The 52671-nt window shown below is 32.1% G+C and overlaps 2 protein-coding genes across 4 annotated transcripts; one reads left to right on the plus strand and one right to left on the minus strand.

Moving 5' to 3' along the window:
- Positions 1-16432: 16432 nt before the first annotated feature.
- LOC148621537 (transient receptor potential cation channel subfamily M member-like 2) lies at positions 16433-18994 on the plus strand. The gene is made up of 4 exons (XM_088576037.1): positions 16433-16594; positions 17631-17806; positions 18505-18597; positions 18796-18994. Exons 1-4 carry the CDS (start codon positions 16518-16520, stop codon positions 18867-18869), a joined length of 420 nt encoding a protein of 139 aa, XP_088432163.1. The 5' UTR covers positions 16433-16517; the 3' UTR covers positions 18870-18994.
- A 1444-nt stretch (positions 18995-20438) lies between these two features.
- Positions 20439-46876, minus strand: LOC148621538 (transient receptor potential cation channel subfamily M member-like 2). 3 transcript variants are annotated; one of them, XM_088576035.1, is made up of 22 exons: positions 46821-46876; positions 44311-44472; positions 43118-43248; positions 40027-40072; positions 39190-39358; positions 38152-38260; positions 37231-37306; positions 36858-36964; positions 35596-35730; positions 35092-35157; positions 34610-34712; positions 33696-33809; positions 32851-32950; positions 31787-32012; positions 30485-30703; positions 29808-29948; positions 28433-28687; positions 27996-28170; positions 26953-27112; positions 25241-25410; positions 22803-22895; positions 20439-22516 (listed from the first exon to the last, which is right to left on the minus strand). In XM_088576035.1, the coding sequence occupies exons 2-22, from the start codon at positions 44426-44428 to the stop codon at positions 22494-22496; spliced, it is 2736 nt and encodes a 911-aa protein (XP_088432161.1). In that variant the 5' UTR covers positions 44429-44472; positions 46821-46876; the 3' UTR covers positions 20439-22493. The 3 variants fall into 3 exon arrangements, with proteins under 3 accessions (XP_088432161.1, XP_088432160.1, XP_088432162.1); XM_088576034.1 differs by lacking the exon at positions 46821-46876 and adding an exon at positions 46686-46809; XM_088576036.1 differs by lacking the exon at positions 46821-46876 and adding an exon at positions 46241-46413.
- Between the last annotated feature and the right edge of the window lie 5795 nt (positions 46877-52671).

Consider the following 52671-nt stretch of genomic DNA (forward strand, 5'->3'; position numbering starts at 1 on the left):
TTTCTGGTTTTTTTTTCTCTGGATTACATTCATTTGATTTCCGCTAGAATCTTGGTTTCCTTGATTAGTCTGAAAACAGCAACTAGTCAGTTAAACATCTAATGATGTCCCAATACCTTTGTCATTTTTTGTACTGTTCAAAAGATTGGTTACAGAAGAGTGCCAAGATTATAGGAAATTCAATGTAAAAGGAAGATTCAGATAAATCAATTCAAATTGTATTATAACGCATATCTGTTTGAAATTATGTAAGACCTCAAGTTCATCAATAAGGTAATGTTTTATTTGTTTTCTACTACCAAATATGCAGGTGCCTTGATTTTGTGTTCTGAAGAATTAGGAATGTCAAATTTTATCAAAGATGCTATTAGTAGATACCCCCAGACTGACGATGCTACTCAGGTCACCGTACAGGTAAGGGGTCACTTAAAACTACCATATTAAGTCTGTCTGTATCGGTCGTTATTCCATATTGAGCCTGTTTCTCTATATATGGCCTGTGTTTCATTTTTCAAATACAGATTTTTGTTTACACCTTTGCTATGTAGTTAATGAACAATTTGATGAAACGACCAAAAAAAGCCGACTTTATTGGCATTTTTTTTGTGTGCAAAAATTATGAGCAGACACATACAAGAAAGTTTCTTTCCAGATACTTAGGAACAGTGATATTGGAATAGAAAAGTATCTACTTGAAGACAAAGGTATCACATTCAATTTACATTTATATATGCGATCATCGGTTCTAAAGTCTTCAATTTTACATGCATGTATGATTTTCTCACCAGACGTATTCTATAATGTGCATTCTTAAATTGAATGAGACATGTGTAGTCTATCTATTGAATTCAGTATTATCGTATTTTGAAATTCATCAAATGTCTATTAGGAATGTATCATTATTAAAGTCTTTAAAATCAATAAGCATCTAATAACATCATCACTATCAATATTTCAGCAAGAGAGTGTTTCAAATGTTTTTTCATTGAATAGTTTTATTTTTTAACGTAGATACTGTAGAACGCTTGAAAAGTATTCCCTAACTTATGTATTGGGGAGGGGGGCTTGAAAATTGACATTAGATGTTATGATTAATTGTCTTATTATGCATTTCTATTATTTTGCTTGTGAAAATTGTCCATTTTCACAATATACTGTAAACGTATTAATTTTCGCGGATTCTGTCAGGTGAACATATTAACGGGTATCAAATTTCGCGGTTTCACAAAAATGTTTAGTGCTAAATTGTGTTAAAATCAATTTCGCGGGTATTTGTTTTCGCGGTTTTCTGTCCACTGCGAAATAGCAATACTTAGTACGTTTACACTTTATTATCCATTCTCCATTCTTAATTGAAAACTTGCCTTCCATGTATATATGATTTTAGTTACTTTATGTTCTTTGTTGTGTATGTATGTTTTCAATGTCTGGTCTTTGTTCCTGGATTATTCATTTGATTACCGCTATAACCTTTGTTCCTTTGATTACTCTTCCATATGCAAATCTCCTTATTCCCCAGAACCCCCATTGAATTTTAATTGTATTATATTATATTTCAACTAAACTTATAACATCTACTATATGATTGAATTAGATAATACCAATTGTTTAATTATGAATTCGTACATACTTTTTTCTTTGTGTTCTGAATTTAAGGAATAATCAAGGGAACCAATATTCTAGAGGAAATCAAAAGAATGTTATCAAGGGACAAAAACAAGACATGGAAACAGACACACACATCGAAGATTATTAAATAACCAAAATAATACGTACAGAGAAACAAAAGTAAATAAGCAACTCGGACTCCACTATAAACTATCAGCATGGATCAGGTGCACCGGACGGTAAGTGTCCTCTGCTTGTGTAGAAAAACCACCGAGTTGCTCACCAAAAGGAAAGCCGAGGTGGACGAAAGAGGAGCGGAAAACCATGACACTGAACAAATCAGTTCTCATGGTGCAGATTATTTTTTTTTAATTCCAACCCTAATCCCTTAGTAGAACTACTAATTCTTAAAGTTCCTTTCCATACTCATTATACATTTAAAAAAGGAATGCGTACCCATTACAAATACTGGTAAATAGAGATGACAAGTTTGTTATTACAGATTTCCATGCGTTTACAATATGCATTGTTATTGGTGGAAAACTGGAAATGATAAGAACTATTATACATATAGCAAACAACATAGATGATATACAGATAATCGTTATAGAGGGGTCGGGGAGGGCTCCAGATTTTTTGTCGCATGTCTACAAAAACACAATCGACAGGTATTTAAAGATAACAAAATGCACAATGCAATTCCTAAATAAAGTCATGTTCAGGAATTAATCACGACAAACAGACCATAACAGTAAAACATTAAAAAAAATCATTCAGTACCATGTTTGTCCCTAGTTGCTGGTAATACTTAAGTCAACAGTACAATCTCTACAAATTCAATGTTAACATTGGATTTTCATCACATACAACAATAATGATATTATTATTGATAACCCAGACACCACCTACAAAAATCCTGAAATGCTCATGGAATGTAAACGTGTTTGACAATTACCTGGATGTCTTGTAAATGTATTCTTTCTCTTATAATTAAGTTTAACAAATTATTCTTAAAGCAGCATGACTAATTGATACCACATGTAATGGAGATTCTGCCATATATCATTCCGTATTGTTCGCAATCTTTTTAAATGATATCTGAGAAGAAGAAAAAAACAACACTAATTTTTTTGTGGTATCAATATAAAAGCTATAATATTTGCAGCGCATTGAATGAAAACATAGCTAAGAATGTCTTGGAATCACAAGTAGAAGATATGTCTTTTGACGGTGTCAATGACGATACACTGAACTTCTATTATCAGCAATGTCAGATGATGACAGACAAGGTACTCTATACACAGTTAGTAGTATATCCCGAGACTTAATGGAAGCTAACCTGTCTTTAAAATGCAATGATGCTGCTTTGATTTACTCACTATTGCTTTTTATATTATAAAAATTGATTCTTTAAACGAACATCATATGTTTAATAATGAATGAATGTTGAGTATCGCAAAATATCGACTGAAGTGTTTTAGTTTCATAATCATGCCTCGATGTCTTTTTTGTTATGGTATTTAAATCAAATATCGCGAATTGATATTTTGCAGTATTCAAGATTTATGAAACCATTATGTTTTTGGTTCCTTTGAAATATTTGTTTGCTTGACATTCTGCATCTAGCACAGCTAAATGTTTAGCGATCATCAATTTACAACTTGTGTACTAAGGTCATAATTTAATTAAAAATAAAGGAAATTTTGATTATGTCGATATTTCAGATAAAATTATGGTCTGCTGAAGGAGAAAATGGACTAGATTTCTTGATCGAAAACTCTTTATTTTCTGTTTATCAAGGTTTAGTATTTTTTTTAAGTAAGACACCGAAACAATACGGATTAAACGTTGTTGCAGTATTCTTTACTTTCTGTGTTTCAGTGAGAATATTGATAACGAGATTATTACTTACTTCAATACTTAATAAATTATTCGCATTCAAAATTAACTATATTTATTTCTGCACTAAAAGATAATAAGTCTTATAATTGGGAAATAAACAAAGATCTAATACTATAATACATTTTAACATTTGGTTTTACATTTTGTATAACGTGTTCTTGTATGCAAGTAAATATCAATTATTGTAGCAAAGAATGTTGACGTACAGACGCGAATAGCAACATCAGCAGCATGGAACCGATATGATCTTGCAGAGAAGGCAATATTGAGAGAGATTACCTTACCTGATTTTGACGTAAGCGTGAATCTTTATTGGTTCAGGGCAGTTCGTTAAATAAATACGTTTTAGTACATATAAAATTCCTTATACAGATAAGAACTTTCTAGATAAGATCTTATGCAATTTATGAGTAGGTATTAACTCTAATCGTACATAATCATTTATAACATGATGTTCATAGTCTATTTTATTTATTGTAGAGAATAGACTATACGAAATGTTTGATTGATGGATTGATAAACAACAAAGTCCGGTTCGTCATAAAAGTTCTTAAACAACTCGACGACTTTGAAAGTCTATTGACACGCAAAGAACTATATGATATCTATAAACAGGTCTTCTTTTTTTATTTTTTGAATTATGCAATTATTATTAATTAATTCTTTAAGTTAACTGGGGACTTCAACTCAAAGTTTAATATTTACACATGGGCGTCTTTCTTTTGAAATATTGTTTCCGAAAATGAGTACCTTGTGGATATTGACAGCAGGAGTCGCCAAATGTAAATGCATTGAACAACATATGGTAAAAATTTATACAATGAGGAAATGCGCCATTTTTATCGTTAAATAGATAATGCAATCAAATATTCGATCTTGATTATATCTTTAAGTAGGAATTGATTGTTAATCCACAGAAATGCCATCCAGAATCCCAATTTACTGAATTACCTTTTTGTATTGTTCATATATTTGACTATTTTGTAATAAAACCCACTCAAAACACAAATAGGTATTTTCTTTCTCCATTCACAGAGTTGTTACGCTGACGGAAACGACAGGGCAGCAGATTTTTTCATTAAATTGTTCTTCCGAACAGAGGTAAAGATTGTTTTTGTTTACATAGTTCCAAAATATCATCCTATCAAAACTAAGATGTAACTAATTTTGATGGATTGATCATTTATTTAGACTCGTATCTTAAACTTACAATCCATACATAAGGTTGAAATTATGATATGAGTTAAAGTGGGGCAGTGAAGAGAGCTTTTTAAAGGTGAATTTGGGAATTTGAATGGTAAAATAGTTTGATCGATTTTAAAGTATTTATTCATTTGAAAGTAATACTTATTCATTCACCATATAGTTTCGGTGCTGAATAATTCAAATGTGTCATATTGAAATTGATAATTTTAATATAGTTATGAAATATCATTGTAAATTAAGCAAATGGGGTAGAAAAATGCGGTCGTTTATGGAATACATGAACAGGTTTATACTATTCAAGATGTAAAATTTTAAACAAAGAAATTTGACTATTATTTGCTGCTTACAAAAAAAATTGTATCCAATGTCAATATAAGGTGTAGGGGCATTAAGCTATGAATATTACACAAAATATCAACTAAGTTGTAATAACGTAAAAGTTGTTCGAAGAATAGTAAAATATATGAATATGAAAAAGTTTTTAGTATTAGTTAATTGTAATGATGATATAATGTTGTCACAGCTTACGTCATTTATCAAATACTGATCAGAATTGTAAAATTTAGTTGGTTTGTTTTTGTTTTGTTTTGTTTTTTGTTTGTTTGTTTTTTATTTTTTTGTTTTTTGGGGGGTTTGGTTTTGTTTGTTTTGTTTTGTTTTGTTTTGTTTTTTGACATATTTGTTTGGACAAACCTCTTTCAAAACTTTTAACTTTTATAGTCACAGCTGTTAAAGAGGGTCTGCAGTCCTACCACACCACTTGATACTCCCGTAGTGGTATTAATTCAAATGTGAATCCTGAAAAATTCGAAAGGTCTTTTGGAGACAATTAGTACATGACTATTATCAGGAAATAATAGCATTAAAACCTATGGTTTGTCAACACTGTATACTTCTATTCCCATACTCAGTTAAAATCCCGACTTAAAAACAGTATACATCAAAAACAGATGGTACACCTAGATACAAATATATAGATCTTCGTAGAGATTCCTCATACTTTGTAAGAAATAATTCCAAATCATCTTCCAAATATACAGAAGAAGATGTTTACAAAATGCTGGAATTTTTAATGGACAACATATTTGTCAAGTGTGGTGGACGCGTTTCTTAACAAACGGTTGGCATTCCAATTAGAACAAACTGTGCTCTTTTACTGACTGACCTATTCCTTCACTCTTATGAGGCTGACTTTATAGCTGATCTGATCCGAAAGAAAGAATATCGTTTAGCTAGATCCTTTAATCTCAGTTTCCGCTATAAAGATGACGTATTATCTTTACACAATCATAATTTGTGGGATTTGATGCATCGCATCTATCCCAAGGAACTTGAATTGACGGATACTACAGACACTGTGAAGTCAGCCTAATATCTTGACCTACACTTAGAAATCAATGGTAAAGGAAAACTATTGACCAAACCTTACGACAAACGTGATGCCGTTTCATTCAGAATTGTCAACTTTCCTTTCACCTGTGACAACATCCCTTCAGCGCCTGCGTATGGAGTGTTCATATCACAACTTATATGTTATGCCAGAGATTGCCGAAACTACACAGACTTTTTGTATCTCGCTATAATTCTAACAAAAGGCTTCTGGAACAGGGTTATGATGCTACAAGATTGAAGTCATCACTACAAAAGTATTATGGTCGTCATCATGAACTCGTGGATAGTTATGGTGTATCCATTTGCGCCATGACTGATTTGTTCAACGTGTGATACTTTTCCTTTCCTCTTTCGACTACCCCGGAGTTGACTGTTTATGAGCAACTCGTTAGGGGTTTCTAGAAAAGCATAGGACGCTTACCCTGCCGGTGCACCTGGTCCATGCTCCCAGTTTTAAATGTAGTCCGAGTTGCTCATTTGCTTTTTTTTACTTTCAATGCATGATTTTAGTTACTTTATGTTCTTTGTTGTTTATGTCTGTTTTTCTTGTGTAGTCTTTGTCTCTGGATTACATTCTGTTGATTACCGCTATAACCATGGTTCCCTTGATTACCCTTATATTCAGAAAACTTAATTGTCTAAAATTAAGAAATAATTTTATACTTTTCACTTATGATGAACTATGTAGAAATGTATGTACTTACTATATAGGAAGTTGTTTCGTTGGTGTGGACACCATTTCCCTGTCAAAAATATGACCAGAAAGTGACCAAAAAGTACAAAATTTTACAGGATATTTGAAAAAATTCTGAATTAAATCATTCAACACTTTATGATTTTCTGTTGAATTTTGGGCCAATTAGATCCGTTATCGCTCTTTTCCTTTCGGTAGAACAAGAGGATTAGAACTCGAACGCGCATCGAAAGAATATAACCCAAGTATTAGACAGAGAAAATATACATACACAACAATAAGCATTAAATGACAAAATAATACGTACAAATAAACATAAACAACCCAGATTCTACTAAAAAAGCTAGCAGCATGGAACAAGTGAACAGGGAAGCCGTCCTCTGCTTTTCTAGAAACACCTGCGGATTGCTCATAAATTTCAAGTCCGTGTTGAGGAGTGGTTCGGAAAACAAATCGTTTTAAATGCTCGAACTGCGGTAATCAAAATGGAAAGAGTAAATGATGCAACTAAATTGTTTACAATAACTTTCGTTTGATGTTAATGCGTCCAGTAAATATAAATTGCTTCAAATTGCTTAGAATCAAATAAAATAATGACATGGATTAAATTAAGGAATTATTACACGATATCTGGTATATTTGACTTACAATTTACAAATTCACAACTGGAATAAATCATGTTTCATGATATGACCGGATGATGATTTAGCGAATGCACTGAATGTTTCAGCTTCTTTCATCGATATACGTCAGTACATGAGTTTATTGTTGTTAATTGCATATTTTTTATTCATTTGACTGCTTTTCTATATGTTTTGTGTTTAACAATGAGAGGGAAAATAATACTTATTTTATTCATGTGTTGTTTTTGTTGCATCCATTTTGCATGCTTAGCTTGCGACTCATTGTACTTGATGTTAGATTATCATTTCTTGTAGATAGTCTGGCCAGAAGAGGAAAATACATTTTTCTTTGAAGTTGGACAATTTATTGAAAACCTGCTCGGAGATGCATATCTTAACCCTTACAGAGAAGATTCTGGTAATTCTTGAAAATATACAAGCTGATTCCAATGTTCTGTTGGTGTGAAATTGACAAACAAAAATAAAGATATTATATATATTTTTAAAACTGACATACTGCCTTCTTCAATATTTGGACTTTGATTTATACCAACTAATTCGTTTTATCCTGAATATTTGATTTTTTAAAGAAAATAACTACCCAGGGAATTTCTGCTAAGAACTAGTTTTCGATCGACGTCATTATTTGACTTGATAGTTATCTTCAAAGACCCTTTCGTAAATTGTTTTTAAGGTATACAACTTTCCTCATAAAAATAAAGAAAAACAAAATCAATGTGAATGCGATTAGAAAAAAAGAACAGTGTATTCATTATCCACAGACAAAGACAAACATAACTAATAGAAAAAAATCAAACACCAAAACAATGATAGGATAATTAATTGGAAAAAGTGAATAACCAAAATATGATCACGTGTGCCGAAGAACTCCTAGGTTAAACGATTGTGTGGATGTTGTTCCAAACACAATTTAAAACTTAATACATTCTTGGCATATTCATGATAACCAATTGATCATCCTATTTATCATATAGATTTCCTCTATCATTTTTTGCAATTTTCAACATAAATATTAAACTGATTGATATCAATGTCGTGACGTTTTGTGACGTTTTGGAGAAAGCAAACTGATTATCCTGTTTATTATTCAATTGTATCCCTTGTTTGCCGATATTTTTTACATAAAAAATGAACGGCGGATTAATATACATATTGTGATGTTTTGTGATGTTTTGGCGGGAGAAAGTCCGCGAGAGAGAAATTACCGTATTTATTTTATTGATTTATTTATTTATCTACTAAAACTTACTTTACTGTTTTAAAGAAAGTAGTTTTAAAAAGGTTTCTGCTAAAGACTTGTTTTGTTGGGCCATCTTACTTAATAGATGCGAAATGGCAACTTTGTTTTGGAGCAGAGGAGACAACTATATATGTAAGACATTTTTTCCTTAACTGAATTAATAGACCAACTATATAAATCATAAATAAACCTGTCACCATCTAGTTTATTGTAAGTTTCAATGATTAATCAAAAACAATATTGTGTTAAACGGGAGAGTTCGGTTCAACAATTACGTCTTGCTATTCCGTATTAACAAACTGTAAATATGTTCGCTGAGAGGTTTTTTGAGAAACTATGCAGATACTTAAGTTTATCATCTCCTCTTTGTTTTTGGTTTCAATCATACAATCATCTGTTTTTATCGAAACTAGATTGCTGAATTCCTCTTCGGTCTTTCAGAATGTATTTAGATAATATATTTCTGCTGTATTATGTATTGCTACATAGTCTTTCTCTTTTTTATGCAGGTGCATCCCTCTTCGCAAGTGCTTTACTACAAGAGCTGTCTAAATGTGCCGAAAACTTTGGCGATATTGACTTATCGTATCATATGAAGAACAACGCAATGTACTAGAGGATTTTTGTTTTTTTGTTTTTGTTTTTGTTTTCTTTTTTGTGTGTTTTTGTTTTTGTTTTTTTGTTTTTTATTTTTTGGTTTTTTTTTTTTTTGTTTCGTTTTTCAATTATCCGTTTTTTATCTATTAAGGCATCGACTATTTTATTATAAGTGATTAGTGGGGGGTCTTTTTGAGAAAACAAGCAACCAAATAACTGTTCAAAATTTTGTAAACAAATTTTTTACTCGTCCATCAGAAACATACTGATTCTATATTTCATTTTGTATCTAATTTAAAATGAAATAGAGTTGTTTCGCCACTCCTTCCACACTATTGTTCACTCACCCGAACTAAAAAGGTCCTGGTAAGCTTATGTAATTACATTGCGTCCATTGTTGTATGTCATCATCTGCGTTCGTTTCTGTTATTTTTGTTGCAATAAAACAGCTATTTCCTCTGAAACAATTGAGGGGATTCAAAACGTAATAGGCAATAAGCTTTATTATATTGTCGACTTTATAATTATGGTGTTGATTATGCCTATCAAACAAGACCAACATGTTTATGTATAAAATATAAAACCACTTATTTCAAGGTATATAGAAAAAGAGTACTTTGATTTATAGATATTACAATTTGTCTTTTGGGTCGAAATTTTAGAACAAGTTTATACAAGAGTAATTGACAATTACATGCAAAAAATAATGTAGTTCAGAAAATATTTTGCCACTAATAAAAGAACATTTTAATTGATTAAAGATTCAACTGAATTAAAGATGGAAAACTGCTACCTTGTTGAAGTCATTTCCAGGCAAAATGTGACGACTTTCATTTAGGATTCTATCTGTGAAATCGAAAACAATGAAAAAAATGAGAGTTTGAATGTTGCAATCATTCTGATGATTAGTTTAACAAAGAATTTAAATGGATTGTGGCAAGAACCAATTTCTGTTAGGAGTAATTGGTCGATACTAGTCATTTTTTTATAGTTTTGGGCTTATATTTTAGAACTGTAGTAGATAAGAAAAGTATCTCAATTTCTGGAAATTTTGTTAGTTTGTTTGTTTGTTTGTTTGTTTGAATTTTTTTTTATTAAAGCATTAAATAGTAATATTGCTGAGAAAATACTTTCCAGGTAATACATTCTAATTTTATAGGACCTCTATTGTTTACCTGATGCCGCCTTTTATACGATATTTGTGAATCGTGTTTTAATTAACTCAATCTTAACAAAAATATTTACAGCAAATATCCAGTGATTTGTACCTTAAATTTCAAATCAAAATTTCAGTAAGACGGGCTAGATTAGAAAGTTACTATATTTGAATTATTCTAGGTTGTTTGAACACTTTGCAAGTACGATTATCAATAGGATGCACATCAGAAAAGGGGTGATTGCAAAACAATTAATAGTGTCTACTGTTGAGCAATATGGGAAGACGACACCCCTTTACATTGCCGGAAACAACAATCTGATGAACTTCATGGAACAAACGGCTTGCCAAGCAAAGCTTACAGAAATATGGAATGGCAACATGGCATGGAATACCTCTATAATAAAGGTTAGAGAACAAAGAGAAACTAATAAATGTTTGATGGATTTACAAATAAACACAAATGTTCAAAACAACTTCTAAATATCTTTATAATACGAAATATTTATTTAATGGCATTTATTATCAATTCAATGCTACTTTGGAATGAATGGGGTTTTTTTCATAATAGAAAAAATAAAATCCAACGATTGTGGTTTTTGGAAAGCTTTTATTACCTTTATTTTTTAACAAGAATGAGTTTTGTTGTCGCTGCTTCTTTCTATTTCTTAAATCTTCAAAAACATTCAAAATAAAAGATCAAGTACTAAGTTCCGTTTTGTGCTAAAACGTTTTAAGGTTCTTTTTAGTACATCAAAACATGTAAAGCCTTATCAGTAAATACCACAAACTAGGAAGACGAAAAAGGAAACCTATGACACGATAAACAATGAGTAAACAATATGCATAGAGACACACCAAAACAATAATCCAGTTTAAGATAACGACATTGACACGTTTGTTATAATGACTTTTTTTTAATGGTGCAGCACATAACCCTGTTCCAAATGCCTAGTTATAAAATTCTAGCACAAAGACCGCGAAATAATGACACGCCCTGATATGGCGTGAAACGCGCTTTCAATTTTCTACAATGTAAAACATGAATTTACTTATTACATCTCTCAATAATATTGTTACAATTTAGATGCTAGAAAAATAGTTCGTGCAAAATGTGTATCGGGATAGCAACTTTATTGATATTGTAAGTTATATCTTTTCAAATGTATTGAATGCCATGGTTTTTTTCCCTATTTCGTCTACCCTAAACTTGACTTTTTATGGGCAGCTCGACGGATATTTCTAGAAAAGCATAGGGCGCTTACAGTCCGGTGTAGTGGAGTCCGAGTTGTCCGCTTATTTTTGTTACTTTGAATGTATTATTTCGGTTATTTTATGTTCTTTGTAGTGTGTGTCTGTTTTCCACGTCTGGTCTTTGTCACTGTATTACATTCTTTCGATTTCCGATAGAATCTTGGTTCCCTTGATTACTCTTTGAAAGAGTTAAGTGTATTATTTTACAGAAAACAATGCGTCTAACTTTCTATTTGTTGAATATTTGTTGTGTATTATATGCTGTTCTGTAAAACAATCAATTATATTTATTATATTAAATTAAAAGTTTATTTATTTCAGAAATTTTGGTGTATTTTTCTTCCCTTCCTTCTCTTACCAACTGTTGCTTTTAAGTCACCAAAATATGGAAATTTGCGTTTAAAAACGCACCCGGAAGCAAGCAACAAAATGTGTAGATATTACAAGATACTATCATCAGAGAAAGAAGGAAAACTTGGATTTGTAGAGGCTGTCAGTTCATTTTACTCTGCTCCTGTCATAAAATTCATAGCCTCAGTTGTAAGTGCTGCTTTGTTTGAATTAATTATTGTATAATTATAAAAGCACGATGAGCAGTCACATTATATTGAAATCATCCTTTGAAATTTTTATTACGATTTGTTAAAAGATTTACGAGATATTGGGAATACAAAATGGGTATTCTCTCCCATACAATTCATCTATCTGAAAAAGTTGTAAATTACGTATTGCGCTAATGAAAACCTTAAAATCATTCCTATAGATAAGGGAAACGTTAGGGAAAACAAATGTACGATACACAAACAGACAATTATACAATTTACTGTTATACACGAATTGTGAAGAAATGCTTTATCTGCCTATGAGAAATACAATTTGTCTACCACAACCATAGAAAGTGTTACGTATTATGTGTGTTGAGGTGGTCAAAATATGACTGAGCAAAATTAAAAGAGCATTTGAGTAAGCATAATTACTTGTTCATTTTCATTTTGACTGTGCATGGTCATAGCAGCCATTATTTTAGACATCAATGTTTGCCGTTTTCACACAGACTTACAGTTTAATTGCATAAAAAATAATTAAATTAACGAAAACCGTTTCATTAGAAGAATCTATTAACCTTTTACATCCGTACACGTTACGTCAAAACTGTTCAAAAGCAATACTTATCAGTATCGGGTCAGTTTTAATTTGAAATTTTATCTGAAAACATTACTGTATACGAAAATCCACTTCCTACAGCAATACACTAATAAGAGAGGGAGAAACATTTATATCAAGAGCATTGGTTCTCCCATATAAGGCTTTTTACGAAATAATTCAGGGACAAATGTTACAACCGGGAATTAATAACTTTAAGTTTGTGATGTAATCTTTCCTTTTATTGCACTTTCCTTTGCAAAAAAAATGAATTAAGGGAAAATATGTTTGTCAAGTAAAATAACGACTTCTTACGTGTTTACAGTGGTTCCATTTCTGCAGTAGAGTTATACTGCAATGCAAAGCTGACGGCAACCGTTTTTACTGTTTTATTAACGTAATGATTTTCATTATTGACTTTATTGGCTTTCTTTTATCTAGACATGCTATGCAGTTTTTCTTATGACATTCAGTATTATGATAATGACAGATCTCCACGATTTAGAAGATGGCGGGGTATCTTTACTTGAGATGGTCGTAATTTTCTGGGCAGTTACTTTCATTTTGGAAGATTTACGTCAGGTAAAGATGCAAAAACGACACTGAAAGCTCTTTTTTTCTCGAACAATTGGAAAATCCTCCTGACCCAAGTACTAAATCCTCCATTTGTCGGACATTCCTGATAGCAGACAAAAGCTGAGATGAAATTGAATCTGAAACAAAACTAGAATGTGACTCCGTGAACTCAAATATTTATAGCTGCTAGGGGCATGTATTTGTGAGGTATAAGCTTTTTGCTGGGGACAATAGTGTCGCAACAAGTTTCAAAGGGTTTTATCTTCTTTGAACTTCTTTATGATTGGTGTCTCGAGCTGACTTTTTGTTGCTTAATTATTACCAAATTACACTCACTTGCAATGTGGTAGATGGTGATGGCGAAGCCTCGTGTGTAGCACGTCAAGTCATTCCCGTTTTTTTATTATTGTTGTTTTTATGTATGTATGTGTGTATGTAGATGGTTATTGTGTCCGGTTTTCACGCTCATGTCATATATTTGGACTTTTTGGTGCATCTGAAGTTTCTAAATATTGACGCTTCGGTATTTTTGGTTGAAAATTTATATTTGATAATTGACTGAAATTTTTGACATATTGTAACTTTGCTATACTTAATTTCCATTGATACTCAGATACTTTCGATGTTCTTTAAATCTATCAGAATATAACTAATAGATGAATAGATAGTTATCTTGATTGATTGTAGAGTTATGTTCAATTGAAGTTTATATTTTGCTTTTCAAGATGACAAAGTTTCTTTTTTTTCAAATGTAAATGCATTGTTTTGTATCTTCTAGACACATTGAGTCGGTGGTGTTTTTATTGTGTTAACTCCCAAAGGAAATATTCCATAGGTTGACATGTCAATCAAATCAGACACACCATTATGACTCCGCCCTAGTACTAAATCTCTGATATCCCACGCACTTTGTCGAGGAGCAGGACTACTAATATATAAATATTTGGTCCGGGAGATATGTTAAACAACATTGCAAACCATATTAAATAGTCGAGTTTAACTTTCATTGAACAATAATTTTATGACAGTTTATTTACAAAGGTAACCTACAAGTTCGTATCGACAAAGATTTGATTTAATTTCTCTGCTATTTGGATCACTTAATTGAAGTCTGTTTCTCCTTATTTTTTAGAAAAAAAATCAACAATACTTATGATATTGTTTGCAGGTAGTCGAAGAAGATCAACCATCAGCATGGAGTAAAATGAAATTATGGTTTTCAAGCATCGGAAATAAGTTTGAGTTAGCCGCAAATTTAATGTTATTGATATCCATCTTAGTCAGATTTTTATTACCGACGGGTATGTTCAGATGGGCTAGATACTCCTACAGTATAACGGCTGTTCTTTATTGGTGGATTAGTATGCGGTTCTATTTTGTACACAGACACATCGGTCCCAAAGTTGTTATGATTGGTAAAATGGTAATTGAGATATTTTGTCCTCGTTTCTATCTCGACTGAAATAGATCGATGGATAATGAAACCATAGACATAAAATGTGATATGCGACGAGGTGATTGTGCATCTATAAAGAATGGAAATATGATATACATAAATAAAACAAGAAGCTTGAAATGATATGTACATCAATAGCCCATGTTTACTTCGAATATTGAAATTGATAGCCATGTCACTTTGTTGGCTGAACGCCAACTTTGCAATATCAACTTCGGGTGTTAATCTGACTGTATGAGAGGAATAAAAATATAAATATGTTGAATATAGGTTGGAATTCGTATTATAAGGATTAAAAACTGATTTCAAGAATTTATGGATGTGTAAAATTGGATCATTCACTAACAAACCTAACATAAAATCATTTGGACTATTTGTTTTTCGGAGTGAATGGTTTGATTTTACACATCGATAAATACTGGAAACACAGTGTAAAATTCTTATTGAAAGTTAAAGGGGTTATGTTGATCATGTTAATGAAGATTCGTTAAATCTGATAAACAATTAATGTAAAAAATTCCATGGTTTCTAATTCAAGAAGATTTGAACGTTTTTAATATTTCCTGGTATGCTAATCACGAATTACGGGTATGAGTAATAAAGGTATAATTTTCATTTAAAATTTTCCAAGCGAATATCATTTTCGCTGTCAATAACAAAATACTCTAAAATATGAATAAAGAATTTAGACGATATATAAACAAACCTAGTTCCATTTCAAGATGTTGTGGGTTCCCTCTTTTTTTTTTTTTTTTGGGGGGGGGGGGTTATAACTGACCACTCAAGTATTTTGCAGGGTGCAAATGATACATCATTTTTTATATATATTCAACTTTTAAGGGAAAACATCGTTTTTATTCGTAGTTACATTTATATTTAGATTTTTTTTCAGCTTACAGATTTGGTTTTTATCATCATGATTTTTGTCGTTGTTGTAATCAGCGCTGGAATCGCTTATACTGCAAACATATATCCCAACTCCATATTCAACTGGGCGACTGTGAAGAAAATTGTTTTTTATCCGTACTGGCAAATGCACGGCGAATTATTTTTGGATTATCTTCGAGGTATGTACATGTATAATACATAAATTAATACTAAAGTCTGTTTTGTTAAATACTTTTCATTGCAAGTCATAAGAATGTTCATATTTTTGCAAAACCAGAAACATTAAAATTTATCGGTCACCACGACTTCTGTGAATTGTATGTGATGCAGCAACGGCTAGCGCTAACTTGCCAAGAATTGATGCAGTATAATACCAATCAATGACACAGTTTGAACGAAAGGTAGTATCAGCGGTCAATTTGTTTTCGATTCATAAAATCTAAAAAGGACTGAAAAAAAACTGGGTGAGCAATACCATAAACATATTAATTATATTAATAAAATCAACTCTTGTCACAAAACTTAGTATGAAGGCTGCCATTTTTGAGTTGATTTGTAAGCCTTTTTTATATTTTACTTTCAAGAAAGATTACTAGGAATTTGATTCTACTGCAAACCTATACTTGCTAATACGCAAATCACGACGAAATGTATAATAACTTATTTTTATAGGCAGAGAACCGGATCCACCCGGAGAATGTACAGAAAATCCTTTGTTGTATAAGAACGGAACGCTGCCAGCGTGTCCTGTTAAATTTGACATGGTTTCAATGATAGCAGTTGTTTATCTCATTCTCTTGAATATCATTCTCCTAAATGTTTTGATTGCTATGTTTTCGTAAGTTTTAAATTATACTTCCGATTACTGGAAATATGTACAAAATGTTTGTCGTAATAATATAATTTCAAATGCATATCCTGCCAAATATGTTTCATACATATTGCATACCATTGTATTACTCTAAAATAGAGAGCCTTGGTTGTTTTGCGCATGCAAAATTAAATTCAATTTTGGTAATTTTTGTGTTCATTCCCGTATGCACTTGGTCGTTTCCCAACCTTTGAAATTTATGCGTTCAAAAGATGAGGTAAGAAGCCGTTGATTGTATGCAATTTATTCATGTGCTTTGTATGAATGAGAAATCACTATCATGAGGTGACAAAATGAAGGAAACTCATATTATATTTTAAACAAAAATACGTACACATGTGCGCTATTTATAAAAAAACGCCAATAAAAGATTAATATGAACAACATTCGAGATAAACGACTTATTCAAATGGACAGACGCGTCTTGTGGTAAACGATTTGGTTCTTGGAATGCATGGTTCTTATAAATAGACTAAATAGACACGCTTTGTGTAAGAAGAATTGAAGCTAAATGTATAATTACTGCAAACGTATTAATTTTCGCAGTTGATGATTTTACGTGAGGTGAACATACTTGCGGATGTCAATTTTCGCGGTTTGAAAAAATAGCTAGCGTTATATAAGTATTAAATTAATTTTGTGCGCTTATACTTTCTGGCGGTTTTCTATTCAAGGCGTAAATGGCGAAAATTAATACGTTAACATGGGTTTCCTTATGTATGTAGACATTCGAGTATATTATTGATAAACAATCAATACAAAAATGCAGTACTTGTACTTGGTAAACTTTCCATTTATACTATGTATAATGATGGGAATAGAAAGTGTGGTACGTAGGGAAGGGGGCGTGGAATTCGGATTCGGTATGCCAGAATAAGTAAATCAGTTAACAAATTGTAACATATATAATAATATATTGAGTTTGATATCATTCAAGAGCTGTATCAATCTACTGCTAATTATGTTTATTATTATCTCTGATTTAGAATTTAATTCATTTCAGTTATACATTTCTAAAAGTCCAGAGCAGAGCCGGAAAAGTTGCCAGATTTCATAACTACTTTCTTGTCTACAAATACAGCAATATGCCTACCTTAGTGGCTCCATTCAATTTGATCAATCTTTTGTACAGAATAGTGCGTCATTGTTGTCGAGGATGTAGGAGGCATAATGCATTTAGTAAGTCTAATTTACGTATTTAATCATGCATCTGTCCGTGAAAACAACATATTTACATACAATTTTAGTTGATTACTTATTAAATTGCAGTCTTTCTAAAAATCAGACAGGTGATTTATGCATGTCAAAAACCCACCAAATTCAGTTTTATTTCATGTCAATAAACGGTTACTGATCACATAACCATTCATAGTATTTCCTTTGGTTGTTGCGCTTTCGAGAAAAAATTATTAAGATTGTATATAAAATTGGCAATTTGCAAGAGTTTTTGTTGTTGACATGGGTTCATTTTATTGATTTTAGTGGGAAATGAATGTTTGATTTTCTAAAAAGTGCAGATCTAAATACAACAATAGAAACAATGTTCTGTTGCAAAGAGATAAAAAGACTGAAGTCTTCAGCTAGAAAATTTCAAAGTCGATATTACGAAGTATGTATCTTTGCCATGAAAACAGGATTACTTACAACGCCAAAGTTTTCTAAGTTCGATTAAACCGGTCGTGAAATCATATAAGCAACTCTGATGATATTTACTTAAGAACGCTATTCTACCAGTGCATTTTTAAGTATCTCCCGTTCTTAGTTCATTTTTTTTTTTCATAGTTTATGTTTTAAAATTTTTGTTCGTGCTAACTATGGTGTTTTGTCTTTGTGTTTTGGGTGGGTATTTTGTAAATCACACGGTATTTGCTTTTTAGAGATGAGACTTGACGAAAATAATTTACTGGAAGAGGTATTCTACGAATCCGAGGCACTACAAGCAACTTTGCTTAGACAACTAGTGCCAAACGGTAAGTATTACTCTTTCAAAAATAAGAAGTTAAATTCAAATTGTTCAGTAATTAAAAGTATAATAATAAATAAAATTTAGTGTAGTCAATTATGTAAAGGAAAAAGTACAAAATCAAAAATTAAAGCATGGCAAAACATTTCTACGCCGAAAATTTTCTCCTTAATATATATTCAAATATATTCTTTATCTTTTTTAGATTTCAGCGTAAAGGACCTAATGAAGTTTGTGTTAAACACAAAGGAAAATGATTTTGGAGATGATAGTGTATAATAACTTTCAAGTACTAACTACTATTATTTCCTTGAAGGCCATAAATATCTACGTAACAGACCTGAATCAGGGTTATCAGGAAATTCGTCTCAAAAGGTCTCTTAATTTTTTTATTTTTTTGTTTTGTTTTGTTTTGTTTTGTTTTGTTTTTTGTTTTTTGTTTTTTTTGTTTATTGTTTTTGTTTTTGTTTTTGTACTGTTGTGACCACTGCTTTACCGATTCTGACGCGATAGCATGCAAATACTAATTAATCACCATCGATATATTTACGCCGCAACTGAAAAGAGACGTTATGGGCGCCGTAAAACCTAAGATTTAACCCAACATTTCGTTTGGAAGCCTGTACCAAGTCAGGGCCATTGTGATACCAGCTGATCCAGTGGTGTAATATCTAGTTTGCCAGATTTGTTTTGGACTTGACTAGATTACGGATCATATAGTGTTGGGTAATTTTGTTGTTACCCTTATTTTCAAAACAAAACCAGATTATATATATGAAATAACCCACATACACATGACTAAAATTTGCATACGTAATTTCAGGTATAATTTTACTTCACTTTAAGTTTCCATACTGCGTGAAAGTAAATCTGCTAAAGATTCTTGGTTTTGTTATTTTTTGGCAATATTTAAACGGATGTGGCTCTTCATCATGTTAAACTAGTATGATATTATATTTCGTTAATTTACATTTTAGTGTGCAGATTACTGTTGTAACATCGTTTATATTGATTATAATGTATAATTTTCATTCTTATGTATTTATGTAATTTCGTACTTTCAAAATAACATTTTCAATAAAAGTTAAAATTCTCCATTTTATCAGGCAGTTTATTTTTGTGAGCAAGCAATTTTATTCACATGTATGGTTAAGTATTGTCAATGCTCTCCGTTTTGTTACTTATATCTGCACATTCTTAGCTTGCTGTAAACATAAAGATAGACATTAAGCACGTTATCTAGTATATGTATAGTATATTTTATTTAAGAGTACAGAGTTTAACCTCTGAATTTCACCATTCAGCTTCCATATAACATTATGTGAAAAGATCTGGGACCACCTTTCAAAGACTTTGTTCATATAAATACATTTGTGAGATAAAGTATGTGAAGGTATAATGATACGTTGAAATTCATATACGTATTTGATTCATGATGTATTTGAAAGACATCTGAAATTAAAACAAATATTGAAACTGGGAAATGACAATAATAGTAAAACAGAAAACAATAATCGATTCAGACTAAGATAAACCTTTACTCTGTAACTATCGTTTGATACGACATACTGATTTTGTCAACGTTGGTTTAGATGCATTGTAACAAATGTCTATAAATCTGCAAACAATTTCAAGTATGGCGTACTGCTCGGTAAAGGTCACGACCTTTGAAAAAGGCGGATATCTATTTAGCCTGAAAATGTTCTTTATATTTGAGACAAACGAACCTAGACGGTCATGATGTCGACCGTACGATTTCCTATAATTACATTTTAAAAATTTTGTTTATAAACTAATAAAATTAATTATTTCAGAGGTATGCAACAGGGCTTCTTATTACTCAGTCCGTGTATTGTATGTATTCTTTAATTCCATTTATATTAGTTACTAATTCACAACAAAAAAGGCACAAAACCAGTAATAAAGAATACTTAGTACTATTTTAACAATAAAAATGAAAAAGATGTTAAATACTAAAATAGCAGAAAAAGTTAAGGATTTTCTATCAAAGTATGCTACGAATCATGACGTATATGTATGTTACACTATTTGAATTACTTTTATATAAGGTTAAAAATAGGAAGTTCGTATTTGAACCAAACATGAAACATACCAAAAATACAATGTTCACCTTTCGTAAATGCATCTCCTTATCAAATACAGCTAAATGCAAATTTTCTACTAAATATAGGTGAAATAAAGAAATAATACATAATATAAATGAAACAAGTTTAACAATATTCTATCGACATAAACTGGAATTACTATATTTTGTACAAAACTGACAAAATGGCAAAACTATCATATGAATTACATACCCTGCATGAGGTGCAAATGCCTTGTTTATAATTTTATCAACTGTTACATCATGCCATGTGTAATGTCCACCCAAAACAAACAGATGATGGATTCATAGATTGTGTGGTAAAATATAATGAAAGCACTTTTCAAATCTGTATAGCAATTTAATCTCTATTTTGCGGTTATTAATATAAATTCAACTATTTACTCATTGAACCTTTATAAAGAGATCAAAATTAATTTAGAACTTTTACAGAAAACTCATTCGATATCATTGCTGATTTAAGTTTTAAATTAGTTAAATGTCATACGCACACAGTAACATACGTCGAGCAGTCTTTTTTAAATTTATTCATCCATTCGTAACAATTACGCAGAAGAAATGCGTATTAGTAAGGTTAGAGATGTTAAAGTAAATGCACAGTCCTTAAGTACAGGAATGATTCCAAACTAAATGCTGACTGGCAAGCAAGTTTCACAGTGTGGACCATTAGAAAATGACCCTGAACAATGACCTGTGAAAATGTCCAATAGAAGCCCTTGAAGTTAGACTAACATAGAAAGAAATAAGTATTAAATGAATATGTATTAATTATATAGGTATATGAAATACAATGAATAAAATAAATAATATATATATACATGTCGAATGTTAATTACGGAAATCAACATTATTATTTACAATAATGTTTGACTCTGCCACATGCATTATTATTATTATTATTTTATTGTAGTGTGGGATCTCATTCCAAATTTTTACAAATTTGTAGGTTTAGTTCAATTGTAATTAATGGAATCAAAATGCTGTCAGAAAACAATAAAATGCGAAATAACCAAGATGACTACGCAAGAGGTCTCATTCAATATCTATAATGTTTTCATTACTTTAAATGTTAAAATGCATCAATGTGGATTCTGAGAAAAAAATGAAGTAGTAAAGGTACTCTAACTAAAGTTGCAACCATTGCGTAGCTTTAAAAAGGCCTAAAACATTATATTAATGAAACTATGATGGTAAAAGTTTCTAACAAAATTTGTTAAATAGAATAGACTTAAATCCACATTTTTACTTTTTCTGCTTACTTACAATATGCAGGCAAATTACTCACAAACATATTAACAATAGTCATACACTTTGTAGTAAATTAAAAATATGATTTTGAATAACACATTATCAGTTTTATTTTGACAACGTTTGATCAACATGAACACGTATCAAGCACTTACGATGCAAAGATCTTGGTTCAATATAGTTTGGTAATACAGAATGGAATGGTACATGTAGCAGAAGTATCTTGACTGAAAAAGCGCAAATAAGTAAAACATATTCATAGCTGGGGAATTATATCCCATTTTAATAATGTTGTAGAATGGTTTTATTTGTTTGCAATCAAGGCTATTGTCAGCCGTATATGCAGTCAAATATTATCAGGTTTATCACAGCAGACAAAATTAAAGATTCAATTAATGTTCGATTCATTTAACAGCATCCGTCACCGGTTTGTTTAATATATTGTATTGTGCAAACCGGAACAAAATATATAACACAAATTTATATATAAGATGAGGTTGTGTAGTTTTCTTACAAGGAAGCATGGTCGGTCAATCTTGAACAGTCTGAACGTCTGAAACAAACAAAAAACCCGCATTGAATATGTTTGTTAAGAAAAGTATAAAGTATTTTAAAGACGAAACATTGTGTCTGCTTTGTGAATTTAATTGAAATTAGAGTAATTAATGACTAAAAAAAGAAAAAAAATACTGATATTAAACTGTACGTTGTGAAGATTACAAACACATATCAAAGATGCTTTATTAATTGTTTTGCTCTGTTTTGTTTTAATGACACCGATGTCTTAATACAACATGTCAGGTTGTCCTTGCCTGTAATCATAGAAATATATTTCTAACCTTTCATCGATAATGATGCTATAACACATGTTTCAAGGGCTTCGTTTTCGTAATAAATCGTCTCCATCTTTTCCTTTTCCGTTAACGTGATTTCTGTTTGAAAAGATAAGCGAATGTTTTTTTTCTCCATAACTTTAAACTTCTTTTAATCAGTTGAGTCTTATCCAACCAAAATTTAAGAATAAAATAATTGAAGCGACATTGAAGCGTAGTTATAAATTAACTCAGATACTGCAGGGTAACGGAGACTAAAACATAAAGCAGAAAATGAATATTCAAATTTAACAGGATGGCAACCCTACCTTACTTTGATTTTGAATACATGATTGTTTGGCATTTAGACTAACCAATCAATTTAAGGAATTGTGTTGTGTCTATCTTTTTGTTAATTCCACTTTCATTTGCATTGTTGAAAAATGGCTGACAAGCCATGGCTTTAGTGTGTCAGTTGTTTTTATTGCTATATAAAAAGATGTTTTGTATTATCAATATTACATTTTGAATTACCAAGTTGCCTTTCTATTTGAAATAAAATAAACTGCATGAATTATACTCTAAAGAATAATCAAAGAAACATTCCTGAAATCTTGATCATTGTGTTGATTTCATAGAAATATAATCCCTACATTTACGAAAAAAATAAAATAGGTAAAATTCTGACAACGTAGGATCTGTTCATTCAAGCTTTGAAGGCTATTCTTTTTTTGTAATAATAAGGTCAATATGATAAAAAACGTTCTCTTATTGCACAGTGTAAGGATTTTAGCTGTGCAGATCTTTGATATTTCTTTTAGATGAAGTGAAACTGATCTTAACCGAAATTCTATTGACCGACTTTTTCAAGTACTTTTTCGGTATACACAAAATGCGTTTGAAAAATTAATGAAGGACACCTAGATTTCAGTGGAAATTAAACGAATGAAATCCGGGGACAAATACCTGACATGGAAAAGAGACACACACAACAAAGAACACAAATAACCAAAATAATAAATATAAATTTAGAAAAGCAAATGAGCAACTCGTACTCCAATAAACATTGACCAGGTGCACTGTATTGGTAAGCGTCCTTGTGAACTTGTAAAAGGATGTCAAAACATGTTTTAAAAAGGTTCTGATTTTTCAGGGTTTGGATTAGACTTCAATCTAAAAAACGTCTCTCAAAATCCTGGAAACTATATAATGAAATAAATTGCGCATTGCCTACCTTTTTTTTTGTTAATTGGAACTAGTTAACGTATTGAGAAATTTCGGCGATATAAGATTCATTCGATATAACTTTCGTTCTTCAACTTATTGGTTTGCTTTTGTTCAATCATCGCAAATTTCGACAGCGTTAGAATGTGGCGTAAAGAAATAAAAAAACAGTTGTTTATTAGATAATTCTAATATAGTCAACATCAATCAAAATTTTATCATGTTATTTTAGTAACTTTATACTATTTGAAAAAAGACATGACTTTTTTCATTTCCAAATATCGATGTGCAATGTGTGTTACTTGCTGAATACACATAAAATACCAGAAATAGGGAGAAAGATGTCTACACTGAGCCCTTGATTATTAGGAAAACTGTGTAGACAAGATGTTTGTTCATAGTAGTTTCAATGCATTTTTAAGCTGTATTATCCGAATATGAATACTTTTCTAAACTAAACGTCCAAATTAAGTTCGTTTTACGCAGATTTAAATGTAAATTGGGAACAAATTTACTTTGAAAACTTTGAACTGTAACGGTTAAGCGGTATTTGTAAAAGTATGTAAAAGTAAGAAACAATTTTGGTTATGTTATTTGTCTAGAATATATTTTTATATGAAAAACCAAGAAGTTATAGTTCATACAATGTTTATTAATATCTCGTTGAAATTTTAATTCTTATGATGAAGCAGAGCAGTAGAACACAGACGTGCATTGCCGGAAAAGTAAGTGGCATTGTTAAACTACTTGTCAAAATTCAAACATTCACTGATTATGACTGGTCAATTATGATTAAAAGGACTGTGTGCAGTTTAAAACTGGAATAAACGTAGTTTAAAAATACTTCTAGTTATTTTTAACTATTTATAACAGTGTAAATAAATAAATGGTCGATAACTAAATCCGCCAAAATAAGGTAGTGTTGCAATCCTGTCAAAGAACAGGTAAATTAGTTTTGTATTCATTTAAAAAAAAACAAAAGATACCTGTTATCGATTAATAAATTATAAGCATATTCATTGTTCCCCTCAGTTAATATGTAATGCAACATAGTCGAGATGAAATGATCTACAGGTGACCGCCTATGTGTGATTATTTGTTTGTAATATCAAAGCCAACATTTTCCCCACCCATACTTTCTCGTTCTGCTAAACAAATAAATATATATGCATAAACGGTCTGTAAGAGCGCGTTGTGTTGCTTTACTTGGGTTTGTTCATCCTACGTCATGAAAGACTTACTAAACACGGTACTTCTTTTACTGCAACATCGTTTGAATAATCGGAATAAAAGGTTGATAACATTAAATGGAGGCACCAATGTAGGCATATTGTAGTATTCATGAACCAAGAAGTAATTATGGAATCTAGCAACCTTTCCAGCTTTGTTTTGAACTTTACTAAAGGTGTACCTGAAAAATTCATATTAATTCATTAATAAGAATGAAATTATTAATGCCAAAACAATGAAAATACATTGTATGTTTTTTGTCTTAGTCATTAACCATTTATTACAGTTGTAAATAGAAATCACAAATTCGTCAGGGTGTTATGTGGAGCTCTTGCTGCATGTTTTATGTGAAGTATTTTCAGAGCATTCTATATTAAAATCGGACAGTAGGGGATTTATGCATGTCAAAACTTCATCAAATTAACTTGACAGCTTGACATATTTGTTCAGTGTGGTGGATGCGATACAAACAGTCGGCATTCCAATGGGAACAAATTGCGCTCCTCTATAACCTTGGTTCCCTTGTTTACTCTACTTACTAACCTATTCCTTCATTCTTATGAGGCTGACTGATCCGGAAGAGAGAATATCGTTTAGCTAGATCCTTAAATCTCAGTTTCCGCTATATAGATGACGTATTATCTTTAAACAATCCTAACTTTGGGGATTTGATACATCGCATCGACCCAAAAAAAAACTTGAGATAAAGGATACTACAGACACTCATGTGAAGTCAGCCTCATATCTTGACCTACACTTAGAAATTGATGGTAAAGGAAAACTATTGACCAAACTTTACGACAAACGTGATGACTTTTCATTCAGAATTGTAAACTTTCCTTTCATCTTTGGCAACATCCCTCCAGCACCTGTGTATGATGTGTTCATCTCACAACTCATACATTATGCCACAGCTTGTCGAAACTACGCAGACTTTTTGTATCGCGCTAGAATTCTAACAAATAGGCTTCTGGAACAGGGTTATGTTGCTACAAGATTGAAGTCATCACTATAAAAGTTTCATGGTCGTCATCATAAACTCGTAGATCGTTACGGTGTATCCATCTGCGCCATAAAACTGATTTGTTCAACTTGTTTTTAGTGGAGTCCGAGTTGCTCATTTGCTTCTGTTACTTTGTATGTATGATTTTGGTTACTTTATGTTCTTTGTTGTGTATGTCTATATTTCATGTCTGGTCTTTGTCCCTGGATATCATTCTTTGGATTACCGCTATTACCTTGGTTCCCTTGATTAGTCATGCAAGAGTTACCGCACTTGATTCGATTTAATTTGGTGGATTTTAGTTTTACCGAAAAACAATATTAATTGCTGGTCAGACTATTGTTATTTGACAGTATAGCAGAAGTAGACTGAAAAAGCATCTTTTGTTCAGTGTTCTTTTTTTTTCTTCACGATGAACTCCAGCATTGACAGTTTCTAAATTATTAACAGACTAATGATCAATGTATCAGTCTTATGTGACTTGATTTTGTGTATTTTCTCGGTTTTACGACAGATTTGCCGTCCATGGACACACTGATTATCCTCCCATTACTGTATCACAAAACAATACAAAAACCTATACGGTGATTGAAATATGGCTTAAGTGTTTGTTTGAATTGTCGTTGAATTTATAATCTGGAGACAAGGCAGTAAATGAGCTGTAAGATCAGTGAACAAAATTGTCAATTCGAACGCTATATTAGTTAATTATAAACTTACGAAAACATCGCAATCAAAACATTGATTAAAATGATATTCATCAGAACAAGATAAACAACTGCTATCAAAGTGACCATATCAAATTGAACAGGACAGGCTGGCAAAGTTCCGTTGTTGTAGAGGATCGGATCGTTCGTACATTCTATTGACGTATCTGTGCCTAAAATGCCGCAAAAATATCCAAAAACAATTTATGAGATCCTGTTTAAAGTTATCAATACATGGAGACAATGTGGTTCAATTTAAGCTATAGTAGATTTAACCCAAACAGTACGCTATCTATAGTAGATCAAGCAAAAAGTCAACAACCTATTAAATTATATTTGGATTGAAAGTCGGGGATGGAGTATTCAAGTATACAAGATTGAAGTCATCACTAGGGAAGTTTTATGGTCGTCATCATGAACTCGTGGATCGCTATGGTATATCCATTAGCAACTCGGCGGGTGTTTCTAGAAAATCAGAGGACGCTTTCACTACCGGTGCACCTGGTCCATGCTCCTAGTTTTTAGTGGAATTCGAGCTGCTCATTTGCTTTTGTTACTGTTGCTTTTTGTTGATCATAAAGAGTCAGTTATTATTCCTATTCCAAGAATTTAAAAAAAAAATTAATTCCCCCTGAATTATTGATCGGAATATCAACAGCGGGTGGAAACATCGGTACATGTATAGAATTCCAGTTTTAAAAAAATAACTTTTTTAGAATCAAGGTTGGCAGTTAAGCTGAGTTTTTCAATGTCGCCAAAATTATGTGTATTGCAATCTTATGCAGGTTAAGAGTAAACAACGGTTTTTGTTTTAATGTTGCTTATGTGTATGATTAAGCACCTGCCTGTGTAAAATGTAATCAATAATATCTGTCCTAAAGTTTAACAAACATTCTTGACTTGGACATCATTTTGAGAACTGCACCTGTATATTATTTTAGGATGAAGTAGAAACGAAATAAAATCGAAAACTGTAGAATGTGCTTTCGTTCAGAAAAACTTATATAACAAAAATAAGAATTGGTTAAGACACAAATATATGAAATATGTCTTTACCTGTGATAAAGTCCAATGATAGTTCGCCATGTACTTGCCAATATGGATAAAAGACTACTCTTTTTAGTGTGGTCCAATCAAGTGTTGAGTTAGGGTATATATTAGCTGTGTAGGCAATACCAACACTTAAAACGACCACTGCGAATATCACGAATAGAAAAACCAAATCTGTAAGCTGAAATCAAAAGTAAAATTGTTATGTTTTTATTATATCTGATTCTGCTCTTACACTTTAATCAATTTTTTGCAGTAATAACAATGATCCATAAATAGTCATAAGCTGGATAAAAAGATGAAGACTCTTTACTTACAAAATTGAATAGTTTCACAACATTCCTTTCATCTGTGGCATTATCCCTTCAGCACTTGCGTATGGAATGTTCATATCACAACTCATACGTTATGCCAGAGCTTGAATCATTTCTACATATTCTTACCATTCTGCCAATCATAACAACTTTAGGGCCAATATGTCTGTGTACAAAAAGGAACCGCATACTGATTAACCAAAAGGCAATAACTGTTAAACTGTAAAAGTATCTAGCCCATCTAAACCATTTGCTTGGTAATAGAAACCGCAGTCCGATGGAAAGAATTAGCATCATGTAGGCAATCAAATCAAATTTATTTCCAGCGCTAGAAAACCATAGTTTGATTTTGCTCAATACTGATGGTTGATTTTCCTCAATAACCTTCAAAAGAATAAATTATTTCACTTGATAAAAAAATTCTTAAAACAAAATAAACAATTTTAATTATAACTTCTTCAATTATAGTTTTATGGCGGTTTTAAGATTTTAAAACTGAGATTTGCATTTAGAGATATAAAGGCATTGTTGTATAAAATGAAACATAATCAATGCTTATCAAATTAATCAGCTAACATTACTTGCCCTCATAATAGTTTGCTGCTTTCCATGATATATTTGTTTGTTTGTTTGTTTCTTTTTTTTTTTTTTTGTTTGTTTGTTTGTTGGGTTGAACGCCCGAGAAGCAATATTTCAGCTATATTCAGGCGATGAACATGAAAGGGATGATAAAATGAACATGAAATGATGATGATAATGAAATTAAAAAATTTCGATTGCCACAAGATAAAAAAGGGGAATGGGTAGGGTTGGGCAATTTAGCCTCCTGAGGTGGAGCGCAAAGGTTCCTACTCCTATCGAATACCACAGCTTGATTCTTTAAAGTGCGATGAACGTGGCATCTTTCCCAACACGGTTTCTGAGCACTATTTAGTCGCCTTTAACGACAAGGTTGGCGCTGCTGCAGGCCTATTCTTTTGACACCCGGACCTGCACGGGGCTTCATGATATGAACGACAAAAGTTAATTACAGCTGTTCTATAGGGTTAAGATCCTACTCTCCCCATTCCCAAATTATTAAACACCATTTCTGCATGTCTCATTCCCCATTCATCACCACTGAGCATGGATGCTCGAATTAGACTATATTTTACATTTATACCCCAAATAAAAAATGTGTGTATTATTAGTCTATGCCATATTTATATCGGTTGCCCTATTCAGATTATTCCTATGCTTAATTGCACCGTGCAAGTTCCCCATTCCCATTCCCCTATACCCCATGAAATGGAGAGTCAACCCCCTTTTGATCTTGTACATTGGTCGTGGATGAAATAATTAAAGTTTTGTCAACATCGTTCCGAAATATTGGATGGGACATTTCCATAGAACTTATGGTTCTACTAAATATAAAGACCTACACACAATCTTATGACAGGAACCAAAAACTGATCTCCTTTAACCGAAGAACTACACAATAGTTTATTTTTCCTAGTAAGATTACCTGCCGAACTTCTTCTAACATAAATGTAACAGTCCAAGTAATGATAAGGATTTCAAGAAACGATACTCCACCATCGTCTAAGTCATGAAGATCTGTCATGATCATCGCGCTGAACGTCAACAAATATATTGTATAAAACGTCTACAACCAAATTTAAAAAACAAAATTGTAATTATCAAATATTTTTCATGGTTATCAAAACAAAAGCAATTTATCTTAACTGATGCAATGCACCTTGAACTGAGACGAATTGGACGAAGCTTCTTAAACAATAGTATACTTCTAATAGCTTTTGACCAGCATTGGCAAAGCGTATGAACTGTGATATTACAAAACACATTTAGGGGACTGATTTAGACACCATGGACATACACAGGATTAAAAAGAATATTACAATGGACATTTTGAAAATCATAAGGTTAACATAAGAAATCCTTATGTCCTATAATTAAGTTATGAGTATACTCCTTCAAAATTGTTGTATAATTCAATATATATGTGGCAGACATTTCAGTGTCTGTAGTGTCCATCATCTGACATTCATTCACAGGTATCAAATGAATTGGAACCTTTGATTTTTCATGGCATTTCATCTGCATAGCAAAGCAAAAAAACATAAAATAAAATACCACTTATTATGTATATTCATCCTCCACTATTGACCTTGATAGACTTACCACTGACATCATAAATTTTATAGCAGGAGCACTATAGAATGAATGGATAGCCTCAAAAAGTCCGATCCTGTTTTCTTTCCTGGACGAAAATATTGTGTAATATCTACGACTTGTTTTAAAGTCACTTTCCGGGTGTGTCTTTGAATCAGAAGTATTACTAGAAGACTTGAACTTGATAGCCGGAAGTAGTATAAAGGGTAAAAACATGCAGATAAATTTCTGAAAGTAATAATAAATATATCTTAAAATTACATCATCAATAACTTAGCTGTACTAATTCTTGGTATTTTTTTAACGTTCAGTAAAATTTACTGGATATAGTGCAACCCATTTACACCAACGAGACTTCTTAGATTGGTTTATGTGTCATTACATTTTTTACATTGGGATATTATTGATATAGTGTCATATGGCAAAATAAATACATGCGTACAAACCAAAATGTGTTTCTACAATAGGGCATCCCTTGAAAATAAGAAAAGGAGTAATCTGGAAAATTAATGAAAGTATCAAGTAATCTGGAAAATAAGTGAAAGAATCGTGTAATCTTGATTGTCCAACATATTTGTTCAGTGTGGTGGACGTGTTTTTCAACAAACGGGCGGCATTCCAATGGGTACAAAGTGTGCTCATTTGCTTGCTGACCTATTCCTTCACTCTTATGAGGCTGACTTTATAACTGATCTGATCAGAAAGAAAGAATATCGTTTGGCTAGATCCTTCTATCTCAGTTTCCGCTATACAGATGACGTATTATCTTTAAACAATCATAATTTCGCATCTACCGAAAAGAACTTGAGGTAAAGGATACTACAGACACTGTGAAGTCAGCCTCATGTGGTGTGTCCATCTGCACCATGGGAACTGATTTATTCAACGGGTCATAATTTTCCTTTCCTCGTTTGTCTACCCCGGACTTGACCTATTATGAGCAACTCGGCGGGTGCCTCTAGAAAAGCAGAGGACGCTTACCCTACCCGTGCACCTGGTCCATGCTCCCAGTTTTTAGTGGCGTCCGAGTTGCTCATTTGTTTTTGTTACTTTGTATGTATCATTTTGGTTACTTTATGTTCTTTGGTGTGTATGTCTGTTTTCCATGTCTGGTCTTTGTCCCTGGATTGCATTCTTTTGATTACCGCTATAACATTGGTTCCCTTGATTACTCTTGAAAATTAGTAAAAGTATCGAACAAAATAAAATTAAAGTATTTAATAAGTTAGCAGTACGTTGCTGGTATTTTCAATATACTACTTGGCGCGTGCAAGAAATTAAAGAGGCTATATTTAAACTTAATTTTCATACTTTAACTACTGAGGTATTCCATACTATGTTTCCATTCCATATATTTGTTAGCTTTGCTTGACAAGCTGTTTGTTCCATAAAATTCATCAGATCGTTGTTTCCAGCAATATAAAGGGGTGTCGTGTTCCCATATTCCTCAACTATACATACTATTAAATTTTGAGAAATGTTACCTCCTATTGCATACATTCTGTTTACTATTGAATTTGCGTGTTGTTCAAAACTCCTGAAATCATGCAAGCAGTTGCACATATAATTTAAATATTTTGTATTTGCAGACACTGTACATTAAGCTTTAAATATAAAATAGAAAGTATTGATCAACTTAATTATATAAAAATTAATTTGAGAAGTTACAAAAGTTAACATGATTTTTGTACATGATTAGAGTCAAGGAATGAAAAAGACACAAGGATAAATCAGGAGAACGAAAATAATTGTAAATAATTTTAAGAAATGATTTTTTTTTAAGGATATGTAGTTTAAGCCATGCACATCAACTAAAGACGTGTGTAACCGAGGAATAATTTTGTTTGTTTGTTTGTTTAACTTTTTTATTCTCTTTTTGTGTTCACTTTTGTGTTTTTTGTGTTTTTTTTTTTTGTGGTTTTTTTTTTTTTTTTTTGGAGGGGGGGGTTGGTGTGTGCACTTTTTTGTTTTGTTTTTGCTGTTTTACACATTTCTTTTTAAATCTACATTATATGACTTCTTAAATATCATGTTTGTTTTTTTTTACCATTGTGTTTGAAAATAATGTGTTCCGATGGTCGATATTCGAACTTAAGTAAGTATTCAGATAAATTATAAATCATCATATTTTAACCACATACTCTGTGTAAAAAAGTAATCAACGGAACCATGATTCTAGCGGAAATCAAAAGAATCAAGGGACAAAGATCAGGCATAGAAAACAGACACTTGCAACAAAGAACACAGAGTAACTGAAATAATACATACAAATTAACAAACTAAATATGCAACTCGGACTGCACTAAAAACTGGAAGAATGGACCACGTTTACCGGTAGGGTAAGCGTAAAGTCACGGATATAACAATTTAGATACCTTGCATTTTGTTTCATCGAACAAGCTAGATTTGTGTCACCAAAATCTTTAGCACGACTTGAAAGCTTCCTAAGTACAGCACTTGCAAATAAAGCTCCGCCTACAATTACATTTCTAATAACAAAATATATATCGCACGGTCATTACAGCAATTTGAAAAGATACAAAGATATGACTGTAGGTTATGATTAATGAATTTAGATTTAATTGAAAATTGCAATTTAATTATTTCATTCTCATAAAGTAAGATAAATTACCTATAGACATTCTTTAGTTAAAGATCCTAATTAAAAAATGAGGAAATTGTTCCGGAATCATATGGCCCTATCGGACAAAAAAATTTACCACAATAAAAATTCTCATATCAAACTTTTTTTCTGAAGTTTTGGCTTTTCAAACGGATCATTATCATAATTTTCTGCTTGTAGAAAGTGAAAGCATTTGTAGGCTTTAGAAATCGAGTGTTTACCTTCAATCCATCATCAACGATTTCCCTTGTCCCTCAATGTGTGACCTGTCATGTTATCCAAAGTCATATTTACCGGAAGTTTAGAACTTCAAAGTTAATTAGCTTTTTTCCTAAATTGGAATATTGTCTATACGAAAAAAGTAGACATTATACGAAGACTTATTGTATAAACGTATCATTTTCGGTTCAAAAGAATTTAGGCCAGGGTTTCATGAAAAATTATCGCAAGTAATATTACCCGTAATTCCTAGTTTTTTCCTCAAATCTTCCATTTTAAGTGATCTTATTGATGGGAACTCAAGTTGAAGAAGGATTTGAGATGATCTTAATTTGATTTTTGTATGAATCCAGGTCTTGATATTGTTAGATTTCTTACATGTGTAATTTTCTCCACGAGTCCAAAACAGCACAGCTAATTCGTATCTGTTAAGTAAAAGGGCCCACAAAAACAAGTCTTTCGAACATACTTTTGATAACAAACATCCATTATCTACAAAGGTTATCATTTGATATGTTAAGGAATGAAATTGTGATGAGTAAATGGACAATTGAAAAGCAATTTATGTAAAGAACAAAGGAATATCAATATGTATGTCTTAACGAGGTATAGATGTGGTAAGGCAAACAACTCTTACAAATCACTGAAACGTTTGTATTCAGTATTTGATATCAATCTCATCAAAGTAACTCGTACTGATTTCATTCTGTTTCAAAGGAAAGTTTGATAGGCTTTGGTGAAATTGAATATGATATAAATAAAAGATGATTTGGTGAAATTGAATATGATTCAAACATATTACTGATTTCAGTGATTTCCCTTACCCTAGGTCTACATTCTTAAATCACATCAAGAGCAATATGCATCGTCTATTTAATTTGAAAAAAAACGCATCACTTATTGTTTGTTTTACATGAAACTAAAGTGATGCAATGGTTATTAACTATACAATTCTGATGTCATTGTTTCGATGGCATAATCAACTAGAAGGTATATTGTATCTTATATAACTTGTAACACTCAAGTGAAATTCTTCGGCAAAGGTATAACATTTGTCATATTTATTTTTTTAAGCCGAAGCAATATCGCAAGACAAAACTTTTGTTAAATTCCCAGTATTTGGTCAATTATTCCTTGTTCATTTTTTTTCAGTTTTGATTGGTTGGTTATTGTTTTGTCTATGGATTGTTTTGTATATCCAGTGTGTGTATGTGTTCAATTGACATAATTTTTTTTAATTCAATGGGTATTGTTCATAAGTGCATTATATAATGAAACATATAAATGAATACCGTCACATTTGCTGTATGGGTTGAGATGTGTGTCGGCTAACAAATCCTCGACAAAGATGCCAATATCAGAGAAGAATAAATTTTCATTGTCCGGCCAGGCATCCTTTCATAAAGAATAAATAAGTATGCAAATTTGAAACAGACACTTTTTCGCGAGTAATCTGGTGATTTTATATATTTCATAATGAGTAAAATTAAAAAATCAACTCAAGTTATCGCATTTCAACTTCATAACATATGATCATCTAGCTTGTTGGAGTTCTAGCTCTCTGTTGCACTTTAATAAAGCTTATACATATAGTAAAGTTATCTTCTTTATTTACGGTTCGCAATAATTTAATTTATTTATATATTCTCCACGTTTTGCTTAGTTAGTGACTGAATGAGTATCGCATAATAAATATTTAAGTTTTTTTTTTTTTATAAATTGTATTGTATTCATTACCAGTAAAATAGCTTTCATAGAGTAATCCTTATTTTACCTCTACTGGAAAGAATAAATTCATGAATAAATCCGTGGCTCGGTCTTGTGTATCAACACCAACGCTCTACATCAAGACAAAAAATATTTGATTAAAATACTCAACGTAGGTAAAGGTTTGTTCAATTATTATTTGAATGTGCAATAAAAAAAAAGTAATGTATTATTGATATACGTCTCGTAATTATAGGAACGTTTGAAATCAAATTGAAATATCTAAGTTTGAATCCTTGATTTTTAATAAAACATAGCAAATCGTTTGTACTTTGTAATAATTTCATAGATTGATGTCTGTATATAAGTGTATTCAGTTTTACCTCGTGCAATTTTTCTCTTATTTTTATTTTATGTTACTCGACTCACATGTAATAGAGTTGTTAATATTCTCGATTCCTTCCTTTCTTTAATTTTGAGTTAAGTCTTTTTGTGTCCCATGTATATGTGAATACCCCACAGTTGAACGTGGATAGACGAAAAATGTTCTGATATCTTTGATAGTTATTACCTTTTTATAAATATCATACAGTTCCTTTGGTGTTAAAGAACTTTCATGATCTTCATCTGTTGACATTAGTTTGCTAACAAACTCAACTTTGTTGTGTATGAGCCCGTTCATTAAATAGTTTTTAAATACTTGTTTCTATAAATGAATAGAAAAAAAAGCTGGAGATAAAAGATACTATAAAAACAGATGTTCTGCATCTTTTTGGAAATACATCTCGCAATTAACAGCAGTGGTCATCTCAGCACTAAGATTTATGATAAAAGACACGACAATTTTGATATTATAAATTTTCCTTACCTGTGCAGAAACATACCTTCATATCCTGCATACGGTGTTTATATTATTTATATATTGATTTGCTACGCTACAGCAAGTACTAACTACTCTGATTTGCTTGAATGCCATACATATCTGCGTAACAGACTCCTAAAAAAATGCATCTTAAAAGGTTTCTTACCTATTTTTTTAGACATCAGTCCTTGGTTAAAAGTACACAGTTTCTTCTAAAATCATGAGTAATGATTGTTTGAAATGCCTGTACCAAGTGTAGACCATTTTGCGGTACCAGCTCCTCTGTTGGCGTAATATCTATTTTGCCAGATTTATTGTGGACTTGACGTGATTATGAATCGTATTAGTGTTCGGTATTTTTGTCGTTACCTTTATTTGCAAAATTTACAAAAAAGTTTTTCCGCGTATGGTCTACGTTATCAAAAATTATTCTATGATTTTTTAATTCGATATTTATCAATGTTTAAATCATGCTAGAGACGTTGTAAATATAACACCTGTACGAGTGCAAGATATGGAAATCTCAGACACCTAAGGGTAAGATTAAATCGTTTTATAACTAAGCTCTGTCGAGTTAAAAAAAAAACTATTACATCTTAACCTAGGATGTCTGAGATTACCCAATCGTACATGGACTTGCATTTGACAGCTGATCGTAACGTATCTGGCCATTGATACGTCACGACTAGGTGTAAAATTTTTGTCACTTCAAGACAATATAAACAAACTGCATAAAATAATCAATCTTTGTTTTTCTACTCGATACATTTATTATTTTAAAGGAATTTCCGACCCATATTAAATATTGATATGATCGCTCAACAACTTTTATACAACTATGCCAATTTTGTAAGGGAAAGGGCACGTGTACCTTCTCAATCCGTGTTTGAGATAAACAAACTCGCTAAAAATAGCAATTTTATTGTAGCGAAAAAAACAAATATCTTCATTTGAAATTATTCTGTACTTACGTGCATGACTTGAATATTTGATATATTAGAAATGACCTGCGCAGCAAGATCGTATCTATCCCACGATGAAGTGACGGTTACGTAAGTATTCATATCAATTTTGGTCTCTGAAATAAAACGTACTCTCGATCTGTTAGATCTATATAACGTAACAAAAAGTTAACATTCATAGAGCAATGCCTGAAAGCATTTTTGTAGCACCATAGGAAACATACAAACTGGTGAGGTAAAGAAAATAAAAACGTTAAATTTCGTATGTTAGAGAACAAAAATTGTAATGAACACATTTTCAACTCATTTACAAACTCTTTGTTTTGCTTACAAATAAATATCATTTACCCATTTTTATTTAGACTGGCAATCTCTTACAAACCTTGTAACAGGGCATAAAGTGCATCTTCAATAACAGTATCCAACCCTTTACCTTTTTTTGAAGACCATAGAGTAATCTGGAAGCGAAAAAGCACCAATGTGTTTTTATGATTAAAAAATTACGAAAAAGCAATAACAGACCAAAACATGCAAAACATGGCTGAATGGAATATTTTTTATTCTAAGTATTCAAATATATTTTGATGGACCAAATGTGCATCGTTACGTTTTTGAAATAGGCCAGCCAATTTTGTTGTCTTAAATTGCTTAAACGGAATACAGAAATACATATATTCTATATGTAAGCAGTATCAAAATTATATTGCTTTTATGTTGATGAATGTTCAATTGTGTATTGTAGAATACGACACGGAATGAAAGAAGCGAACGATTATTTGTGAGGGAGTGTTCTGTATTATTGTTTACAAAATTAAATACAGTTAGTGTTTAGATCATAAAAAAAAAGATTCAGAAAAGACATTTGTTTCGTTATGATACATTTTTGTTGTAAAAAGGAAATGAGAAACTTTAGAAATTTCATGAATTCAGAAACATTAAATGAGGTAGTGGTACCTAGGAAATCGGGCAATTTGAAATTAGGGGATCGAAATATATTGTATGATATGAATAGAACTATAACATTATTTGAATATTTACGTTACATAAACGGGATCTACTCTAGAGGGAGAAATGAACGAAAAACGTGTGATTGTTTGTTCTCAATTTTTACAATTGTCTTTGACACGGAGAAATTTATGTTTAAATTACATAGACAAAAATATCAATATCATTAATTTTCAAAGAAAATTTTCTAAAATTTCTTGTCATCGACGTCACAATTAGGCGCGTAAGCATTTAAAAATGATCAACAATATCATTTTCCATTGTTTAACTATTTCTATGCATTGTGTGATACATTTACCTTATTTTTCATTAATTTCCATTGTTTAAAATATGCTTTCAAGTCATCTCTGCTTAACCCATTTGTTTGAATATCAATGAATTTACTTGTTTCAAATTCGTTAGAAATGCTGTAATAAATAATGTAGAGTAATTTTATTAATGTGTCGGAAAACTGATTGAAACGAGGCATAACAGATGTACGGTATGGACGATATGTACGAAAGGCGCAATTACCTTGAATTTAATTACTTTGATTGTCGTGAACTTTCAAGGCTTAAGGTGTGTATATACTTGTGCCAGACTTTTTGGTGATCTCTAAAAGTATTTATTTTTTTTCAGATTAAGGTTATACGCTGAAGAATGTGTGTCCTTTCGGCCTATTCATTTGTTTTACATATATCAAAATTGAAACAGCGACCAATACAAGTAATGAAATAGGAAAAAATACAAATAATGACAAAAATATTCATGCTTCAACGTGTTTTCGATCCATATTCCAATTATTCAATATGCTTCTATTTGAAATATTCTGAAATATGTTTAACCATGATAAATGGCCTTAATTTTTCAATTTTCGTCGACAAAGTAGATGTTCTGTTCTGTTTTGTTTTGTTGATATTTACACTTTTTGTAATTGTTATTTATTATGTATTTTATTCAATCACATTAATAGGTGAGTAATAGTTTATTACATCACATTGGTACAAGCCAACGACGTATATCAGACTTCGACAACGTCTCATGGGTTATAAGTGAATATCAGGCTGCGAACAAGGGTGACATCGAAAATGTTATGTAATAATATAAACCCATCCAAACATTATATACTGTGAACTGAAACACAAACGAAAATAAGTAAAATATAGAGTAAAATGCTTAAGTGTTCACAATAGAATATTTTTTTATGTTTGGCCCGTGTATTTTTTTTTCTCGTTTGTTTTGTTTCGTATTCTGTTTTGTTTTGTTTGTTTGTTATTTTTCCTGTTTGTATGAATGTATTTTTTGTTGGTTAATTTTGAAGGAAATCGGAAATAAAGTTAATTTTAAAGAAACATACCTTTCGTCTTGCTTAGAGTGGTATGTTAAGGACAGAAAATCTGCAGATCTACCAGATCCTTCCAGAACGATGAAATGTATATTAACAATATTTCTTGCTATATGGTTTAAAGATTCTAACAACTTCAGGTCACCTCCAATAACAATGCATGCAACAGGAGTGTTGATATCTAAAATGCATTTTTTTTTAAATACAGATTTTGTTTTTATTACATATTTATTTGATTATGACTTAAAACACAATTGAATTTATCATTTAATTTCAAACGCATTTTAACCCAAGGCTGTTTTCGAAGTATTACACTGTTACGTCTTTATTAAAACCGCTGGTTATAATACATCGATGTCTTGAACCGGATGACATCTGTTGAAAAAAGTTCACCTTTGTTATCAAATCTTTCCTTCTGAATTTGTTTTTGTCTCGAAGACTTGGAAATGCAGCAGAAGTGTTTCATCTGTAGTGTATCTTTGCTTTGCTCGAATGCAATCAGTAATATCCCTAGCCTTATATTGACTTAATCATCGACTCGGATACTTGGCATGTAGTTCCCATTTTCAATCGATTTTTTCGCAAAAAACAATTAGTAGGTTTTCTGAAGAAGACATTCACAAAAGACCTACACATGTACAGAATGGTAAATTGATTATAACTACAGAAAATCAAACACAATATAATATGCTAGATACGCTAGCGATGTTCAGACTGCTTTAGATAGCTCACACTTTCACCAGCACTTTTTCTTAACAATTACAATGGAATCCGGACATGTACTAACAGCGTTATTTTCCATTCAATTTTAATTGACCGACATTCATTTATATACCTAAAACTAATTACCTTTTAGCTCGTTTAAATATTTTTCTAAACTACCATAGTCGTCTTCCTGGAGTGAAAAATGAAAACAAATACTATTTTATATTTATTTTATTTTATTTTATTTTATTTATTTCATTTTATATTTATTTAACTTCTATACTCACAACTGTCAACGAGGGTCTGCAGTCCTACCACAACACGTGTTACTCCCGTAGTGGTATTAATGCAATGTGGATCCTGAAAAATTCGAAAGATCTTTTGGAGACAATAAGTTCAAGACTATTATCTGAATATAATATCATTAAAACCTATTCCCCATACTCAATTAAAATCCCAAATTAAAAACATTATACATCGTTGTTTTTCCAAAAAAAGATGGTACACCTAGATACAAATATATAGTTCTTGGTAGAGATTCCTCATACTTTGTAAGAAATTATTCCAAATCATCTTCTAAATATACAGAGGAAGTTGTTTACAAAATGCTGGAATTTTTAATCGACAACATATTTGTCCAGTGTGGTGGACGTGTTTTTCAACAAACGGTCGGCATTCCAATGGGAACAAATTGTGCTCCTTTACTTGCTGACCTATTTCTTCACTCTTATGAGGCTGACTGTATAGCTGATCTGAAAGAAAGAACATTGTTTGGCTAGATCCTTCTATCTCAGTTTCCGCTATATAGATGACGTCTTATCTTTAAACAATCCTAATTTCGGGGATTTGATATATCGCACTTACCCAAAAGAACTTGAGATAAAGGATACTACAGATATTGTAAAGTCAGCCTCATATCTTGACCTACACTTAGAAATCGATGGTAAAGGAAAACTATTGACCAAACTTTACGACAAACGTGATGACTTTTCATTCAGAATTGTCAACTTTCCTTTCATCAGTGGCAATATCCCTTCGGCTCCTGCGTATGGAGTGTTCATATCACAACTCAAACGCTATGCCAGAGCTTGCCGAAACTACGCAGACTTTTTGTATCGCGAGTTTTGAACTCTAACAAATAGGCTTCTGGAACAGGGTTATGTTGCTACAAGATTGAAGTCATCACTACAGAAGTTTTATGGTCGTCATGAACTCGTGGATCGTCATGATGTATCCATCAGCACCATGAAAACTGATTTATTAAACGGGTCATAGTTTTCCTTTCCTCGTTTGTCTACCCCGAACTTGACTTTTTATGAGCAACTCGGCGGGTGTTTCTAGAAAAACAGAGGACGCTTACCCTACCGGTGCACCTGGTCCATGCTCCCAGTTTTTATTGGAGTCCGAGTTGCTCATTTACTTTTGTTACTTTGTATGTATGATTTTAGTTACTTTATGTTCTTTGTTGCGTGTGTCTGTTTTCCATGTCTGGTCTTTGTCCCTGGATTACATTATTTTGATTACCGCTATAACCTTGGTTCCCTTGATTACTCTTATATATCATGGCATCAGCCTAGTGTATATTCCGCAATTTAACGCCTTGGCCAATCACCATTTGCTTAGATACGCAAACTATTCGCTATTACCTGGTCGTGTGATACTTTTTGTGTATCTTCTAGTAATCAATATTCAACATGAAGGCAGTTTGTTTGCATTATAATAAAAAATAATAATCATTCTTTCCCTCATAACACGAGATAGGGACAAAGATTGTAATACAGTGACACCTATCTAAAACGAACCTCTTTTTCACTTTTATCGTTTTTAACCTTTCGAAACTTGCATACTATTAGAAGTTAAACCAAATTATTTCATTTTAAAAAAAAAAAAGCCACAAAAGGTCAATTGTCGTTAATTGATATTTCTTATCTTTGAACAAGGATACATTGATTTCGATGAGCCATTCCGCATTTGATAATAAGTTATCATTTTGATAATTTTCTTTCAACGGTTCTTGTGAATACAAAAATTGTGTTTCACAGAATTATTTGACATGTTGGAGTTTTTTTTCAATACAAATAAGTCCTCGAGCAGATTGAACTTGTGAACTCTTATTGAACGGAAAACAACAGTTGTACACAGATGCAGAAAAAAAGTGAGTTAAATGAAAATGAATAAAGCTTGATTACTGCGAATTGCTGATATATGGGACCTCCACCAAGCATCTTAGTTTACATATCGTGCGTCCAAAAAATCATGGTGAAATGTGCACTATTTCATTGCTTTATTACCTCATGGTTTTACACCCTAAATTTCGAAATGTTAGAACATTGTTTATCGTATCGATTTCTGCATTTATTACATTAATCCCAAAAGTTATTGATGTATGTATATGGGTTTATCAAATAACAACTGAAAAACCGTAATATAATAAATGACATTTTCTATCGACCTTACATTCTGTCAATGATCTTTGCCAAAATGGATAATATACAAATACACAAAATTTTCCTTTGCTCATTTCTGAGTTTGTATTTAAGTCGCTGTCTTTGTAAGAATCATGCAAAATCTGAAAAATGTGATGCACCCCAAAAAAGGCTACATATTTTTATTTTTGTAATTGCGTTGTTTTATGGGTGTACATTATGAAATGTGTAATTATTCATTCCGATCTGTGTGCTCTAGGAGATAATCAACATTGAAAATCCTGTAGATTCTATCATATTTGAGTGTCATTTACAGAGTTATCTCTCTTAATTTTGAAATCTACAGTACATTCTATATATTTTTTATCTCCTATGAGCATGGTTTATATGAAAAACCAAATGTTAATTTCTGTTTACTAAAGCATTTTAAACAAAATATCAAAAATAAAAATACGTAGGCTTCCCAACCATGTATCACATTTTGCAGGATTCTTATATGGAGTGCTACTTAAATCGTATTTCGTAATTTGGTGCTACTTATTTCAAGTCTAATTTCAATTCAAGTCATTTCTATAAGATACAAGTTTTGAAAAAGACAAAAGCTTTTTTTTAAATTGTAAGAATCATAACAAACACAGAAAACTAGGTGCATACATTGGTTTTTCTTCATTTATTATTTGCTGAATTCTTTTTGTTTTGTTATTTTATATTTTATATTAATTGCTCATTTCTTGCACTTTAATTTGCACTTTTAAGCATGTTTCATTAATTGTAGGTGGTTATTCAAATAACAAAATAGAACCGTTCACCTTGTTTGCGTTCGGTATAGCGAAAACTCTTGTGTCTATCATTGTTGATTCACGCGTTTTTGGGTTGGAAGCAATGGCATCCTCTAACAACTTAGACATCCCTCCGTCTTGGGAACACACAATTTTTGCACCTGAATAACAAGGAATACAATATAAGCATATTCAGCTCATTCATAGTGAGAATTAACATTAATGTACGTTTTTTTTTCATTGGTATTCTTAACTTTTTTCAGTACAATCTACAGCTCAATGGTTTCCTCCTAAACGAATTCGTAACACATTCAACTCGATTCGTAAGAGAACTCAGAAGAATTTCGACTACTTTGTTTCTTATTGTTTTCTAACAAGAAAGAAATCAATCTAATCAACGGTTAATAAACAAGACCCTCTCAAAGTAATAAGACAATGAATGTTTTGTTTCATTTTGATTGATTATATTTAGGAACAATGTATTTTGGTCAAAAGATTAGGGTAATATGGAGTTATTGCATGAATACTGGAGAATATTCTCCCAAGTATAATTTGATATTGCACGAGTGTTATAGTTCAATATACATTCAAAAAGTGTAAGTATATTTGCATTAGTGCATTATGGAAATGTATTGCATTTCGTCGACATCGTTATGCCAATTCCGTATACCATGAACCCAATTTAATTCAAAGCAGATATAGCCTAGATATATCTGCCAAATTCCACAAACAAAATACTTTGTCTTTACTACCAATTATGAGTTAGTGTTTTATTCTATCTTTGAAAGCCTATGGTAGTAACTATTCAGCCTGGTTTATCACCTAGTTATAAAATCTTCAAAGGGAAATCATTGCAAAATAAAAACGATATAAAAAGACAGGTTGATCAAACGAATATAAACAAAAACAATCAGTTATCTATCCATGTAGAGTGAAAAACGCACACCAAACTAATAAGTAAACCGGTAAAAACTTGCCCAAATACATTGATAGTGCGTGCAAGGGACGTAACCGGTCAATGAAATTTGTTTTACATTGTAGAAATTGTAGGTAATAATAACATTATGTAAAATAAATATTATAATCGTTAAGAACACCACATAGAATCGACCAGAGATATTACATTGATCTCATCTTCCTAGATTTAAAATGTTGGCATGCATGCATTCACATTAAAATAAAATAAAAATTTAACAATAATACCTACTTTTAAGAAAACTTACCAGTTTTCTGGGCGGCCCCAATGAGACCTCGCTTTACTATGTTCTTGTCATGTTTGTTGAGTTTGGATGTTAAAACATCGCCCAGTAGACAAACGATAGACTCCAACGGTTGTGACATATTTATCAAGATATCTACATTCTTATGGTCGAAAAAAGGTTATTCTGTAATTTAAAAAAAAATAAGATTTTAGGGGAAAACAGTAGTTTGAGAATGTTTCTATGTTTTATAGAAAATTTTTAGTCTGGAGTGAAAGAGAAAAATCTTACTACATGCAAAACAGCTACGATTCTTTCGAAGGTTGATTTGTTGTTTGTTGGGGTTTAACGTCCGAGCAGCAATATTTCAGCTATATCCAGACAATGAACATGAAATTGATGATAAAATGAACATGAAATGATGATTAAATGAAAAAGGGATGGAACACATGGACAATGGGGTCGACAAATTTTGATTGCCACTGGAAATAGGGAGAGGTGGGTAGGGTCGGGCAATTTAGCCTCCTGTGGCGGAGCCCTATGGTTCCTACTCCATTCTTTAACGTGCGAGGAACGTGGCATCTTTCCCAAAACGGTGCACCACTATGGTTTGCGGTCAGGTTTTCCGTATTATAGCCTGACAACCCCAGCATGTAACACGCCAGGGGTACCCCATTCCATCACCTGGGGCACACATCCCAGTTGCTCTGTGGGCAGAGCGCCCTAGCCCCCGGCTAGGCTTCTGAGCACTATTTAGTCGCCTTTTACGACAAGCTTAGCGCTGCTGCAGGTCTATTATTGTAACACCCGTACCTGCACGGGGGCTTTCGAAGGTTGATGCAATAAATAAAAATCATTGTGATTTGTCTTTGTTTATACAGAAATCATTTTATCTGCTCATGATACATTTGATATTTGCTAACTTCTGATCGCGAACATGTAGATATGCAAATGTTTATACATAATGTAGTCAATTTGTAATGTTAACGCTTGAGCGTTTTTTATTTAGGAAATCATTGGATGTCACGTATATGTTAAAAGTGTTATTGCTGATATTCAATGCAATATATTCTTTCTACAGTAATCCCCAAAAAAATATATTACTTTTTTTTCTATTCAGATTTCTTGAACGTGGCTTTACAAATGGATTTCACTTCTAACATTCTCCCCCCATATTGTCAATTCAACGCCATTATTTCGTGCATAAATTGTTAAAGGCAACGGTGGACATACTTGTTGATCTTTATCTATGATTTTGTTAAAATGGAAATGTTTAAACTAAACTTAATGATAAACGCAACGATTTTGATTTCCTAATTATCAACTGTCCTTTTTCTATAAAGTAACACTCCAGCTGGTCAAGCGTATATCATACGTCATAGACATCATCAAGCTTTTTGCGGACATAAACAAGCATCAAGTGTAAAAAAAAATGAAGTAGCGGTCTTCGGACTGCCGTTGCTTCATGTAAGTGAAAGACCCACATAATTTACTTCTTAATATCTCGATTACCACAATAATAATTGATCTCTGTATTCTTAATGTAATATAAATGCAAAATCTGAATCTTATTTATATCCAGTGAGAAAAAAAAATGCCAAAAATAAAATTATTTGTTTATTACCTAAAGACCACTAAATTTAAAGCTTAAGAGTCTATATTTAGGAATACACATGTCGCGTTCCTAGTAGTACAATTTCGATAAATTGTACTGTCATATTCGAGAAAATACGTATATCTAGAAGTTTGATAAGTGCAAATGGTTTTTCTTGTTTCTGAGGGAATCAAACAATCAATTGTATTCACTCAATCTTTACACTAAATATACATTATACATGTTCATTTTACAAAGTATTTACTTTTGTTTTTATGCCAATGTTTTACTCGTATATTTGAATATAATTAAAAGGTCCCCAGTATGTCGGGGATTGAAGGCTCCGCTCATTGTACTTACGTCACGTCCTTATGACGTTCATATCGTTTCAGTATCAATACAAGTATGAAAGCAGCCTGACGTTCTTTTCCATTTATACTCGAGTTTATAGTGTACGATTCAAACCATTCTACGATTTTCGGAAAACAAATACATACGAATCAAAAAAAAGGGGGACAATAAAAAAAACATGAAAATCCAAGAACCTGGCCTAAACATGAAAACTAAAAATAAAGTTTTATGAGAAATTAATACATATATATATATATATATATATACCGGTAATCGTTTCATCTTCGTAACTTTTAACATTATTTAATATTTCGAAAGTGCAAGAATCAGTGCTGAAGTCAACCAAAAGTGTGAAGTACCATTGAATTAATCGACCTTTTGTGTACAAATGTTTCTATTAGGCTTATCAAATAATAATAATAAAAAGTATCATACACATGAACTATAGACTTACCAATAAAATGGCGTCCGTTTTTTAAGATTTAGATAAACAACGTAAAATATCATTTTAAATAATTTAATGTGTATATTTCGCCTTTTAAACATAGGGTTAGTAACTACATTGTGTTTCTTACAAATATTAGCCTACCCTATACTTAGATGTTTATATTTCGATTTAAGAATACGCATTTGTTTACTTAACAACGGTATCTACTCAGTACATCATGATTCAATTTCAATGGACCCCCTTTAAAAACTTTTTCAAAACAAATATTTAAACAAATATCAAATTACACTTGAGTTCATTTTGGAGCGTGACGACTACTTTGCCATTTAAAGTATGTATAGAAATTGTACCGTTAAATATATTTTTTTTATTTTTTGCACACACGGACAGTAACCGTGTCAGGCTTGTTGTGTAAATAATTACTTTGATATTATATTTTTTTTAATATTAAATCTAAAACAAATAGTTGAAGAACTCTTTGATTTTAATAAAGCACATATGTATGACATTCATGTAAATGTTACAAAATACCGAATATGACGTTCGTAGGTTGTTGCGAAAAAAAGTGTAGTCTACAAATCGATTATTCAAGAGGCAGTAATATTTATAAGATTACCACTTTTTTCGGTTTATGATTTTTAACATTTCAAACAGGAAGCGATTCAAGCATAGCAAATGCTCACTTTTATCAATAAAAACAGACCACATATACTTTCTTAGTGTGTGATTTGATAATTGTAATGTGGATATGTAAGTTGTACGGATTTGACTCTTTACCAGAGTTATCGTTCTTGATATGGTTGATTTAAGTAGGAGATGAATGCATGGTTTTCTCAAAACTACAGATCTGATTGCAGAAAGGACCTCATCATGCAAAAATATGGCCCAGGTAGATAACAATGCAAATTTGTTCGGTGTTGGTTTTTTTTTCACCAAGATTCATTTCAATCATTGGAAGTGTTTGAATTTTACATGGATTGGTACCTAAAAGGTAACTAAAAGTTATTAAACGCAAACTGATGATGGATGGCACTGCAACGTGCACTTCACATTGAAGATATTGACATACCTTGCGTATCAATATGGCGTTTTAAATTCAATATCGAAACCTTCAAAATGTGCTACCAATGAATGAAAACAACTACTTGCAGTCTAGATTTACGGCAAATCTATCTTGTAGTTGATATAGTTGATACTTATTATTCATTGTGGCTACTTTTCCCTAAACATCTTCTGATTAGACTATTCAGAAGATTATCACAATAAATGGAGAAATCAAACTTGATATATTATAGTATTCATGTACAAGTAAATGATGAGTCCTATTTTTTATAGATCCTAAACCACTAGAAAATTTACAGATGTGCATGCAAAGATTGTACACTTTCTGAACATTAAAGTGCAAGTATCATAACAATGACGTTTAACGATGCACAACATATTTTTGTTCAAATCTACAATGAAAATAATTGTGTTCAACAATTGCAATTGTGGAAATCATATCAAAACTCACAGGACATTCTGGTAGGATACCATTTTGTACAAGAGAGAGTGGCCCGCACATTATTTTTGAGGTCTGGTTCATTACCAAAGGAAGAAAAATCAGAAATGACATATATATTTTGACAGATATTAGGGATCAGAATAAAATTACAGATATCATAATGTGTGTAGATGTCTAACATATTAAAGAGTAATCAAGGGAACCAAGGTTATAGCGGTAATCAAAAGAATGTATTCCAGGGACAAAGACCAAACATGGAAAACAGACATACACAAAAAAGAACATAAAGTAACTAAAATCATACATACAAAGTAACAATAGTAAATGAGCAACTCGAACTCCACTAAAAACTAGGAGCATGGACCAGGTGCACCGGTAGGGTAAGCGTCCTCTGCTTTTCTAGAAACACCCGCCGAGTTGCTCATAAAAAGTCAAGTTCGGGGTAGAGAACGAGGAAAGGAAAACTATGACCCGTTAAATAAATCAGTTTTCATGGTGCTGATGGATACATCATAACGATCCACGAGTTCATGATGACGACCATAAAACTAATGTAGTGATTACTTCAATCTTGTAGCAACATAACCCTGTTCCAGAAGCCTATTTGTTAGAGTTCAAAACTCGCGATACAAATAGTCTGCGTAGTTTCGGCAAGCTCTGGCATAACGTTTGAGTTGTGATATGAACACTCCATACGCAGGAGCCGAAGGGATGTTGCCACAGATGAAAGGAAGGTTGACAATTCTGAATGAAAAGTCATCACGTTTGTCGTAAAGTTTGGTCAATAGTTTTCCTTTACCATCGATTTCTAAGTGTAGGTCAAGATATGAGGCTGACTTCACATGAGTGTCTCTAGTATCCTTTATCTCAAGTTTTTTTGGGTAGATGCGATGTATCAAATCCCCAAAGTTAGGATTGTTTAAAGATAATACGTCACCTGTATAGCGGAAACTGAGATTAAAGGATCTAGCCAAACGATATTCTTTCTTTCTGATCAGATTAGCTATAAAGTCAGCCTCATAAGAGTGAAGGAATAGATCAGCAAGTAAAGGAGCACAATTTGTTCCCATTGGAATGCCGACCGTTTGTTGAAAAACACGTCCACCACACTGGACAAATATGTTGTCGATTAAAAATTCCAGCATTTTGGAAACATCTTCCTCTGTATATTTGGAAGATGATTTGGAATTATTTCTTACAAAGTATGAGGAATCTCTACCAAGAACTATATATTTGTATCTAGGTGTACCATCTTTTTTGGAAAAACAACGATGTATAATGTTTTTAAGTCGGGATTTTAACTGAGTATGGGGAATAGAAGTATACAGTGTTGAAAAATCATAGGTTTTAATGCTATTATATTCAGATAATAGTCTTGAACTGATTGTCTCCAAAAGATCTTTCGAATTTTTCAGGATCCACATTGAATTAATACCACTACGGGAGTAACAAGTGTTGTGGTAGGACTGCAGAACCTCTTTGACAGTTGTGAGTATAGAAGTTAAAAGTTTTAAAAGAGGTTTGGTGGTACATTTTGCAGATCCAGCTATGAAACGTTGTTTGTATGGATTCTTGTGACGTTTAGGAATCCAGTACATAGACGGTAAATCACAATCATCGTCCTTGGTAGAGAGACCAAAAGAGGATAGCAGATTTATGGTTTTCCACAATCTCTTTTTTGGAGAGAGTGGTAGCAGTATAGGTCTTATCACTGCTATTATTTTCTACGTCTACCTCTGATAATAAACATTGGATATAAAACGTTTTGCAGACAAAAACAATGTTATTTTGGGCTTTGTCTGCTGGTACGACAACATACCTGTCATGTACAGTAGACAATGTTTTTGCTACATCGGGGTTTTTGAAAACTGATGTAGCCTTGGCACTCATTGACCTACTTAAAACTTTCATTCGTTTCAAAATTAATGACCTCACGGCCTTTAACCACTCTGACAGAGAATCAATGTCTTCTTGTTCTCGTTTTATCCATTTTCTTGCATAGTCCTCGACGGCATCCATAAGAACTTTAAAGTTATAATTCCAATTTATGGAACGTGGTTCACGGTACTTGGGACCTTTAGAGAGGATATTCCGCAGAGATTCGTTTTCGATGATGGTTAAATCTCCCGTAACGACGTGACCAGAAGGACCATATTTGAATGGAGAGGTTTTGCAAGAACAATCAGGTGGTTTAGCCTTGAAGTCCTCAATCTCAAGGTTCTGCAATAGCCTTTTACAATTGAAAATTTTGGATGCGATGAAGTATAGGAATATGAAATAATTGGTATGGATTTGTCTTTGAAATATGGGGGAATTTTGTTGGTAACTTTTTTGTGATGGAGGATATTAGCCAAATTAATTGCATCTATACCTCTGTTGACAAACAGCAGTGGAAGAAATGATCGTTTTTCGTCATCTTGACTTTTCATACAAAGTGGTTTAAAGAGTCTGTGGAAACCAATATCCAAACTTACATACCGACCATTAACATCTATAAAACACTACGTGCAGATGTTGTCCGAACTCCCCATTGTGATATGGACACCTGAAATCAATTTCTACGCCTCAATGTTTTTTTCAAGCCAAGTTTCAACTTTCTTTCAGTATTTTTACGATTTGTTTTTTTTTTTCTTTAAATTTGAATGGCAGCCATGTGAAAATTAAAATTTCATTTAGTATGTGCACATTTGTATTAGTTGATCTATTGATGTGCCAAGATTGATTTCAATCTATTTAGACGTTTAGGAGGATTTGTACGTAAATAACGATTCTATTATTAATAAAAAAAAAAGTAAAAACAAAATGGTTGCTAACTTCGGTGGGGCTAAACATAAAAGAAACACAACCCAATAGATGTAACAGTATACACAATTATTTTAAATTCAAAACTTACCTGTCATATAATCTAAAGCCAGCCATTCACCATATAACTACCTATTTGTATAAAGTACTACTTTCTGAAATATTTCACGATAATATATGGTGTTTGAGTATATATGTGTTATTTGCAATACTTATACTCATTATGACCGCAAAAATATCAAAAGCAATTATCGAAAAGTGGTATCCTGTAGACCGACCTACATCTATATATAAAGGTCTGAGAAATTTCCATCTATGTTAGAACTAAATTTGGTCGTTCCATCCGCGGGACTCGAACTCGTACCGCTGTGACATCTATGGCAACACCGCCTGCACAAAGTCCAGCGCCTTAGACTACTCGGCCAGCTAGACTACATAAAAATATAGCATTTGCGGGCCGGGTTGTTCCTCTTCGTAGGGTTAATCTAGGGCTGTAACTTATATTAGTACACGATGCATGGTAGTACGGGACAGTTCATCTACGTATAGTCCCACTCCAGCACTATTTGATCGTCTTGGTATTAAGGGAACTGTTTCAAACTTTACTCTTTCATCATGTTCGGGTAGCCACACCATGACTGGGAGACGCTCTGATTTACGTGTCAGTTCGACCGACGGAAAGTCTACGTTTGAACCTTGTGATGTCATAGAATGTGATTCTATACCTAATGATTCACTTGAAATTCCGACTCCTGATGTTGCTCGCGGTCATCGCCATCTAAGTCGCATTGCTGAATACTTACCAGATTTAGACTCTAGTGCTAAAGTTGAACTGTTAATAGGGCATGATGTTCCAGATGTACATCACGTTATGGATCAAGTGTTAGGTAGAAAAGGTCAAGCCTTTGCTCAATAAGTACCTCTTGGTTGGGTCGTTATAGGAGAGGTTTGTCTTGGGAAAGTCCATCCGCCTTCAGCAATCGTTCGTAAAACAAATGTTCTTGTCAACGGTAGAACTACAAAATTTCCGTTTTGTGATTTAAGTCTCGACGTTAAAGAGGTAAATGACATTTTCGTGAGAACTCCTCACGACAATAAGGTCGGCCTCTCTGTAGAGGATAAGCAGTTTCTCAATTTGATGGAAAATGAATTTGTTATGGATGAAACTGGGCACTGGTCTACACCTCTACCTTTGACAGTTATGTCAAACAATCGCCAACAAGCCTTTAAACGTGCACTCATTCTAGACGCTAGTCTTAAGAAAGACTATGTTAAAGCAGAACACTTCAAAACATCTATGAATAAGGTTTTCGCTTGTGGCGCAGCAGAGGTAGCGCCTGAACTTCCCGAAGGTAGCGAATGTTGGTATTTAGCGTTAATTGGAGTGTACCACACCAAAAAGCCGTGACAAGTACGTTCAGTCTTTGACTCATCAGCAGTTTTTTCAGGCACATCACTAAATCAAGTATTAGTATCTGGCCCAGAGCTTACAAACAGTTTAGTTGGGATTCTTATGCGCTTCAGAAAGAATTCAGTAGCCTTTATAGGAGACATAGAACAGATATTCTATCGGTTTCGCGTGTCGGAAAATCATCGCAATTTCTTAAGTTTCTTTTGGTATGAGAACAATGATTATTTGAAACGGTTAATAGAATACAGAATGACTATACATGTATTTGGGAACAC

The sequence above is a fragment of the Perna viridis genome, chromosome 3 (genome assembly GCF_037379345.1).
Source record: "Perna viridis isolate PV_CMFRI_1.1 ecotype Kerala chromosome 3, ASM3737934v1, whole genome shotgun sequence".
NCBI lineage: Eukaryota > Metazoa > Mollusca > Bivalvia > Mytilida > Mytilidae > Perna > Perna viridis.

Bases quoted from the DNA above. Each gene is read 5' to 3' on its own strand.
- LOC148621537 (XM_088576037.1), top strand. From the start codon at position 16,518: ATGGTTTCAATGATAGCAGTTGTTTATCTCATTCTCTTGAATATCATT. The intron at 16,595-17,630 runs GTAAGTTTTAAA...AATTCATTTCAG, and splicing joins GTTTTGATTGCTATGTTTTC to TTATACATTTCTAAAAGTCC. The intron at 18,598-18,795 runs GTAAGTATTACT...TATCTTTTTTAG, and splicing joins TAGACAACTAGTGCCAAACG to ATTTCAGCGTAAAGGACCTA.
- LOC148621538 (XM_088576035.1), bottom strand. From the start codon at position 44,428: ATGTCACAACCGTTGGAGTCTATCGTTTGTCTACTGGGCGATGTTTTA. The intron at 39,359-40,026 runs GTAATTAGTTTT...AATGCATTTTAG, and splicing joins ATATTTAAACGAGCTAAAAG to ATATCAACACTCCTGTTGCA. The intron at 36,965-37,230 runs GTTTGTAAGAGA...GTTTTATTTCAG, and splicing joins ACTTTATGCCCTGTTACAAG to AGACCAAAATTGATATGAAT.